Below are 72,089 nucleotides of genomic sequence, written 5' to 3' on the forward strand. Positions count from 1 at the left end.
TCCAGTTGGAGATAAAGTACATTTGTCATAGCTTGTCATGGGTTGTGATTGTCATGGTTTGCAGATTTATTACCTTTACTGATCTCCCATTGGTTATCATCTCTGATACTTGTCCAGCTCTGCAATGTCTTTGATGGCCAGCACTTTGGCCCCCATTGGTGGTCCATTCAGTTTTATAAACACTTTACAGTTCGAAGTCCATGTTGATTGAATCCTGTTTTGTTTCCGCAAGATGTGTACCTGTCTAGTGATGTCACATTGGTTCCCTTCAGCAGTTCTGTTTTTTGTTTTCTGCTCACAAAGTGAATTATTATGGCTGCTTTCATGCTTTTGTTTTCTGGGGGGAGAGGATGACACCCCTCAATATCGCTGCTGTCCACTTATATAGCCTTGCTGTCAAGGAAGGCAATCACATGCTGTTCGAGGGAGTCCAGATCAGGCTCAGTGGACTCTCCATCCTCCGCCACAGGCCTGGCATATGACTGGGGCCTGGTTTCCAAGCCGCTAACAATTAGGTCATTCATCCTGGAGCATTGTTCCAGGTCTGCCACACGGCTTTCCAATATGGTTATTTTTTTATCCTTTTCAACATTTTGCCTTTTCAGTTGCTTTATTTCTCCCATCAAGTCCATTATCAGTTTCTGTTGTTTTGAGATATTTGCAATCTCTTCCGACATAAAGTTTGGAGAACTCTTTATGTCTTCAACTTCCTCTTTTGTAACTGTGCTTACCTTCTTTGCTCCCATCCTGTTTGCCCAGTGCAATAAAGTAAATAAAATATAAAATATAAAATAAAGCTGCTGGTAACCAAGCATTGCTAGGTTACCAGCAGCAACACAGTCGAGCCAGAATACAGCCAGGCTACACTAAGTAGTCCAGGCCAGCTAGCGGGCTCACCGGCCTCTTTTGTTCAAGGACCGAGTTCAGGTTATAGGTATCAGTCCAACCGAGAGGAAGGAATATATCCCAATGCAGACAGTCAGAGGTCCTGCTTCACACAGGTGAAGTTTGACGAAATGTGTTTGCTGGTGTACGGCAAGGCTAAGCTAGCTAGGCCAAGCTGACTTGCCAGCTTACTGTCCTTGGTCTTTCAAGTCCATGGTCTTAAATTGTTTTCTCAGTCCAGGTGTCGGTCACATATAGGATATATCGATCAGATAATCCAAGATGCGAAATCCAAAATCAGTTGTTTTGCTGCGAAACAGTCAAAAGCCGGGAGACACGAAGTACAGACACACAGCAACACAGTGACTTGAAGTGGAACAAACAATCCAATAATATCTCACTGGAAAGAAATCAAAAAATGTCAGTAAAATAAATAATATTCCTCACATTAAAATACTGAGTGAAGTTTAGAAAAAATGAAGAGTACAGACATCAGTCACTATCAGGCATTCCTCCTGTCCTCCTCCCTCTGCTGCTGGTTGAGAGGAGGGGCTGGTTTGAGCCAGTAGCTATGTTTACAAGAATTTGTCATATTTTTATATACGTTACAAACTAAGCTTAACATAAACACCAACAAATAGAGAAGAGGAGAGGACAGAGAAGCTAGCGCAACTATAAATGACAGCACAACACAGTAGAGACTCAGCAGTGTCCCCGTATCTACACAGAAAGCATAGCACGTTTAGCAGAGCAGCATCAGCAAGAGCTCCATGTGTCTACACAGGAGGCATTCAGGTACAGTGTTGAGCATAGGTCACACACATTTTGGAAGTGCTCAGAGCCCAATACACAAATTTGACTGTAGTTAAACCTGTAAAACGGAGGAAAATAGAGATGACAGCACTGTGAAAAAACATACGAAAACCCTGAAATCTAATGATAAAATTGTGAAAATTCATTCAAGTGCATTCAAATGTAGGACTAAACTGGCATTAAAAACAGACATACACAAAAGCCTCCCAAGAACACCTCAATGCCCCCCTTTCAAAAATATTGCTTCCAGCGCCCCCCAATGTTCTCTGAACGCCCCCTGGGGAGTGGTATCACCCCCATTAAAAAACGTTACTTGGGGGTTCAAATCAAATCTTTAGGGAGACCAGTCAAGTCTTTACGGGGTCATGTCGAGTCTTCAAAGAGAAAAGTCCAAAGTCAAGTCAAGTCTCTAAGGAGAGGCTCAAGTAAGTCAAATTCCATTATTAAAATATGACAGGAAAACCATAGCATCATCGATGGAATTGTTTTGCATGAACAGTCAGTGCAGAACACATTGACAGCAATGAGCTAAAATGTTAGAGACATATCAACTTGAACCCCTTTAAGTATTTTATCACTGCCAATGTATTTGCAGTAATTTCACCACCACATAAAACTAAGAGTAAATCTTATGTCACTTTTAACTAACATCCAACCATCAACAGAATAACAGACCATGAAAACACAGATCCTAAGTTCTCCGGCTCCACATCCAACAACCAACAGCTGACGCAATGCATTTCCTAGAAAAGTTTCTGCAAGGTCAAATAGCTCAGCTCCAAAATAAATTGCCCACTTTTCCTGAGGCAGTGCTATAGGAATGGTTCAGATTTATTGTGCGTTGCATTTTGGAGGATGATCACATGCATGTGGTCAGTAGCAGTGAGCCAGTGACCAAGCCTACCTCTCAGGTTACACCCTATATATAACATCCCCCCCTCTGCCTCCTCCTCCTCCCTCCTTCCCTCTCTCCCTCCCTCACTCTAGCCAACATAACTTCCCTGGAAGCTCCCTCTCCTTCCACACTGGTCCTGGCGTTCTCCGCTGTCATCTGAGATCCTCCTCAGCCTCTCACTGTTTACCTACCATCCGCCTGTCAACCGTCTGCATGCTCAGGATTACCAGAGACCTTTTCTTTCAACGCCACCGTCTCTGCCTTCCTTCAACTGGCTTTCTTTGGGAATTAGGGGGGTCTGGAGTTCTGAACTGAGAGGGGCTGCAGAGGAGGAGCTGGGACCTAGGCTGCCCACATCCCTGACTCCTTCTCTTCTCTCCTTGCTTGTTGTTTGGAGAGTTTTTGGTTGAATCGGCCAGGCAGTAGTGAGGGTTTGGAGGACACCCCACACCATGGATCACTCTCTGTTTGGTTGTCTACGCAGCCCTCACGTCCCGGCCCAGGGCTTGCACCCTGCCATCACCCAATCGCCGCTGACCCTGCACGGCCGGAGTGACCATGTCTCCTACCTGGACTTACCCAGCTCCTCACCCCCTTGTGGCTACCGGGGAGGAGATGACAACAGGGTGTTTGGTGGACCAGCCCACCGGGGCCACCTGCCCCAGCAGCTGCACCCCCTCCACCCTCAGCACTCTCCCAGCTGGCCCATCCCCCCGCAGATGCCCCCGCCTAATGCTCGGCACAGCGTTTGTCTGCCGCCACTCGAGGCCACAGACCCGGAACTGTGCGCAGGGGGCCCAAAGCTGTGTGGCACCAACCCCGGGCTGGGCAGCGGTGAACCCACAGGGGCATCGTGTGTGTCTGGGGAGTATGGCCGGCAGAGTCTGTCATCAGATGACCCTGACAGGAGGAGCATTAAAGGAAAGAATGAAATTTCAGGTAAGATGTTTCCTAAGCTTTATGACAGTCAAACAACAGCAAACAAATGCCAATAAATAGCACTGATTAACAGATTAAAATCCTGATTGGTTCTGAAAGTGTAACTGTTATTTACAGTGTTCACAGCTTCATATTTTAATAGAACCTGCTCTTTGACAATTTTATTTCACCTCCTTTGCAGAAAAAACTGCTTCTCCATACGCATTTTTCTTGAAATGTATTTTGTTAACGTCAGTTTTCTGTTGTTTAGCCTGCAAAAAAAAATCTTCATCTTAACAAGTCATTTAGCTTTTAGTGAGTCCAAAATTCTTATTTTAAGACAAGAATTGGAAGATTTGCCATTGTGGTGAGACTGTTTCACTCGTTTCCATCAAAAATGAACTGTCTTTTTTAAGATGAAATGTTGCAGACTGAGTTTTTACAGTATATTATTGGTATTGACATTATTCTATTATATTATAAAGTCCCATAGTTTTCATTCCATATTTAGACAAGTATTTTTGGAATCTCTTTTAAACTATTAATTGTGATACTGATGATACAGGTGGCAGATTTTTTTATGTGTGTGTCTTACACCTAAAAATTCAAGTGAAATTAGATCTAGATCTAAAGACTTCCTGAATGCTTGTAAACATTAAAAAATAAAAAATAATAATGCTGGTATTTTGAATACATTTTTAACTCTCCTTTCATAATCTTTTTTAGTTCAGATAAGTACGTAAGAAATTGGAAAGAAATTTTAAAAACTTCATTCAACTATTTGATGATAAAGCTATTGTTTTATACCTATAATCATCTATTGTTAAATACAAAAGGCCAAATAAATTTTCAGCCATTGTAAGATCAACACACAGAACAAGTAGAACAAATAACTTGATAAAATAAACTGATAAAAGATGATAGAACTGTAAATACAGAGATAAGCGGCGTATCGCCAGACTCTATACTGTCCACCGTGTGAGCTGAGTTGATTCTGTTGCAGCTGGTCCAGAGAAGAGTTTGTCAGCCTCAGACTCAGGAGCCCATTAAGGGTCCATTAACATGCAGACAGGCTCACAAGAAATGTCTTTGTCTGAAATTGGTTGTATGTATATATCTAAAAACAATATAAGTAACTTGATGATTTAATGGGTTGAATCATCATTTCTATGGGATATATTTGGAATTAGGATCTTAAAATAAAGGATCTTTAAAATTGACCTGACAACTCTCTTTGAGGAAGTAAAACTGAGGTTTAGGTGGTAGGAAAGATTAAGAAACCCTGATTGTAAGATTTAAATTAACAAAGTTATTTATACTTTTATGTGTGTGAACATATATAAATATGAGCATAAGGATTATTTATATGGACTCAGTGTTAAATTAACTCTGATCCAATGCTAAGCATTAAGGAGATACATTGAAAATTGAAAAGTTGAAATCAACCAATTCTGGACCGTTAATGGGATTTTAAGAAGATTACTGTCAAAAATTTGACCAGACACTAAAAAATAATGCCTTAATGTTTTTCAGTAGTTGGACTTCATTTTTTTTTATTCAGTTAAATTTTCTGTACATTTTATTTCCCAAAAGAAAGGTCTAAATGCTATGCTAAATGTCAAAGCCTTGCCCACACTCCCAGCAATTCAGATCTGGAAATATTGAATAATTTATTTATTTTTTTAAAGAGACTGAATCTAAAATATGTCAGAATGTAGAGTATATCATAATATACAGCTTTTAAGCCATTGTGGAAAAAATGAATTTAAAGTACTCAGAAAAAAAATCTATAATCTATAATTCCATGAAAACTGAGCAAATTTCATTTGCTGATGAAGATCAGATGGTTTGATCAATAGCTTCAGAAAAGCTACTAAATGGACCTCATGGTGAAGTTGTTTTCACAACACAGTCTCACCAATCAGCTTATAACATCCATCCACCAAGTGTTTTTAATTGTAAAATGTAAATGCTCCACAGGTGGCTAGACTCCCTAAAGTCCCAGACAGAATACAGAGCTCATGACCTCAGTTTCCTCCATGGCAGATATTACCACCATGACTGAACAAATTAATCTGTACTGTTGGCGGGACTTATTGGTGAAAAAATGAAAGTGATGGTGAAAGCGCAGGTCACGTATCCACAGCATAAAACTTAACTTCCTGGCATAAATTTTAAAGCTCTACATCTGCACACATATGCTCCCCATGAATATAGCGAAAAGACACAAAAGATCCTATCTTCTCTAGCATATATTCAAGATTTAGCAGGCACCATATCTGCATCATTTAGCCGCACTGACGAGCAACTCAGAGCCGGTGCCAAGTGGAGAATTTTCCGATTCCCCTTGTGTCAATGTCCCAGCCAGGAGAGAGGGAGCCTTGAGTGACAGATTGAACACTTCGAAAGGATATGCTGAAACTGCCAGCAGCCTAACCCAAATCCAATTTCCTAACTCTAACTTCATTGGCACTTACAGAAGCCACAGCGCTTTTATTACAAAGTTTTTTCTGGACTTGATGTCCTTTAAAAAAGGATCTAGTGATGATGACATATACGTAGTTATAGACCAACAGCCCTGCTAAGAACAGTCTGTGTGAATGGTGAAGCTGAGAAAAATTACCTCACTATTTATCTACTACAGTGATTTCTAATGTCACAGTGACTGAAAGCACAAATCCACTGTAAATTAAAGATGAGAAGAAGACAGAAAGAAGCCAAACAAAGTCTGCTAATTAATTAAATGGACTGAATGAAACAATATGATTCTAGCCAGTGTCTTTTTGCGATTCTAATAAACATTGAGTGTCTGTAGTCTCATGTTATGGCAAAGACAGCGTCTCTTTCCTGGCACACTGTGGTTTGTCAGCACATCCCACATTTACACAACTAATGAAATGTCAGCTGGATTTATGCACTGCAGACTGGAGAATAAAGTAGAGATTATTATTCAGTGTTTTCTCACTATGAAGGATTACTTTCGAAACGCTCCGTTCATTTTCACCATTCACTGACCACAAATGCATAAAAGGGATACTTGAAATGCATTTGTAATGACAGACAATATGAGTGAGGAAAATATGATTTCATCCTTTAAGCATGAACAATCGGGGGAAAGCTTAGTGTTTATATGCAGGAAATATTGTAGAGGAGGACTAAAGTGCCTTGTTGAGGTTATATTAAAATGTGGCCTGTGGCTCTATCTAAAACATCCAGATGAACTATGAAAATATGGTAAATTAATTTATAATATATATATATATATATATATATATATATATAATATGATTTCTTGTATCTGAGCATGGCAACTACAGTATATAGTTAAGAGAAAAACTGTGGTTATGTCAAATACACTATGGCTAAGGTTTGGTTATGTTTAGGCAACTGAAACACTTATTTAAAGGAATAGTTTGACTTTTTGGGAAATTGCCAAGAGTTAGATGAGAAGATTGATACCACTCTTGTGTCTGTACAGTATATTAAGAGTGAAACCATTATATCCTTTTTTGAAAAATTCTTACAAAAACTAAAGTTGAAAAACAACACATTGTGGTTTTACAAGCAGTAATGTGCGAGACTATTTCTTGGCTGGGAGCAGTGACTTCCTGGAGTTTTATTGATTGGTATTGATCTCCTCATCTTACTCTCTACTAGAAATTTCCAAAATTGCCAAACCAGAGGGGGCACATGCCCCCTCAGATATTTGAGATTGGATGGCTTTAGAAGTTGTTCAATTCTATTTTCACAATAGGATAAAGCTGAAAACACACCACTGCCACAGTGTCACACTGCATCAGTATAGTAGTTACCTACGATACAGCGTGGGACAACAAAAAGCCATGGGTGAGTTGTCTATTTTTGATTAATAACTTGAAAAAGTAATAATGTGAGCAGTAAGGTTATGTTTTGAAAGCAGCAGTTCAACCAATAATTTATTAATGTTTTCCTCTTAGATACAGGCACAAGTGAAATACTGTGAAAAGCAAGCAACAAACTAGTAAATAACATCTGTAGTTGGGCCAACATTGTATTGAAGTACAGAACAGCTTTTTATGTAGAAAATTTTTTTTCAGGGTCAGTGAAGCTGGAAAAAGGACAGTGATGTGAAGTGTTGTGGGGCGGTGCCTATCCGTTGCTGGTCTGAGGGTTGTACATAGAAAATAATAGGGGCGGCTGGTCCGATGCGTGCCATTTGGGGGCGCTGTGTTTTGGCCTTAAGAATTTTTAATTAGCCTCAATAAAATAGCATATAAACTAATGTCACTTTTCTGTATGTTATTATTCATCAACAAGCTAGTAGAGCCACAGTCGCAGAAGTGTTGCAAATTAGGGTTGTGTTAACCGCAGTGTCAAGTATGAATAACCAATCTCAGCTCATGCCATAAAAAGAGCTTTAAATTTTCCTATTTAAAGTGACTTTTGCATTAGTGGATCTAACTATAATGTTAGCTTGTTGTCCTTTGCTATTATTAACAGCTAAATTATTTTGCCAAAACTAATTTGTAGCACTGAAAAGCATCAGGGAATGGACGTAAGAGGATTTTTTTTTTTTTTACAAAGAGTTACAAAAGCCTGCTCACAAAAACCAAATGCCCAACCAGTTACTTTCCTCTGGTGCTGGAACTGGTTGTAGACAGTTACTGATAAGGAGGCAGTTGGATTATAAACCAAGCCAAAGCTAAAGCAGACAATTACATGTAACAACTTGGTTTGCATAATATATGCATTGTGCATTGTGCAATAATATATACCACATGACGCCCCTGTGCCAAACAACTCCTTCAAGGTGAGGGAAAGTGGTTACAGTTAAAAAAACAAAAATCCATCATTAATTATTAGATTATGACAGACTGCAAGCTTTGGTCGCCCACATTAAAACCAGTCTTTTACACGCCCATCTGTCAACCCAACCTCCACACCTCTACTTTTTGCCTTGCTACAGTGCTGTAGATTCATCATTCTGGGGTGGATCTCAACATCTCTACAAAGAAGACAGATAGGGCACGTAACACAAGTGGTCAGACAATCAGACAGGTTGTAAACAAACATATTACATATTTTGAAAGGAAAAGAAGGCAAATGATTAAATCATTATTCAGACTGCTTCAAATGTGCACAAACACTTCACTGTTCAATTACCCATTTTGGGTGCACTCACATGAATAAAGTGGTTTAGATAATCTGGCTAAACTGTTGGCCTATCATAGGTATTGCAGTGTCCCCAGATCTAGGGCTGTAGTTGCAACTCAAAACAAATTTGATTTGTACAATAGGTGCTAAATATGAGTGTTAATTCCAAAAAATAGTGTGACTAATTGTCTATAACATATACACTCAGATTGAATTCTACCATATGCATCACCAATGTCCCGCAATAAATGGTGATTGGCACTCCTAATCGTCTTGCTTTAATTTTATTTTTGTTTCAGATGGGCCCCTGCAATTTATCAAACTCCCCCCCCCCCCAATGTTTTTCAACCCCCTTTTTTGTTCTTCCTCCCCCTCTCTTTTGGAGACTCAGCTGTGGCTGGAAAATGTTCTGTTTTTCATTTCAGAGTCCCAAGACGGGAGCTATAAGTCAGACATGAACAGCAAGCCCAGGAAGGAGCGCACAGCCTTCACCAAAGAACAGATCCGGGAACTGGAGTCCGAGTTTGCACACCACAACTATTTGACCAGACTGAGACGCTACGAAATAGCTGTCAACCTCGACCTCACGGAACGACAAGTACAGTACCTGCTGAATGATTGTGAATCACTGTGAGGGCAGAGAAACAGGAGGAGCAGGAAAAATTCTACAAGCTAATGTGCTGCAAGCCATGAATACAATTACAGGAGGATGATATGAGCCGTGACTTTTATTGACCTCTGTTTGCAAAGATTATTACCAGAATTGAAACAAAATTGACAGGTCTCACTAACAAACACTTGAGTCATATTTTGACACCAGAGAATAGTATGATAGCTTTTTTAAGCAGAGATCCAAAAGAAATGTCAGGGAAGGTAATAAATCACCATAGTAATACTGTAGTCATCCTTTGTCTTGAGAACAGCGCTCATGCTTTTAGTCTTCAAAGATATAATTTGCCATGAAAAGGGGAAGATCCTCAGAGGAGTACATATACTCATGGTATACTCTGATAAAAGTGAAATTTGTCCATTGATTTGTCCATGTAAATGTAGTTGAAAGTAGAATGATATACAGTGTTTGGCCTTAAATCCTTGATCCATTAATCTTTTAAGGGAGCAGTCCAACCTTCTGGGAAATTGGTCCCTTTCCCAGGCTCAGATAAAATAATAAATATCAGTTTCATATCTGTGTGTCCAGAACAGACATGGTTTGTGTTTGTGTTTAGCTTATCACAAACACAGAGAACAGAGGGAAACTAGATGATGTCCTGTTAACATTTTGTTTGGAGAAATAGGCTATAAATACAAAATTTGTTTCTTGAGCAACAACTGGTTTGCAAGGTGTGAACACTATCATGACTCCACAAGAAGCAGAACTCAGGAGGCTTGTGGCTGTATTGGTGAATAGCTTGCTACCTAACAAAATGCAAGATACAGCTCGGTTAGCAGTTTTTGTGTCCTGGACATATCTCTGTACTGGACGCACAGAGATGAAAGTGATACCAATCTTCTTCTCTGACCCTGGGTAAGACATCAAACAGGCGTATTTCCAAAGAAGTTAGAATTTAAAATGTTAGTTTGTAAAGATTTAATGGCTGCTTGATTGTGACTGTTGATGTTGTCTTGAGGTGCACAGGATTGAAATGACCCAAAATCAGCTCTGTCCGTTTATACTATGTTTCTATGCTACTAACTTTCCTAATATGCTTTGGAGAACATTGAATTGCAACATGAATTATTCATGGGGTTTTTGTATGCAAAGTGCAATACAAGTTCTTAGAAGGTGATCAGGTTTTTTGTTTTTTTGTTTTTTTTTTTACATTCCTAACAAAACAAAGACCAAAGAAAAAGAACAAAATAAAAGAACAGTAAAGCTACAATAATCATAAACAATAAATGAATAAATACAATTAAACAAAATAAATATATATTTCAGGAGTAAAATTAAATCAAGTTTCCGCATAAAACAAAACAAAACAAAAAAAATAAAGCTGCAAGCAATGATTATCAGGGCTTTGCACCTTGCACACATTGGGATGTGCCTGTGTTCAGGACCGGGCTCTTATCGGACATTGCACAAACAAGTTAAATATCACCTCCCATGTCCACTAGTGGCACTAGGGAACACCCACTAATTATACATCATGTTGCTGTATATCAACTGTAGACCACATCTTGTAAATTTCAGGTAAATCAGATGATGCTTTTCATAAAAGGCTGACTTCCTGTTGTCAGTAGGTGGGGCTATGACTATAACTCAATATTGACATGTAGATGTGTTCAGACCAGAACACTTTACAAACACCAGAACTTTGGGGCAGATTGGACAATGTATATTCAAGTTACAACAACTTTTTCATGGCAAATCATCGAAGTTCACCACTTTGCCACTGAGTTCAATGAAAATTCACCATTTTGATAACTTTTCATCGCAAAGGTCTTTAGATGACACTTACTAAATTTCAAGTCAGTTGGTATATATCTCAGGGATGAGGTTGTCAAAATACAATGCTTGGAAATGGCAAAAATCATGGAAAAATTGCAAAGTAAAATCAAAATGGCTGACTTCCTGTTGGACTTAGGGTATGGCTCCAACAGGCTTTTTTGTGCGTCTAGACATGATACATGTGCCTACCAAATTTTGTTCATCTACGTCAATTCTGAAGGAAGGGCTTCGAATTGGAAATTTTCTAGGGGGTGCTATTGAGCCATTTTGCCACACCCATGCCCAAGATCCATAAAATTTCTGACACACATGCAAAGTTTCATGACTTTTTGAGCATGTTTAACCGTTTGAAAAATGCGATTCTTTGGGGAGAAAGAGTAATAATTAAAGCTGCAAGCATTTGACATTGTATGTAGGAGATAACAATTATTCGCTGTGTCCACTATGCGGTGCTAGAAAACATTTTTAGGCCTTTTTCATACATGTGTTGGCTTGGCTTGTCTTGGTTTGACTTGGCGCATCAGCGCAGCACAACAGAGATTTCGATCTCAGAGGCTACCCTCTTTAAAGTGTGTCTTTTAATTGATGAGGTGCTTGTCTTGACTCAAATAGCAGTGGGTTGTATACATCATGGCTGTTACTAATGGTCAAAGTCTAAGTTGTAAAATGATGGATAGACAAATTTCATTTTGGAAACCAAATCAATGTGGCATGGTTTGAGTCAGTGTAGCCAAAATTGCCAATGGAAAAAGCCTATATTTTGATGTATAGCAAATGTATACCACACACTTTAAATTTCATGTAAATCAAAGGAACTTAGTCACATAAGGCTTGCTTCCTGTTGCCAGCAGACAGTGCTACACAAGTGCATCATTCATTCAGCAATACATGTAGTGAAGGTCGCCTGACATGCATATGCAGTGTGATGAATATCTGATGTTGCACAAAGGAGTTAAATACCACTTCCTGTGTCCACTATGTGTTGCTAGAGAGCACCCACTAATTATGCCAATTTGTCATATATCTTTTGTAGACCACACCTTGTAAATTCCATGTAGATCAGATGTAGTTTGTCACATAGTGCTGACTTCCTGTTGCCAGTAGGTGGTGCTATAACTATGACTCAATATTGACATGTAGATGTGTTCAGCTCTGGACTCCAATCAAGCTTGTGAAATTTGGGGCAGAATGGACAAAGTCCAGTGGAGTTACAACAATGTCCTGTTCTATGGCGAGACATGAAAATTGACCATCACACCATGCCAGGGGCGTTCAATGAAATCTCATGATTTTGATAACTTAAGATGAAGCCAACCAAGTTTGAAGTAGGTCGGTTCAAATCTCTAGGAGTTTGTTAAATTACATTAATTACATTAATTGTAATTAGTTTCAAATCTCAAAATAATTGATACATTTTTTATTTTTTTAAATAATTTACCGAACGCCCCTCTTGGTAACCTCCCCCCTTTTGTGCAAGAAGTGTTTTAAACTCGACATGATGGGAATTAAAGCAGTGGAGTTGCACATGCAGCGCGAAACACAAAGCTTCAAAATCAAGCTGGCAACAAACACCAGGTATTTCGCAGTTCTATTCTACTGTCATCTCCACCACACCTCCACCCCCACCCCCATCATCAACAACTGGGACCGCAGCACCACATCTTCGGACAATTTTTGGTTGTACGCCTACATTGAAAGCAGAGGTACTGTGGTTGCTGAACACCGTAACAAAACACCAGTCCTACAAGTCAAACGAAGGAGTTGGAGACTTATTTCGCGCCATGTTCCCCGACTCTGACATTGCCCGCACTTTTGCATGCAGTGCCGACAAGACGGCCTACATTGGCAAGTTTGGATTAGCCCCGTACATTTCGGAGCAGCTTGTTGCAGATGCTAACAAGGGTGCGTTTGTTTCAATGTTTGACGAGAGCCTCAACCAGACCACGAAAACGAAACAACTGGACCTGCACGTCTGCTACTGGTGCGAAGATCACATCCTGTCCAGATATTTGGGGTCGCAATTCATGGGACATGGAACAGCCCAGGATTTACTGCGCCATTTCAAAGTAAGTAGGTGGCAAATAGATTGAAAATTTCCTCTGCCTATCACGTATGCACGTATGTGCGACCAAAACTGTCAATATAAAGCAGTCCAGTTCAACACCACTGCACATGATGTAATTAAGTTAATATCTTTCTGACAGTGTCAAAAGTGAACATTGCTATATCCTCCTGAGACCCAGGGGGAAAACGGTGTTTTGATTTTAATTTTTTTAAATTATATTTTAAGGTTTGGCAGGGCAAAAAATATGTCGACAGACACACAAACATGCGCGCGCACACACACACACACACACACACACACACACACACACAAACACACACACACACACACACAAAACACGCCATTTTTACTCTTACTTTACTTCCTCATCTGGCTCATACTCATCACCTTCTCCTCTCTCATCATCTGACAACATCTCTGCCACAGCAACAGAGCTCAACAGTATAAGAAATTGGGGAAAAAAAAGTACCAAATCCTGACGTGTACTATGGTACACACTGATAAAGTAACTGTTTTTCCCTATGAAAGTAAATGAGTTTTGTTCTGCAAATTCATACAGATCACAACTGACCTGTTTACTCACTAAATTAATCAAAATCCTACAATAAAAAAAACATTTGAACTATGAAAATCATGCTTAACTCTCCTTTTCCCATAAAACATGCTGATTTTTATGCCCTCCATTTTGAAAAGAGTGGGAATGGGAAAATGGAAAGCACACAACCACTAAATGTGATGTCACTTTTTAGCCACAGCTGTCCCCTCTCAGGAATATCAGGACTCATTAAAGTGGCATGTACAGTTAGGGAGATGTTAGCAAAAATAAAATGTGTACTACAGTACACAAAAATGACTAGCTGGGTCTCAGGAGGATAATTATAAAGGTAAAAGTTATGGCTGTTGTATTGGATCACATTATATTGTACAAGTGGTGTTTATATTGTTGGTTCTTCAGCTTTAACTTGTGTCAAATGATGTTGTTATTGATACCTTTTCTGTGTCAGCCTTCCATCCGTTACAAAGATAATATGCTGTATTACAGTTTGTTAAATCTTTATCCAGTGTGATTTTTATATGCTTCATGTGCTTCATCATTGTTTATTCTCAGGAAGGTGCCAAGGACCTGGATAGGCGTAAGCTGTTGTCTGTCTCCATGGACGGCCCAAACGTTAATTGGAAGTTGGAGCTACTGCAGCAAGAACAGGCAGAGCAGTATGGGGGCGCTCAACTGATTGTAGTAGGAAACTGTGGCCTCCAAGCCTTACATAATGCTTGCAAAGGCAGCTTTGTCATGTGGCAACTGGACAAGGTTCTGAGGGCCATGCACACACACACAATTTCCACTGCCATTCTGTGGCCACTGGTGGCTTGAGAACCTACCAGCTGTGGAGAGGGCTTTAGAGGTATGGCCTTCAGTGACCATGTACGTGGATGCAGTCAGGACCAAGAGGCTACCAAATCCAGGAACCTCATCTTTTGACACCCTTGAAGCGGCACAGAAAGATCCTCTCATCATAGCAAAACGTCACTTCTACATGTCTGTCATGAGGAGCTTCAAACCCTTCCTGACCACTTACCAGACAGATCAGCCAATGATGCCATTCCTTGTGAATGATTTGGCAGACTTGATGAAGGTAATTATATTCTACTACTGAGCTTTGTTTGTATTTCTGATTTAATACATATATACATGATATGACATTTATATTATACCAAGAAGCAAAGCAGTGTTTACATATTGATACATTGTCCAGTCAATATGGTTGTAATTATTTGGGTTACATTTTTATCTTTTCTGTTCAGTGTATTTTGTGGCATTTCATCAAGAGGGAGGTCCTTCTGGACATCAGTCCACTCCAGTTAGCCAGAATAGACGTAGGTGACAAAAGAAATTGGGTCCATCCTAAGGAAGTGAACAGTGGCTTTGGTGCAGAATCAACCCTGAAGGTAGTGTATCAAGTTATTGTTTAAAATATTACCAGGACCCAGAAAATGGATTTCCTAGTTTTTACATAGGTTACTGTCATTATCCCTGTCAGGAACTCCAAAGACAGGAAAAGACAGGAGAATCATCTGTCTCTAAATGTAAAAGAAACTAAGAGTGATGTAAATAGCATCTAGAGAAGTGTTAGGTATCCAGAACGTGCATATTATTACTATGAATTTGCCTGGTTCTTATCTAGTACTTTGTGTGACTGTTAAATAAAGTGTTTGCATTTTTTATTGAATTTTGCCTGTGCCTTTGCATTGTTTCTTGCAGGTGACGTGATTACACAGCACTTTTGTGACTTGTCATCCATTGAGGCTAGAAATGACACCTTCCACTCCTACCAACCCACTGAGATAAGGGTGGATGTCTTCCTCCATCATGCTTTCCAGAGCAAATGCTACTCTGAGCTATGGGAGAAGAAGCTTCTTCTCCTATCGCACGGCCAGGCAACAGTGGAGAGAGGCTTCTCAGTAAACAAAGAAGTTGAAACTTGCAACATGCAAGAAGAAACAATGGTCACCCAGCGACTGATCTGTGACTATGTCACTGTTTGTGGGGGTGTCCTCAAGGTCCCCATCACTAAGGAGCTGCTGTCCTAAGCTGCATCAGCCAGGTCAAGGTACAGGATGTACCTGGATGAGGAAAAGAAAAAGAAAACATGAAATTGCATCACAGCACCACAAGGCAGCTGCTGCGTGCATCGAGGAACTTAAGAAGACGAAAAAATGTCTGTCTGAGGTGGCAAAAGTTCTGTTGGATGATGCTGATCAGCTGGCCACACAAGCTGAGGGAAAGGCTGGCACCCTGAAGGCTCATCACCAAATCAAACATGCTAAGGACGCATTACAAAGACAAAATGGCGGAATTGCAACAGGTGGAGGAGGAACTGAAGAAAGCCTGCCAATCCATGCCATAGCTGTGACAAGCGTATATGTTATACTGTGTTTTTTGCAAGCAAAGTGTAGTGTTTTTAAAAATGAAACTTGTTCACTGGACCAAACAGTAATGTTTTATGTTAAAATAAACATTTGGGTAAAATTGTTCTTAACCCTGTGTAATTGATGTTGTGTTTTTTTTCCCAATTGTGTTTATTGCGACGTTTGTCTTAAACTTCATTTCAGGTGGCATTAAAAAGTCTTAAAAAGTCTTGAATTTAACTTACCTTAAGTTGTAGGAACCCTGAATACAATAGGGCCTTTACACTGTTGGTGCTATAAGCCAGCGTGTCACGCCCAATCCCATTTGTGATATCAAATGGCAATACTTACTAGTACAAATATAGTTGCAAATTTTCATGAGTTTTTGCACATCCTAAAGGCCCCAATCGTGTGTTCGTATAATGAAAATTTACACTTGAAATCCAAAATGGCTGACTTCCTGTCTATCAAAAATTTCCCCCAAAAATTATTTCTCTGGCGACTGATGATCCCACCAAATTTCATGAAAATCAAAACAACTTTGTTCTAAAATGGCAGCTGACTTCCTGTTGTCAGCTGGTGGCACTATGACTATGAGTCAATATTGATACGTAGATGTGTTCGGGCCTGGAGTTTTATCAAGCATATGATATTTGGGACAGATTGGATCAAACCTAGTGGAGTTACAACAACTTCCTGTTTCATGGCGAGACATGCAAATTGACTGGCATGGCACGTCAAGGGCATTCCACGAAAACTAATGAGTTTTCATTGCAAAGCTCTGAAGATGACACCCACCAAATTTGAAGTAGGTCCACTCAAATGCCTAGGAGGAGTTTTTTAAAATACAACGCCTACAAATGGCAAAAAAGGAGCAAAAATAAAAGTAAATTCAAAATGGTTGACTTTCTGTTGGACTTACCGTATGGCTTCAAAAGGCTTTTTGTGTGTTTGTACATGATGCATGTGCCTGCCAAATTTTATTCACCTACATCAAATTTGAAGGTGGGGGTTTCAACTTTGAAATTTTCTAGGGGGCACCCTTGAGCCATTTTGCTATACCCAAGCCCAAGAGCCATGCCAGTTTTGTGAGCTTTCAAGCATCCCTAGCCCCTCAAAAACAGCTTCCTTTTTCATGGTGAATAATGCATCGCCATGGCAACAGCTTTTGATGAAAACTCAAAAGCTTCACCATTTAGCATCATCAGCATCTTACAACTTAGCTGACCAAATTTTAGCTGGATCTGGGCCTATTACTTCATGTTGCCAGTAGGTAGCGCTATTACTGTGATTCAATATTGGCCTATACATTTCTTTAGACCAGGACTCTTATCAAATATGTGAAAGTAGGGAAAGATCTGACAATGTTGAGTCGAGTTACAACAGTTTGTTTTGCAAAGGCAAAACACTGAAATTTGCTTTGTCGCCACAGCAAAGGTGATCAATGAAAACTCACAATCTTCTCAATGTAGCTTCATCCAGGTCTTAAATCATTTCTGACCAAATTTGAAGTGGATGTGTTCAACCTCCTGGGCAGAGATCGCAAAAGTACAGCACCTGTAACTTCCTGTTGCCAGTAGGTGGCACTGTAACAATGAGTCAATATTGACACACAGATGTTTTCAGGTTGAGACCTTTTATCAAGCATGACAAATTTGGGGAGGATTGGATGATGTACTTTAAAGTTACAACAACTTCCTTTTACATGGTAAAACAAGTTTGCAAAAGCGTTCAATGAAAACTCAAGATTTTGATAACTGTTCATCACAAAGGTCTTGAGATGACACAGACCAAATTTGAAGCTCTCAGGTTAAATCTGAGAGCTTCATTTTAAAAGCAACACCTGGAAATGGCAAAATCTGTGCAAAAATTGCAAATTAAATTGAAAATGTCTGACTTCCTGTTGGATTTAGGGTATGGTTCCAAGAGGTTTTTTTGTGCTTCAGGGCATGATACATGTGCATACCAAATTTTTCTCATCTACGTCAAATTTAAAGGGGGGGCTTTTAATTTGAAATTTTCTAGGGGGCACCCTCAAGCTATTTTGCCACACCCATGCCCAAGACCCATAAAGTAATACATTTTTCACCACTTCTGACAAATGTGCAAAGTTTCATACATTTTCGAGCACATTTAGCCCCTCAAAAATGTGTTTCTTTTGGAAAAAGAAGAAAAAGAAAATAATAATAATAATGATTCCTTCACAATACAATAGGGACTTCGCACCGCTAGGTGCTCGGGCCTTAATAAATAAAAAATGCAGATCAAAACACAAAAAACTAAGGCATTGCTTGGCTTAAGTTGTGATGATGTGTATCAGCTAGTATCAGTAAAAAGAAAAATGTTTCATTTCACTCATTTAAACCAAATGAAGGAGGTTTCCGATTTTTCCATTAATGAATGAATGTGATATTTATCCATAAAGACAATGATATTAACCATGAGGGGTGCACGATTCAGGAAATCTCACGATTCGATTCAATTCAATTCGGATTCTTGGGGTCACAATTCGATTCACAATCGATTTGCGATTCAAAACGATTTGCGATTCAAAATCGATTTGATTTGCAATTCAAAATCAGTTCTCAATTCAATACATTCATAGATTTGATTCTAGATTGATGTTTTGAGTTACTCTTTCCATTTGCCTGCAGTAGACACTTTTATAGGTCTCAAAGAAAAAAGATCATGCTCAATCAAATGTAAACATTTGCTACTCAATGTCAGCCTAAGTAAGATTTCTGTCTTGTACTCCATTGCTTGCGGCCTCTCCATGACACACACTTCACTTGCTTCTTGCCCCTGGATTTGGGTCCGAGGTGGCGTCATTGTGCCATCTATGGGATTTAGCAAGCCAATTCATGTCAGGAAAAAATGGAAAACAGCGTCATGGCAAGGCTGAAAAATGTGAATTGATTCTTGGAATTTCTGAATCTTTTCTGAATCGGCAGAGATAGAATCGCGATTCTTATGTGAATCGATTTTTTTGCGCACCCCTATTAACCATGTCTGATATTTCTTTATAGAGACTATCTAACTAGAAGTGGTCAGGGTACATAGGTGTTACATTCATTAGGTGTATAAGTAAACAGGTCCCGCCATGTGTTTCAGTCAAATTTTTTCAATATTTAACCAAAACATTTATCTCATAACCAGTGCTTTGAGTTGCCTAAACATAATCATAAATAAGCTGTTATATTGTTGGTAAAACAAAAGAAATATTTTGTCTGTGACCATTTTGTTGATACAGAACATTCATCATGAACATTTTGTGACATTGAGCGTTGCTTTTCTTTCAAAAAGTGTCTTCCGTTGGAGCACCCTGGTAACTGAATGGCTACTGCGCATGCCACATAACTGCATCGTCCCTGGTTTGATTCCAGCCATGGACCTTTGTTGCATTTCATACCTATCTCTCTCACTATCCAAAAACAGTGAAAAGCAGGACAGGACTGATTATTGTTAAATGACTGGTGCAGACAACTTATATAATAAAAATATGATTAATAATAACAACAACCAATAGTGAATGCAAACATTTCATGAATGAGGCCCAAAAGGTAAAGAGTCATCATCATCTTCCACTGAGCAATGAATTCCAAAACATTTAAAGGAATAGTTCAACATTTTGGGAAATACACTTGCATTCTTTCTATCACATGGGGCTAAAACACATGGGCTAGACTTGTAGCCATATTTATAGTTACACATTTAATACAATAAAACTTGCTCTAATAGTTCATTTTTCTATGAGAATCCTCTGACACAGCGACATCCATCACTTTGTGGATGGACACACATGATATATGGCTCCCATTAAACAACTGTAAAAGATTTCACCAGAGAAAAAGCCGTCAGTGTTTTGACATTAGCATACTCATTATTATAACATTAGCATGCTCAGAGGCTAATCAATTCCAAACCACTGAGTATCCTTGAAATATCAGCATCCTGATACTGATCCTGATACTCAGAGAGTAGAGAGGTATTAACAATTTCAAGGACATCATTTACCAAACAGTTGAGAACACTTTTAAACAACTTGGTGAGTATTGGGTCAAGAGCACATGTAGCAGAGCTTGACTGTTGTACTACTTCTTGCAGCTCATAACTTTGAATTGGAGCGAAATTGGAGAGGGTGATGGCGGTATGGCACTAAGTGGAAGAAGAGAAGTCACTCGCAGCAGCAGAAGAAGCCGTTATTTTGTTTCAAATGTTAATAATCTTGTATTTAAAATATGAGGCAAATTCGTTGCATTTTTGTGATGAGTGGAGTTCAGCAGGTATTGGTCTGAGGGGATTGACCAGTTTATCAAATGTGCTGAACAGAAACTTAGAGTTATTGTATACTATGGTATACTATGGATGGCAATGTCAAGCCATTGGTAAAAATCTCAATAACTACTGGATATATGGCAATGAAATTTTGATTGAATTTAATTTTGATGAATCTATTGACTTTTCCTTTAGCACCACCATGAGCTTGATATATAGTATGTGGTTATAAAAGTGTCATGAAATTTGGTGAAATTCATGTGCCCCTTAGGATGAACTGAATATATTGTATGTAATAATGTGGTGATTATCTGACTTTGTATCTAGCTAATCTAATTAATTTGCCCAATACTAAGAGCCAAACTAATGACAGCATGCTTGCCTGCTAAATTAAGATTGCGAACATTATACCTGCTAAACATTACCCTGTTAGCATTGTCATTGGGAGCATGTTGGCATGCTTATGTTAAGCACAAAGCTTAGCATGGGCAGCCTGTCTCTCAGCATCATGATCCCGGGCTGAGGAGTCAAAATGGAGCACAAACATATGTGTTTATTACAATCCAGAGAGAGAAAAATTATTAGAATTACAGATTTAAATATGTTGAAAACAGCAGGAGGGTTAACATGAGAGCAGGGGGGATGAGCTTAGACAGAAATGTTATTCAGCAAGTAAAACAGATACTGATAAAATGGTGCAGTGCTCCTGGAAGCAAGGCAAGTCGCAGCATGATCAATGTGCTGCTTCACTTGTGAGCAACCTGCTGCATAGATGGGCAAAATCTTCAGGGTGAGTGTAAGTCAGCAGAGCAGTGAGAGCCTCCTTCCAAGTGTCAAGCTCACAGCTTTGCACAGTGTCCTTCCAGTTCTGGGTCACCACAGATGATATCCCTACAGTAAAAGTCTGCTTTTACTGACACTAACCTTTCGCATTGTAGTAAAATGAATGGCAACCAGTGGCTGTCTGCCTCTTCCTCAATTTGTTAGTACTGGGCTAAATTTGTACAAAATAGAGTGAAGCTTTAACTTAAGATTTGTCACTTCCTGTATGTGGGGAAGATTTTCTGCCAGTGATATAGAAGGATGAAACAGCTATATATGTGCAATATGTATAAATCTTTGGTAGTCCAGCTTTGTTGTACTCCAGATATCTGTGTATAGGGTTGATGTCAGTCCAACCATTTCTAGCTGCACTTCTGTCCAACATCAACCCCGCAGTCTCAGCACCCCCACATGCACAGTGCTTTCAGAGGTCTGTTGGCTAAAACCAATCAGTGTTTTGGCTGAGACAGCAGCCAGGACAATTCACCCAGGACTTAGGCCTTCCTGTCTGGAGCCCAGTCCCTCAACACTCCCCCTCATATTGGCTGCTTCTCCATGCGTCCCCAACACTAGTCCAATAAATCTTTGCATGAGGGTTGATTCTAAATCCTGAGACATTTTAACATCTTAACTGTTATCTTAAAGCTTTGGCTTCCCACCTACAGTACTGTACAGATTTACAACTCATGTTAAATTAGGTTGTTTCTTTAATGAGTATTTTAGTGTCATAAAATACATCCTCTTGCCCTCTCATGGCCAAACCTAATAGCTAAATAGTAAATGGTGAATGGGCTGTACTTGTATAGCACCTTTGCTAGTCTTCCGACCACTCAAAGCGCTTTTTACACTATGAGTTACATTCACCCATTCACACACATTCATATGCTGATGGAAGGGGCTCCTATACAGGTCCCAACCTGCCCATCAGAGGGAATCTAATCATTCACACATTGATGGCACAGCCATCAGGAGCAATCTGGGGTTTAGCATCTTGCCCAAGGATACTTAGACATGTGGACTGGAGGAGCCAGGAATCGAACCACTGATCTTCTGATTAGTGGATGACCTGCTCTACCTCCTTAGCCACAGCTGCTGCACTAATTAATATTTTTATATGAACAGTGGATCAAATGACTGTGTATTGTGAACAGTGTTTGTTGTAAAAAAGTGAATTGTCTCCAAGGCTCACTTTTAGTTCATTGTTTTGGTTTTATGGGCAGATAGACTGTTTTGGTTCATTCTGAGTGCAAAAAAAACAACAAACCTACTACACACTACCAGCACCAAAGCTGGGGCAGGCTAAAAGCAGGTTAAGAAGGAAATATCCTTTGGCCACACAACATTTGACAAACAGTATATAACTTTTAAAGTGGTTAAGGCAAACTTTTTAACGAACAGTTGTCTTTTTACACATCCAGCAACATTAGCATCCTCATTGGAGTCATGTCTGTGTCCACTTACTGATTGTAAGTCCAATATTCACTCTGCTTTTAGCTCTGGTTTGGTCTCTACCAACTCCTGAGAAAAATATCTGTCTCTCAAGCTACTAAATGTGCCACTATGTTCACCAGCTAATATCTAACTGTGCTGTTTGGTACTGGGCAGGTAGTGTACAGAGGGTTTATCAGAGCTTATTCATTGACAAATGATAAGAGCACTGAGACTGAACCTAAACAATAAAGTTGTGTGATGTAAAATCAAAACAGTAAGCTGAAAGAGGCTAAAAAGAATCTTAGAGAGACATCTTAGCCAAATAATTAAGACACATAGCATATAACTGTACTGTCCACTCTTCATTTCCAGCCTTCCTGACCCTTCACTAATATCAGCTATCTTTTTAAATGACACACAGCTTTAAATGCATTGGATGGACAGAAACACAACTCCAAATGAATTCTAATGTTATTTGTATATGTTTAATGTATTAGGCAATTGATTGCTAACACAGTCACCATATCAACTTTATTATATGGTTAGACATTTTGTTTGAAAACTGTTTTGTTGTCCAGTCATGCGAGAATTAATTTCAATCCATTCATTTCTCCTCTGGGGGGCACAGCTCACCCAGCCCCATCAAAAGTGAAAAAGGTCCACATCCAATAACAATTTGAAGTCTTTGGTGCACCCTAACTACATACAAATAAATGAGCACAGTCTCATGAATCCACTGTGCATGGTTGAAACCTATGACTTTCGGAAAACTGACTTAATGTTAATTTTTAAAAATTATTATAAATAATATGTATATGTTGTATAATGTCAGTTACAGGGCACCGTAAGCTGAGACCTTTTGAAGTTGTTGCAGTTATTTAGTGACAGACAAAACACAGAGTTATAGATTTTAAATTATAGTATATATAGGTTTATAAGCACCAAGTCATTTATGACAAAGTAGAGGGCAACCGATACTGGATTTTTGGAGCTGATGCCGATATTATTTATATTATTCTATATGTTCTGTTCTATTCTAAGCTTAAGCTTCACTAATGAATTTGTCTTTATACTAGGTATATATATAAAAAAAAAAAACTTAATGTAATTAGTGAAGTCACTGGCAAAATGTCTGATGTCCTCTAGTGTCTACCAGTGGTGGAAGAAGTAGTCAGATTAGGTTAATTTATTACTTAAGTAAAAGTAGCAATACGACACTGAAAAAAAATGTTCAATAACAAGTCCTGCATTCAAAATCTTACTTAAGTACAAGTACATAAGTAAGTACTGTCAGCAAAATGTGCTAAAGTATCAAAAATAAGAGTACTCATTATGCAAAATGGCCTAATTTAGAGTGTTATATATCATATATAAATTAATTTAAATTAAATTAATTTAATTTAATAAATTATTAGAATATTGCTTCATTGACATGTACATGTGAGCAGTATTTTAATGTTGTCATGGTAGAGCTAATTTTGACACATGAAACTGTTTAATAATCTACATATGAAATGCATTATTATTAAACAAACTGATCATATATTTTACATATAAAATATTGATCTGAAAAGTAAAGCTGTGAAATAAATGCAGTGGAGTAAAAAGCACAATATTTCCCTCTGAAATGTAGTGGAGTGAAAGTATAAAGTGGCATCAAATGGACATACTCAAGTAAAGCACAAGTACCTCTGAACTGTACTAAAGTACAGTACTACATACCATCACTGCTCTACTAAACCACATATTGCTCTGATGCTTACCTTTCAATCTGCTTCATTACTGACTGTACTGACAAACTATAGCTGGCAGATGTGATAAGCATGAGTGACATGGTGGTTGTCAGGGACAGGGTTCACGTTACATTAGACCCCATAATTTATAGGGAAAATGATGGGGTCATTGTTCATTAACTTTCCGGTATGTATTTCACAAACTAGTTAGCAACTTACGTGAAGACACCACTTGACTTTGACACCGTCTGCTCAGCTGTAATGCAAATTCTGCTACATGTGCTGCAGACAGTGTTGAGAGTATTATAAACAATGGAGTCGGAGTGCGCTCTGCTGGACAAACTATGTGATGACACTATTTCTAAATCACCCCAAGCATCTTTTGCTGTGTTATATGTTGTGTTATCGGTATTGGCGCACATATACGCCAATACCGATGTATCTGTGATAGGCCAATGTCGGCCGATCTATGAGAAAGTGAGTTTCACATATACTCAGTAAATTTAACCCTCAGTGGCTACGCAGCACTATCTAAAATAAAACCTACAGGATAAGAGCACTGTGAAGTTGCCACAGTGATGGACAAGAGGAGGTTTGGGAGAGTGTGTACGTGTGTGTGTTTATAGTGTGGGGTTAAAATGCAGATTGGTGGTGTAAACAGCGGGGAATGGATGGTGGAGGGTCTACAGGGAGGGAGAGTGTCAGAGAAGGTGGAGGAGTGGCGGGAGGACTAGGGGGTGACGCTTGTGTCATCGGTCCAAATTGGATGTCCCTATTTTAGGCAGCAGCTTATTCATCACAGTGAGAAATGCAAATACTAAATAAGCTGTGGATTCAGGGAAAGGAGGCAGGGGGACGAGCCAGCAGGCCGCTGTGACCCTGCATCAGCACATATCTGTGACACTAACCACAACACCACACTAATCAGCTAATCATTGGCTCACACTATCACACTATTATACTCACACCCAGAGGACAATAAAAATTCACCAAGATGTCAGCCAAACACACTTATGCATGGGTGTACACTTGAAGACATAATTATTTCTATGAGGAATCACACTGTGTTTGAGTTGGTGTGCAGCTTTGGAGGAACAGCTTTGAACTGTTAAATGGGTTTCCCTGGTTGAAAGCAAGACATTCTGCCCACTAGATTTTGACACTGAATATCATGTGTACAAGTGAAAATTTTGGACCAATGTGGTGCCAGAGGAAAGGTCACAAGGTCACCAGAATCCTAGTGGACTATACCAAATTCAGTGAAAAATCTGACTTGTAGTTTTCCAGATATCTTGTCTGGAACCAAAATGAGGGTCAAGGTGAACACAGATCTTCTATTTCTATGGTAAATCAGTAATCAAGTAAAGCCTAAACTTTGGAGTTATACACCTGAGTTGGTTCTGTTAGTTGTCCGTCCAGCAGTATAACAGTATAAAACTGTGGTGAGTAGTATTTGAGCAGTCTGAACACATTTCCAATAAAGTGGTGTGTCAGCCGGAAAAAGACTGTCCACAAAGGTTGTGTATCCTCGCTCATTCCTCCTCAAGGATCTCACCTCCTTCCTTGAAGCAGAAATAAGCTGATTGGAGCGGATTTCATGATGGCGGACCAGAACTATTTGTGGTTCAAGCAAAGATCGATCAAATAACAGAATTGTGACATACCCACAGAGGGAATTTGGAAGTGAAAAGAATATCTCAGGAAGATACCCACTTTATTTGTATAATTCAGACTGCTGAAGCCTCATTTTAGCTTTGTCCCACATCTTACGGACTAGAGGAATCATTAGAGAGATCAAAAACTCTCAACGTACATATACCATGAGAGCTTTGTATGAGGACAGACTGCCCAAAACTTCTTATACTTTCCTTTAAATGTTTTTAGTACAAAAAGGATATTTTGTACAGCCAGCTGTCTGTTGCATATGTTGTGGAGTTGAGGACATACATAATACATAATACATAATGGATATCCTTATCCACTGGTTTCTTCTGAATGAGCTGCTCTGTAGACTATAAAAAAAGCAATCATCATGTGTGACAGTTGATTTGTGTTTCCCCTCAGGTGAAGGTGTGGTTCCAAAACCGCAGGATGAAGTGGAAGCGCGTTAAGGGAGGCCAACAGGGAGCAGCAGCACGGGAGAAAGAACTGGTGAATGTGAAAAAGGGGACATTACTGCCATCAGAGTTTTCAGGGATAGTGGGACTGCAGCACTCGGCCAGCTCGCCAAGGCTGGTGACTGAGGAGGACAGCCGCGAGAGTGACCAGAGCTCAGACCATCCTCAGCTATGACCTTCCATGGTCCTCCTCCTGAGGGAAGGGTTACTGGACAGAGCAGAAACAAGGGAGATATTGGTGAGATGTAAAAACCTATGTATGTATACTGTTTGCTGTGGGATGAAACAAGACTCAGAAAACATTCCAGAGACGCTTTGCATTGATGGAAGGGTGTGGATTTTGCACTGTCAAGGATTTGCTTCAGTCAAATTCTACTGTACGCCGTTGAGCAATCAGTACAAAAATGTAACATTGTGTTTACAATGAACTGGAAACACTCATGCCTTTGAATTGCAATAATTTATCAAAGCCAAAAGAGTCCCAAGAAGACTGTAACCATCTTAAACATTTTTCAAGTTATTTTTCTATAAATGATAATCATCGGATTAACTTTTTTTTGCATCTTGCTTCCTCTGACACTTTTAAAGTTTACATGTTCTTTACTCGAAAAAATGGATTTCTAATGCAAATAAATTAGAAAAATTGAAATCATGTCTCGGTGGAGATTCCTTAGCATGTATACACTTCAATGAGAAGACGCTCTCTTGATCGATGAGTGTGTTTTTGTGTCGTCGACATTATGTGAGTGTGAATTCTAATTCATGCACTGGTGTTTTGGCCATGAAAGCTGCAGCCTCTAACTTGCAAGAGCAGCTGGTGATTCACTGGTTTGATTCAGCTCAGGCTTTCAGCTGCTTTGCAGCTTTTCAGTTCCCTCAGACGCATCTCAGAGCTGACTTGTGATCAGGGGTGTTGCTAGGCCTATTTTAGGGGGACTTCAGCCCACCATAATTTTTCTTTAGCCCCCCCAAAATAAATGTACATCATTAGTTTAAATCATCAGTAGTGTTTTCTCATTTATTTTTCATTAAAATTGATCGAATTGTGCCATTGCGTCTCCAAATTCACAATGTACCTAAAGCACCAGGTGCTAGGACCTGGGAGAGGCTGCCACTGCTCTAATCCAGCATTTCCATCGGGTGTGCTGCCCGCTCTGCAATTCCTGTACCATCTTTGGTAGAGACTGTAACAGTAGCCATAAACCACTGATGTTGGCTAAAACTTTACCAAGATAAATATCATATACAGAATGAAATAGTAAGTAGTTACAGAGTGAAGATACCAAGCTCCAATATGAAGAGAATGAACAGTGTTCATTTTGGGTCTTTTCATACATGAAAACATGGAAATTAAAATTACAGTAATTCTGTTTTTATTTTTATTTTATACCTTACTCTCATGATACACATATGAGATTGTAATTAGCGGCTGCGGCACCATTATCAAGCGTGTGGAGGTGCAGGGTGTGGGTGTGTTTATTTGTAACCGCCATGAAACAATCAGAAAATAACATTTTTCGTTATTTAATTTAATAACGTTTTTTCTCTCTCATTTGCCGGCTTTCATGCTACCACTGCTCACTCTCCTCATCCACTCCACCTCTGTGTGTAGGTCAGACAGAGTAAAGAATATTTTCCCAAATAACTGGGGGTTGTCAATATTAGGTCCATAGTCATCAACCAGTGTTATTGGTTCGGAATGTAATAGCCCTTGCACTATCACAAATCTCCCATAAGGATCATTAATGACATTTCTATGAAGTAGTATGGCCACTCTTCGAACTTGAGATGTAAACAATGAAAAAATATGTGGCTATAGCCTCCTTGTTTCAATTTAACATGTTTCATATCTGTCAGATGTGTCTCTTGCAATAAGGCTATATCAATATTATGTTGTTTTAAGTAACTTAGAATTCCTTTTCACATATTGACCCTTCTTACATTCCAAACCAGACATCTATATCCCATTGCTCTATTTATCCTTATATATATGGCCTGCAACAAATAAGATAACAGTCATAAACATAAACAAAATAGTTCCCTCATTTCTCTGTAGAATTTTCAGGTACACATACCTTTGAAATTGTAATAAAAGAAAATAAACCTCTGTTGGACTCTGGACCCTAATCTCTTTTTCCCTAACTAAAGAGGTACTCCCTAGAACTAACTGATATCCGTAGTGTTGTGGTGCCCAGTCCAGTGTAGCTTGTTTTTCATAGTGCAAATGTCCTCACTTCAGCTGTGTCCGCTCCTGGTTAGCCCAGCTGTTGTTCAATGTGTGTGTAATATAAATAGCGATGAGGTTACTCATAGATCTTTTGCCCCTCCTGTATCAGAATCAAATGATAATGAGAGTAGATGAGGGGTTTAGGTGATATTTTAATGCTCCATTGGTTCATTATTCTTTGGCAGTGTTCACTAGACAGTCCGAGTTCAACATGTTGTTAGAACATGTCCGGATATTCCCTGTGATGGCATCGCTCTGTTGCTTCTACCAAGTCAAACGCCTTTGTTGCCCTGCTGCGGGTATCCTCTTTCAGAGTTGCAGGATAAAACAACCCATATCTCACATTGGCTTGCAGGAGCTGGCTCTTTAGTGCGTTGAAAGCCATCTGCTTCCTGTGAAGCATGGGAGATAGGTCAGGAAATATCATTATTTTGAGGTTGCCGTACATGAGCTTTTCTTCCATGCAGCATCCAGTATGTGGACGGTATCCTTGTAGAGGAGAAACTTAATGACAAAAGCTCTTGGCATCCGATTCTCCTGTGACTTCCTCCGAAGCATGTAGTGCACTCTTTCAATCTCAGGTGTGTCAGAGAGATCCAGTATTGATGGTAACCATCTTTCTAAGAAGGCAACAACGTCTTTACCTTCAACTCCCTCTGGGAATCCTGCAATCCTCCAATTTTTTCTTCTCTGATGATTCTCCTGGTCGTTAAGTTGTACCCTGAGAGGAGCCACATCCCGGGTTTGCATTTCAGCCAGCTCGTCGTAGCCTTGGTGTAGGTTGGTAACTGACTGCTGTAGCTCTGAGCATTGTCGCTCCAGTTGGGCCACTCTCTGCTTCTCAATAGATTAATCTGAGGTCTAGCTAGACAGAGGTCTAGCTCTCTTCACTACTGCTACTCTCTCTCTCTCTCTCTCTCTCTGTCTCTCTCTCTCTATCTGTTTCTCATTTTAAAATGAATCAGGAAGGCATCAGCAGCAAAACAAGCGTTTGAAACAGCTGTACTGTATTTTGAAACAGCTACAGTAAATAGCGAAGCTGGCCATTTCATTACTTTATATTCATGTAATAAATATACAGATGTCAATATGATGGTAATCTGTATGAGAAATAAAGAAAAAGAGAAAAAAAATCGATTATAATAATCATCCGCTTATAATGATTAATTTGACCCAGATGGACCTGATCACTATAAGTGGTTTCCACTGTACTAACCAGCTAACAAGCCAGCCAGCCAAAGTGTGAACGAGCAAAAGAGATATAAATAATGTTACTGACAGCTCTTACATACTTTGCTTCTATATGCCTCTTAAGTATTTCGAAACAATCATATCAGTAGGCATAGATTATTGTTTATTATCAGTTAATGTCAATGAAAAGGTCACATTGTGTTGATCATAACACAATTTTATATCCCAGAATTCCTGAACATGTAAATGGATATACGAAATTTCTTCAAAAAAGGCGGCAGCTCCACTGAAGGCCAGTCAGATGAGAGGATTTTGCCAGTTCAGACAAATACAAATTTAAACTGGATGATCACTCATTAAGCCTTGAGTTCTTGTAAATCTGAATTTAATAAAATAACGTGTTACTAAAAACAGGTGAGCAGAGGGAGAGGAGGGAGAGGAGGAAGATGGAGGAGACTGACAGGGCTGAAGGAGCAGGTCTGATGGAGGTTAGTGATCTAGAAGAAAGCGAGTGGGAGTTGTTTAAGCTTTCAGTTAAAATTAATACTAAATTTTATGACATAGGCCTATTACTCATACTAGGCATAAACTAGCCTAAATGACTTTATGACATTTTTAGTTTTAGGAGTTCACACATCAAACATCAGTCTGTCTATGACTAACATACTTAGGACTTGCAACTTATGTAAGAGAGAGGAGATAGCATTCCTTGACTTGATCTGTGCCGATTGTAAGCGGACGGAAAGCATTTAAGTCATATTAGATCCATGCGTAATACATACTATGAAGAGACCGATCTATTCTGTTGATTTTACACCTATTGCTACTAAATTCATGACAAACAGACATTTTGGGCCCATTTGAAAAAAAGATCTTCAACTGTTGCGTGTGTAACCCACTTGGCATGTGTGTCGCCAAGTTTGCCAGGTATGTCTAAGTGTCTAGAGGCAACTGGCGTACAATGACGTAGTGACCCTATGACATTATTTAATCCTTCCCTAAATAACTCACACCAACAACCGAATAGCTTTATGTTTAACTGTAGTGTATTACTGTTTCTTTTTCCTGTCTTATTTCCTTTCAGTAATTAGAACATTAATCTTGCATATGGTCTTTCATTTACAGCACCACACCTTCTATTGGGTATGAAAGAAAACTGCACCCACAACCAAGGACCAATTACAACTCGAAATTATACAACATTCCTATTGCTGATTAATTTAGAGTCAGTTTTGACAGAAAGCCTAATATGGCTAACTCAATTATTAAATATGGCAACCAAATTTAGCTAGGTCAATTACGTTCAAACCCAGTGTACTTTAACCTCAATTTTTAGGTGTTGGGCCCCAACAAGAACAAGAAAAAATGAAAAAACCTTGGAACAAAAACAGTCCTTACACCTTTCATAGAAATAACCAAGGTAATATGAAATCGATCTTTATGTATGTTCAACTCTTATTTATGAGTGCAGTGGGATTATGGCAACTCAAGCAGCACTGTTCTGTCTGAAGTATAGTTTCAACCAAAAACAGCCTGCGAAAACGAGCAGAGCAATCACTCAATTGTCCATATCAAGCTGTTCACTTGTTTTCTTCTCAGGACACAATATGCAGTACAATATCCTTACATAATACATATATCTCAATAACAATATATTTTAACAACATTTCACTTACACAAAGTTTTTCCCCTCCAAGCAAAACAAAATGCATCACTACAAGCCATGCCAGAATGTTCACTTTGCTTGGTGGTAAGGATGAAGGAGGAAAACAAACCAGAGTCTTATTCAACCAGACTAAAAAGCACTGGTCTGAAAACACAACAGAAAAACACAAAGTCACCTGTAGAAGTTTAAATATGTCAGTTTCCCCCTTCCGGTTATGGCGGCAGACTGAACGGCAGCACACTCTAGAGCTCGCATAAAACTTCACTGTTACTACTTAACTGTAACTGTTACTATTTTGTTTTGCACTTGAGTTTTTGACCTCTTATACTCTGGCGAACACCCGAAACACCAACATACATAAAATCACCAAATGCCACCTAAAAAGACTGAGAAGAAGAAAAATGACAGAGGGAGACTGTATCAGCTAGCATAAGAATGTGGAATGTAAGAAGGGTCAATATGTGAAAAGGAATTCTAAGTTACTTAAAACAACATAATATTGATATAGCCTTATTGCAAGAGACACATCTGACAGATATGAAACATGTTTGAAACAAGGAGGCTATAGCCACATATTTTTTCATTGTTTACATCTCAAGTTCGAAGAGTGGCCATACTACTTCATAGAAATGTCATTAATGATCCTTATGGGAGATTTGTGATAGTGCAAGGGCTATTACATTCCGAACCAATAACACTGGTTGATGACTATGGACCTAATATTGACAACCCCCAGTTCTTTGGGAAAATATTCTTTACTCTGTCTGACCTACACACAGAGGTATATATTGGAGGGGACTTCAATCTAGCTTTGGATCCAATCCTTTATCGGTCTTTGCAGAAGACCTGTCCTCTAACACGGAGTGCTGTATAGAAATACAGCGCTGCATCTCTTCCTTTAGAAAAAAGAAGACATGCAGGGAAGGGAGCTGGTAGACATTTGGCATACATTAAATAAAACACTAGAAAATACTAATTTTACTCTCCTGTCCGCGATAGTTATTCCCGTATAGATTTACTGTTGATACTCTCTTCCAAGATACATCAAGTTACCTCTTGTGAATATTTGGCAAGGACCTTATCAGACCATTCTGCTTTATTAATCACAATACCTGCATCCACGCAAATGTAACAGATGGAGATTTGCATCTCACTTACTTAATGATTCAGAATTTTTGGATATGATTAGCAGGGAAATTGACTCACTTTTTAACATAAATCAAAATACAGCAACATCGTATGGGACACCATGAAAGCTTGTCTCAAAGGTCAAATAATAGCCTACACCTCAGATAAATATAAATGTCGCGTGACAGTATAATTCTCCAACAACTCAAATCAAGACAGCTTCGATATAACATGCTTAATACACACAAGACAGAAAATGCAATAAAAGAATGAAACATAAATATTACGAACAAGGAGACAAGGCAGGGAAACTTTTAGCCTGGCAGATTAAGAAGGAGGAGACAAATATGGCAATATACCCAATCAAAAAGGGTGATACATTTACCAGTAAGCCTAGTGAGATTAACAAGGCTTTTGTGAGTTACTATCAATCCTTATACACATCACAAGGATGTAACCCTGTCAGTGTAAAGCATTTTTGGACAAGCTCCCTGCATTATCAGATAATAATAATAAGGAGACACTAGAGGGCAGTATTACAAAAGAGGAGTTGATGAGAGCCTTAACCTTATTTGCTTCAGGAAAATCACCAGGCCAAGATGGATTCCCCATAGAATTCTTCAAGGCATTTAGCCCCAAGCTGATAGAACTTATGCTCACAATGTTTAATTATGCCATAGAAACAGGTAGACTCCCAGAGTCAATGGAGCAGGCACTGATCATTACAGCTCACACTATTTCATTTCTGCCCAGCAGACATAAAATTTTCTCTTAAGTCTTGAAAAGCTTCTTCCTGACTCAATCAACATGGACCAAACAGGATTTATTCAGAATAGATCATCAATTGTCAATGTAAGAAGATTTTTCAACATAATTCATAGAAAAAAACCTGTGTCTCATGGTATCACTCAACGCAGAAAAAACATTGGACTGCATCGATTGGCAATACTTATTTTAAACAATGGAAAGAATTAATTTAGGTCCCCAATTCACCAATTTGGTTAAATTGCTCTATAGCTACACTACAGCAAGTCTAAGCAAGCCATTATTGGTATACAAACTGGTGACTGCATCCATACTCTGTCTCTTTACGCAGACGATATATTGACATACTTCTCAAGTCCAGACAAATCTATCCCAGCTTTGATGGATACACTGACCGAAATTTCACACCACAAGATAAATATTAACAAAAGTGTAGTCATGACGCCAGAGCTCATGTTCAACCTCCTGGTACTATGTTTCATTAGAACCCTAATCACATTTCCTACTTGGGACTCAAAATGCCAAATGAGCTGCAAAATACATTCTCTCTTAATACACACCATTACTAAAAAAGACAAAAGAGGACTGTAAGAGATGGAATGACTTGCCTTTGTCTTTACTTGGGCAAATCAACTGCATAAAAATGAATGTATTGCCAAAATACCTGCATCTTTTCCAGATGCTACCAATGCCGGCCCCTAAACTATTTTTCAAACAACTTAACTCTTGTCTCACACAGAGAAACAAACCACTTGGGATAAAACTGACAGTACTACAAAGCCCTCTTGAAAAGGGTGGACTGAACATCTCTAAGTTTGAGTACTTCTACTGGGCAGCACAAGTTAAAGCAGTATGGACATGGCACACAGAACAAGCCCACCCACCTTTATGGACACAAATTGAACAGCATCACTTAAATAAGTTGATATTGGAATCAATACCATATATAAGCTGTTTAAATTCTTTAAACTAGCTATAACAACAAACCCAATCACTATCCATACATATAAGAATTGGCAACAGGTTCAGAAGAAAATAGTTTGCAATCAGTCTTTTAAGACACATCTCTTTTTCACATGAACCCCTCTTTACCGAAAGCCCTTAAAGATGGGACCACCTGCAGTGGCCGCAAAACTTGCAAAAAACATGAAAGACATTTAGCTCACAATCCTCTAGGCCTTATAGGAAACGATCTTCATTAAAGGACATTAAAATATGTAAATATTGAATAAACAATGGTTATAGGGGTATTCAGAGCATCCTTATCTCATAATATGAAGCGAGCCACACAAGATACTGTTGAGAAAGGTTCTGTTCCATAGCTGGATTTTTACTTATTAGCATAGTTACAAATGTCATCAGGATGTCTAATGAGCGACTTCCGGTGGCCCGGCAACCAGCATGGCAGCATAGAAAAGAGCTCCTCCAAAATAGAATTGAAAGAGCACATAGAACGCTGGCCTCACCGCCACCTGCCAGAGCACCACCGCGCTCTACGGTCGTCAGATTTCTACAGCTCACCATGAAGGAGAAAATCCTCATGGCCGCTTGGAAGAAAAGCATCTACGTCCAGGAGAAGCGTGTGTTTTTCGACCATGATTATGCCGAGCCCGTGCAGCAGAAGAGGAAGGAATACGTGCCAATTAAGCGAGCACTCAAGGAAAACGGGATCCGTTTCCAAACTCCTCTCACCCAGATGCGTGTGCTTTTTGATTCAGGCATGGTCACATTTAACAGCGCCAAGGAAGCAGCGGCAGATTTGAGAAAGGGGGGCCTCCCTGCTGTTATAACCCCCCCCTTTTTCATAGTACTGCCGAGGGGCCCCACCTAGTGGCCATTTCCCTCTCCACACAGAGTTTTACTGCGGTGTTCATTATAAGTTCTGTGGATGTTCTATCTTGTTTTGTGTGTTATTTGAGGTCTGGGACTTGGTTTTCATGGGTACAGGAATACATGCTTAGAGTGTTTGCTGAACATGCAATACTATAATATACAGTTGCTGAATGTTAATGGTATAAACAATCCCATTAAAAGGAGTAAATTGATCGCTGAGAACTGGAGAAAATCAATGTTGCCTTTTGGCAAGAAACACAACTGTCTAATGTGGAACACGATAAATTGAAGAACATGGGTTTTAGAAATTCTTTTATCTCATCATATAGAGAAGGAAAAAAGAGAGGGGTTGCAACATTAATTTCAAATTCGGTTTGCTTTGAAGTGGTCTTGGAACATAAAGATAAGGAGGGTAGATTTATTCTGGTAAAGGGCAAATTGGAACATAAAAAAGTCACTCTGTTCTATTCTGATTTCCACAGAAGCATATGGTACCCTCATATGTGCAGGGGATTTTAATATGCTTCTGAACCTAAAATTAGACACAACTAACAAAACAAGAAGAAAGAATCCCTTAGAAAAAGGATGTATAATGTCCTATTTCTGTAACAGAATCTGAAAGTTCAGTTTGACTTTAGCTGTCTATAGAAGAATGGACCGAGAAATGCAGTCCACCTGTGTGCTCCTATTTGCATCAGTGCCGCTCATATTTTGTTAAATTTGTATATCAATTTTTAAAAAGCTATACATCTGAAAAAACAAACAAACAAAAAAAAAACAATGCAATAACTAAAAAAAAGAGCCAGTCCAAATGTGGGATATATGCTTGGGATAATAAAAGACAAATTCAACTTATAGTTTCTTTTATCAGACATGATGAATTTTTATTGTGATGTAATCACATCATATGCATCAATTGTACATGCTTGGAATCCAGCATCATTTTCAGAAATTGTTGGTAAATTAATTAAGCAGTGCAGGTTCCTGAAGTCTTGTAGTCACAGTGAAGTTATCAGGCTTGGCACCATCATGTCTGTACAAAAGTCAAACCAAAACCTGTGCTGGCAACCCATGCTACAGGGCTGGGCTGATGGATAAACAGTTCATCATTACATACAGTAGGTAGTTTCATAGAAATATATACAATATGAAATTCAGTACAATGACTTGGCTACAAAAAGCAGATTCCCTTCATCTGCCATCATACATACATTTAATTTAAGAACATTCTCTTACTCTTAGAAGATTGTCAGATCCTCCATTTGATAATATTCCTGTTATATGTATATGTCATTTATGATCCAGGTGTGTGTTTGCAGTGAGATGAGGATAAAAAGCTGGAGTTTGTGGAATGCATCTGGCCAGCGTCACTCCTGATCTTAGATGAACCTCCTACCTTGACCCCTCAGGGAGCTGCTTTCCTTTAGCAGGAAGGGTCATGTTGTCATTGCTGCATGCATGCCAAGATAAACACAGCCAACTGAAGACTTTTCCACATTCGACCGGAGTGCCTGCTTTGCTTTCCTGACTAAATGATTTAGTACGATTTACAGCACGGCGCTGGTGCTGATAGGTGGTGTATGCTGAAGTAGGAGTCCTCAAACTTTTGAGAATGTTTCAACAAATCTGGTGAGTCCGAGCTGCGAGAGTAAGAAATTCTATCTTTCATGAGAGCAGAAAATGAAAACAGATATTGAAATCTGTGTCTCTGACCATGGATGTGCCTGCTCTGGAATTCTCACAGATTTTACAGACACCTTGGGTTGTCTCCAGGACCTGGCTCATCTGGGAAATATTAGAAAAGGCCATCTGTGAAAAATCTACAACTGCTACATGTTTGTTCAAATAATTAGCTTAACTGAAAGATCAGCAGTGTTGAAATATTGTGAGTCAGGTTGTGGATCTCACTGACTTTTTGATTTAGGATAGAAAAATGAAGCAAAATACAGTATGCTATCCCTTTGCTATAGAAACTGAGAGAGCACAGTCAAAAGCTTTTCAGATGTGTATTTGTTCAGTCCTAGTTAAATGTGTGTAATAATGTGATGGTAACCTTTGTAAGTCTAATACCACAGTGTGACAGTGGAAAGTAGAATATGCAGGCAGGGAATTTTCTCATGCTCAGGAAGTTGTTCAGATTGGGCAGATTATGGCTGAATGAGACTGGATGATGAAACACAGGAAACCACAAGCCCTCCAATAAACTGGCAGGGGAGCCTGACTGACAGCTGTTTTACCCATTTAGAGCTACACTTAGTGGACTAAGATCCACTTTGACTATTTGTGGTGTGAGGGAATTGCCTGCCTGGACCAAGACAGGAAGGTGCACAAACAAAGTGACTTCACACCTGGAATGCTCAGATGTTGAGACATATTTCACACTGAACTAGTTCTCATTTTATAAAATATATTTATAAATGTGTTTCATTGTTGAAAAAGCCTTGTAGCAACATTTTTAATGAGTTGGATGGTTGTATTTTTAATAAATCTGAAGTACTGTATTTTTTGTACCATACAGCTTTGAGGCACTTGTACTTTCCATTTGATACCACTTCCATTCGATACTCCACTACATTTCAGAGGGAAATATTGTACTTTCTACTCCAATACATTTATTTGACAGCTTTAGTTACTTTTTCAGATGAAGACTTGACACAATGGAAAACATAACAAGCTTTTAAAATACAACACATTGTTATAGATGAAACTAGTGGTTTCCAACCTTTTTGGCTTTTGACATCTTACAAAGAGCAGTGTGTAGTCAGGGTCACATTTCACATGTCTATGAGTTTTTAACAGCTCCACCAAATTGTGATTTTTTTTCCTCAAAACTTCTCACATGACTTCTTTTCAGTAAATGTTCACATTATCCAATATTTCAACAGAAATCAAAGATTAGAGAAAAAGTCCAAAAACTGAAAACATATTTGTGTATCAGAACTTTGTTTTTTCTTTTGTCCTCTCCCATTAAGCATCTCACGACCCCTCAGATTTATCTGGTGACCCTTTGGAGGGGCCAGACCCCTAGGTTGGGAACCTAAACTAGCTAACTGTATATAAAATAGTTTAAACTAGCTCCACCTCCAGCAGCTACAACAGTAACATGCTGCTTACACACTGATGCTTCAGTATCAATAATCTTATGATGTTGTATATAAAAATATATCAGACAGAGGGACCAAACCACTAGGGGAGGCCATGGACAGTTGTAACATGAAACAGTCGTAACACCTTGAATTCCTCCAATCAGAAACAAGCTACAGTGATTACACTCACTCTACACATGCTCAGTTTGATTGTCTTCTTCCTTACAAAAAAGGAGGCACTTTGAAACTCCCAGAGAAAGTTACCAGAAAAAATGTTTTTTTGAGGTAAAATTTTAACTTGTTACATTTTAACAGATGTATTTGGATACTGTCCTGAGATCAAATGTCTAGGAATGCAAACAAGTATTATTCGAATCACTGTTTTGTAAGCTAAAAATAGAAATGGCCAGCATGTGTCAAACTAGCAGTCAACCTAGTTCATATGAGTTGCAAGCATGGCTAGTGATACTGGGATGGTTGTAACGCCTTGTTACCTAAACCAAGTTTAATTCATATAAGACCTACATTAACTGGATGGATGGATGGATGGATGGATGGATGATTGGATGGATGGATGATGGACAGATAGAAAATGAAATGTAAAATGTCATAAAATTACATACTAAGTTAATGATAATTAGTTGCATGCTAATAGTTAGTGGAAACACGTGTTTGCTTACAGCATGCTAAATATCAGAAAGAGGAAGATACACAGGGGAGTCCCACTTCTTTTGCTGGAGAGGGCTTCAGATGGCATAAAACAGGATAAATGAGTCAGGACAGTGGCCAAATCATATGACATTTGCCATGTGACCCTGTACTGAATGTTGTCCTCAAACTAATCCATTTTGATTTCATGTTTAAACCTTTTTGAGGATGTGTGTTCTACCCATTAAATAATTTTCTTGCATTATAATTTGATGGCTTCCCCTCTTTTTTGTCATGTAGTATGAAAAAAAGGTATTCATTATTTTTGAAAAAAGAAATAAATAGTCACAATAACATGGATGTTAAATAATCTTTTTCATTCTGAGTATTTGATTGATTAATTATGTATATTTTAGACATGATACAACTGTCCCTGTACACTGGGACAGTTGTAACAATGGAGTGACTGTATTTAAATCAATTTTGCAACCTGTACATATTTCATAAAACCACTTAAATACATTTTTTCTCTAGTTGACACATTGAAGTATAATATAGCAAATTTACTATTCCAGTGTTAATGGTTTTTGATTTATCGGGAAAATTGCAAAAAGTCCCTGGTCTCCCCTACTGCAATACTGTAACTACATCAAGCTGATTATACTTACATACTTTTACTTCAGTAGGATTTTTCATGCAGGACTTTCACTTGTAATGGCGTTTTTAAAATTGCTGTATTGGTACTTTTACTTAAGTAAAGGATCTGAATACTTCTTCCACAGGTCATATCAGTTAACTGAAATATCTTTCACAGTTCAAACAATTCTGGCTTACTTCTATTTGGGACCTCTAACTAGTTGCCTTGTGCAGCATACATTTGTAATTTAACTACACCACTCTCTAAATTTGTAGATATGTCCAGTTCTAAACCCTAATTGAAAAAAAACCTCAGTAAATAAACTGAAAACAAAAACTCAGTATTTAACTTTTTAAATCATTCTTGGCCTGGCAGTTAGTTTCTTGCTCTGGAGCAAAAGCGGATCAGTTACCTGGCATTGCCATCATTAGAACCCAACACCAGCTTGGCTAAATTAAAACACATCACTTTACAGTTCCTGAGAACTGTATTGTATTTCTCTTTTTCTCAGACTGAGTTTGACTTGTGTGGTTAGGAGTTGTCAGGAGATTGCACATATTTTCCTGACTACACTGTATACTGCGGTCAAAGAAGACCTTTACAGAGCAGAGCAGTCCTCCCATCTCTGGGCTTAGTGCCCACACACCTGCACTGTCTGTGTTCCTATTGTATTACTAACTGTATTCCCTGTCTGATGAGCTGTTTGTGAAGGCCTTTTTAATAAGTTGATCATTTTGCATGTTGCTCCACACAGAGCATACAGGACAGTAAGGCAATAAGGTAATAAGGCTACAATACCCTGTGGCTTCAGGACTCTGGTCTCAGCTCAAGACAACAGCTGAGAACAACTGATGACACTTTTTAACACAACTGCAACTACAGAAACAGAACAGCTCTGAAAATGCACTGCCACCATGCATTTGTATAAAATGTACCACAAAACCTCTAAGGCACTAAAAAAGTTCATAAACACACTACTTATCAGAATTTGTTCAAAAAAAAAATGTCTCCAGACTTGGAATAAAATACCCTATGTAATTAGAGTTGCCTCATCAGAATTTCCATAATAATATTGCTTGTTGTCACCTTAAATATGCTCTCTCCTACCAACCAAAATTGAATCTACCACATAAATAAGATTTAATTACTTTGTATAAAGTCATGTAAGTCAACCTAAGCTTAACAGCTACACCACTAGAAAGTATATAACCAGATTTGTATTGTAATGCTTACATTATCATTATATTACATGTACTGTATGTTATAAGCATGTATTTCAAACTTGCATCATCAGAATTTGCATTTACTGTGTAAAACGTATATTTTACATCAAATGCATCATTGTTATAATACCTTAGCAAATACATCATTATACATTTAAACAAACCTTAAAACTCACCATTAAATAATTTAGTCTTGCAAAAGTAATTCATTGATAAATTAAATTAATGAAACAACTCATGTGAATGTAAAACATGTTCAGTTAATGTTTTCTTGATGTTTGCTGTTTAGACTCTGACCTCATTACTCCTCACAAGTACAACAGCAAGCTCAACACAGCATGACAGCAGGCATGCAGCAAAAGAGTGAGCAGAGCGCAGAGCGACAGTTTTAGTACACCAGTGTTGTATGTTTGTTGCAGTAATAAGATAATGGCATGTGAGTGTAGTGGCAGATTTGAACTGCCTGAACTAGTTCAAAGGCTTCACTTCATTTGCAGAAAAAAACTGTAAACTCAAATTTGCTGAAAAAATAACTTTATCATCTTTATCTGCATAAGGTCAAACACATCAACACATGCAGTATAATTGCACTCAAAAATGTTACATCACTATTATTTGCAACACTCTCCCACAGAACATGAATTTAAAATTCACTACTTCTCTATAACTGACATTTTTCCTCCTTTATTTCGATAAAAATCACATCCAATGAACCCCTTTGCTTTCTGTATTTGTACCATTTTATATACTGAACTTCAATTCAAATTTAGGTTATATAATTAAACTGTAACTGCAGTCTTCAGATGATAATGATAAATCAGGTTCAGCAACTTCCATTTCCTCCTCCCATATTTTGTGCTCTAAAAAAGGAATGTTCTAAAATGAGAATGAATGCAGCCCCTCAGTAAATATGGACAAAGGCAATATGACTTTTTAGTGTTCAGAAAATGAGTGCAAATCCTTAGTAAATAAATCGCAATTTTTGTTGCAATTTGTTAATGCCAGAAGTGTTCACAAGTGTAACTGGCAAGATTATCTGTTTGACTGTGACCCTAGAGTCTCTGCTGGTTTCCCAGCAAACTCACTGGACAGGAAGTGACTGTGCTTGGCAAAGAAAAAAAAACACGACACATAATCCCAATGTAAAGCAGGTTGTTTTTACATTTTGGCAGCGTTTGTATGGATTAAACAAATTAGATATAATGTGTTACTTAAAGGTGAGGATTTTGTTGCCTTTGAAGGAAGCAGGCTATAAGTTTCCCCCAGTTTCCTGTCTTTGTTGAAAATTTGTCAAACTATTCTTTACTGGTTCATGATCTGTTACAAACACTGTCCAAGGAAACACAAAGAGCGCCACTTGATATGACTAACTTGATTAGACTACTGAAGCTTCATATAAGCTTCAGAACAATTTTTTTTTTGCATTTTTGTGCATTATGACATTGGTTGTCTTCTTTTATTACCACTGTGGTGCCGATTTTCTTAAGTCTTATAGATCACCAAATCTCTCTGGCGAGTACCTGCAAGGTGCATGTGGCTGCATGAAGTTTAGGAACTGTCTCGCCCACTCTATTCCGCCTACATTTTGAATATGTTTTTGTGCCCTTCAAACCCCAGTCTTAACTTCAAAATCATAGGCTGACAGACATGCACAAACTGTAGCTGTGCTTTGGCAGTGAGCCTCAGTCTTTATGTTGAACACTCTCAAGAGGAAAATGCATACAAACATTTTAGTGGATTTACTAAAGGAAACAGATTTACAGCCCTAAAGCAGATGGTTTAGAAGCTCCAGATGTTGTGTTAAGTGTTTTCACTGGCCAGGTTACTTTACCTGCATGGCGGTACAGGCAGGGGCTGAAGAACTGAGATGTTAAACAATATTACAGTTGGAGATGATTCTGAAAAATTCATTAGTAATTGTGTCGTTGTCTGTGTGCTCACATATATGCATTTATCATTTAAATGAAAAAATACAGCAGTCTCTAGACAGGAAGCTGGCCTTGTTGAAAGTAAATTGAGTGTCATGTCAATGAACTGTGACATAGAAATAGACAACTATGTCACCCACATTTTCCTTTACATCTGTCTCTGCTGTTTTTTTCCTGGGGATTTCCAGGGTCTTCCCTCTTCCAGAAATCTAATTTCTCCACCATACTTCATTCAGCTCAGTGTGCTCTTCCCAGTCACTGTGCAATTTTCCAGGGTTTTGTTTTCCAGTCATCAGGATGTTTTACCACTACAGAGCCAGTCTCCTCTGCTGCCAAAGTGCCACATGCTGTCATTGCCCTACTGGCTTTTTCCAACCACTGGCTCCTGACACCACACCAGTCCTTCATTAAGGATCCTGCTCCAGAGCTTGAGTCAACGTCCCACACAACCTCAAATAACCAGACTGCACTGAAGAGGTCTTTTCCTCCCTTTTCCTTTTTTCTTCTTATGGTTAAGGTGCATAGCATCTAATTAATACAGCCAATCTCTACAGAAAATTCAGGAAATCTACTGAAAATTCTACAGTGCCTTTAGAAAAAAGAAACAAGAACATCAGACGCAGACAGAGGGAGGGGACTGACAGAAAGGCTAAATAAAAGGCTTTTGGTGAAGTGGAGACTTGCGGTGAGGTGCTGGCTGGTCTTTGGGGGCTAAATAAAGCTGAAGAAGGAAAAGGATGGAAGTGAAACAGAGCAGGTTGCTGACAGATAAACCCCCATTCTGGCCATCACCATCCTGGGGAGTCGACCAGGCTCAAGTCCTGTCAGAGATCCAAATCTCCAAATGTCTCTCTATAGTAAGGGATTTATTGATTTAAACCTCAAAGAAAAGAGAAACACTCCAATATAGTCTGTGATATGAAATGCCATGTGTATCAAACATTTCTTGGTGAAGAAAAGTGAAAATTCTGGCTGTTCTCTGTTGTTGATAAAAACTCCCTGCTCCTGGGTCAGTGGTGGACATCAAGATTGTGTGAGATTATGTGTTAAGTAAGGAGTTTTTCCATAGTTAGCTTAGCTTTGCATAAATACTGGAAATGGGATAACAGGCTGGCTCTGTCCAAAGATACCTCCTGCACATTTTAATGTGGATGTGTCTTCTGGGTGTTTTGAATTGGACTAGTTGTTGTCTCATGGATGTTTGGTCTTGTGGGTGTATTGCTTGTGACTTTTCTCTGTCTTGTGGGTGTTTTTTGACTTAGACTTGTCTTGATTCTCTAAGAATTTTAAATGAGAGGCTCTGTTCTTTTATTTGTCTTGTTCAAGTCCAGTTGAAATTTTTTCCTCTCTTGAGGACCACAGTATGAAGAATACTAAATGGAATACAATTGGGCTAATGTTAGCTGCTTTAGCTAAATTGTATTAACAGGGCAGGTATCATAGTCAAGTAAATTTGAACTTAGTGAAATATTGCGACAATAGTCCAAATCAGTGCGAGTCCTGGAGCTGGGGACAGCAGCAGGTGAGCTAACTCTCAATCACAGCTGTCAATCAACACCCACACAGCAGACATCAAAGCTACTATAATTCTTCAAATATCATTTGAAGAAACACATAGCAATTATTTCCAAAATGACCACCAGCACACTTATTAGAGAGTCTGAATTTAAAGATTGAGACCATAATGACTCATTGAAAAAATTGATTAATTTAGTATTTCTAGATAAAAGATGCGGCTTTTTGAATGGGCCGCCTGGCACTTTAAGGTACTTCTGTATTGGCTTCAGCCTCAAGTTGTAGTAGCTGTCGCTTGGTTTGAACATACTTGGACTTCAATCAGACTTAACTTAAGCGGTCTTAACAAGAGCCATAGTTAATTATTCAACAAGATCTTAAAGTCAATATTCCCTCCAATCCTTCATCATAATCTTGTCTGAGGCTGCTCTCTTCATACATAATAAATCTAGAAAATTCTAAACCATTGTTCTTTTCAGTATTTGAACCATGACCTATGCTGTCATCCTTCCTGGTGAGGACAGTCTCTGTATTCATACAGCTAGTCTTAAAAGTCTGTATTTATCTTCCAAGAACTGCCTTCAAATATCTACCACAAGTTCCAAACAAATTGTGACCATGTCAAACCTGTCCAAAACAAACCTGTTCCCCCACAATGGTCCTCCGCCATCAAGAGCCCCAACTGATGAATAAATAAACTGAAGCCATTCCTCTCAAGCTTTAATATTGAAAAAATACATATGCTAGAAGCACATGTGCTATACAAAATAAAGTCTGATGTGCCAACGGCTGTCTCTTGCACATGTTTAATATGGTCTTTCATCACTTTGTCTCTTTTTCCCCATACACATTTCAGAAGAGGTCTGGCATGTGTTTAACTGTCCAGAATATGAGGAGGAGAGAGCTAAATGGAGGGAGACAAAAACTGAGAAGGAGAGCGTGAACATAGGCCAAGGTGGGTGGGAGGCTGTTAGAAAAAGTAAATACAGAGTAAAACAGAATTAATGAAATCTTCTTTGTGTTAGTTGAAGTATTGCACTCAGTTTGAAATCTGTATTCCAGAGGTCAACAGAGGAGAAAGTTCAAAGAGTGTCAGGACTGGGCCTGGTGCTGTCTGCATGCTCATGGTTGCAGGGTATCACTCTGCTCAGTCAGGATGCTGTGATCACAGCTGGGCTTTGGGGACAAAGTCATTACAAAAAAATTGCCAAAGTCATTACTGCATTACTGTATTCTGTCAGGGCTTTACACAAGACCCACTCAGACTGGAGGTGAATTCAAGGTGGATCAAATAGCATAGTAATCAATCAATTGACAATTAGACTAATTGATCCAGATGTCCCATTTCATTCTAAATTGACACTTTTAGAGGATTAGAAGTAAAGTAAGTACAGTGATGAGAAGTAACTATGAATATTTACTCAAGTACTGTACTGAAGTCCAACATTAGGTTCATGAATTACTTGATTATTTCCATTTAAGCTACTTCTGCTCCACTACATTTTAGGGTCAAATATTGTACTCTGTACTCCATCACATTTATGGTATGGTTCGCTCATCAACAGTCAGGTGCCCTTATGAACACTGAAAGATGTTTTTCTCCCTGTAATCATTCCTCCTAATCATACTGGTTATTAAAAGATCCCCTTCAAATGTGATTTCAATGCAAGTGAATGGGGCCAGAATCCACGGTGTGTCCACACAGTCATTTAGTGCAAAAATGCATTTAAATATTTACCTATATTTATCTATCTCTTAACTAAACTCTTAAATGAGGGGTGTGAAATGTAAAGTTCAGTTTTATAACTACGTCTTCATCCCGTTTACACACACGCGCAGCTGTCGCTGGCATCTTCACCATAGCAACGGTTGCTGAGGATCATGGGTAGGCTAATGTAGTCGCTGTCTTGATGTCCGCAGATCTGTTCGATACTCAATCCAAAAAGGAATAACAATAAAACGAATCGGAAAAACCAATAATGGGCCGGTTGTGATTGGTTTTTCGTTATTTGATTCTGACACCAAAAACGTTTTTTGTTTTGGAACAAATAACAGATTTACTGTTTTTTTTAGTTTTTGAATTACAAATGAATTATGAATTATCTGATGATACCCGGACCCCGTAGCCCCACTGCAGCATCATTTGAAATATTTCACAGTTGATTGGCTCTCTGTCTGATAAATAGCCAATCAGATAGCTCTCTGTCTGACAGATAGCCATTCAAACTGTGAAATATTTCAAATGATGCTGCAGTGGGGCTACAGCGCGGGCTTGGAATTTACAGTCGGCAAAAGAGGGGAGACTTTCTTAGCTAACACCAGCTAACTTGGAAAAATTAAAGTGGATTTCATACTTGAGCACACGTCATAAACCCTTTATTTGGAGGAGAAACTGGAATTAAAGCGCCTCGGAGTCCACCAGCCACGGAATACTGTCATCACTCAAACTGCTGGTAAAATTAACCGCGGATTCAACGCGGTGAAGTTTGCCCAGAGGAAAAATCGCCATGCTGTCCTTTTCTGAGCCGTCAGCTGGTGAGTGAAAGCATATTTTATCATCCTGCCTTGGTGGTTCTGGTCCGTGCATTGGCCATATTGTTGTGCTTGATCGATTGATATAGATGGTGACGAGTGTCAGTGTGTCCATGCTTATCTATTGAGGTTGTTGTCATAAAGTTGTCACAGAATGGGCTAGTATCCTTAAAAAGTTGTCTGTGCACTTCGTTGTGGTGTTGAGCTCTTTGATGTTCGCTTATGGCCCTGTAGGCTCATTTGTTCTGAGCTTTGTTGTGTCGGCTTATGACGATAGAATATCACATTCTTAATTAAACAATATTACAGAGAGGATGTGCTTCGGTGATGCACTCGAGCGCCCAACTTGGGCTAATGCTTTCTAGAAATCATGGCGTTTCCCAAACTGAATAAATACCTCACATATAAACACAAAGCTGCCTTGCAAGCTCAATCTTGTTGTAACTAAGACATCGTTGATTTGATCCGTTAATTTTTCCACAGATAGACTTAGCTACTACGTCCGCAAACTTCTCATATATTTTTAAGCTAGCTGCGCCACCGTGTCACCGGCACCGCTGATGGAGAATGCCGGAGTGGGAGCTGAGATGTGATCTCAACTGAAGGGTGGTTAAGTTTTGCTGTGTATGGGTGAGTAACGATACAGAGTGGAGAAGGGTTCGGGTTTTTAGGTGTGTGAGAGGGTGTAACCCCTGGGACACACCGGATGCGTGAACCTCAGCAGTGCGTGTGCGTCGCTGAACTGCTGCGTCTCTCACGCTTGTAGCATCCACACTGGAAGCATGTCTGCTGCAGCGCTTCTGCCACTGGCAGCCCTATCTTTCTATCATGTTCCCTGTCTATTTCTGCTGAGAACCGCAGTCACGCGGCGAAAATAGGCGAGACCTCGAATCTCTAGATGAAGCGATGCAGCAGCCACGCGCATCTCAAGCTTCATTTATACTCCCGGGCAGACGCGCACACGTACAGCTGCGGACACCACGGACAGGTAGTTGATGTGTTTATAATACCTTCTGGGGTTCGCTCGGAGAACGCGCGCCAACACATGCGCAGTAGATCGCCGTCTACAGGAACATAACGTTGTGACCACGCGGATAGGTGCGGAGAGGTCCGCACGTACACAACAATTTGCAGATCCCACGCGCACACCCTCTGATGACGAGATTTATGTCATGCGGACCCTCACGGACTCGCGGACGCCGCAATTATAATTTGAGTTTCACGCGGGCTGTGTGGATGCTCTAACCTGTTAACATGGGCGCCGAAATGAAAAGCAAGAGGTTCCGCGACGCACACGCACTGCGCACGCATCCAGTATGTCCCAGGCGTAATTCGTCTCACAGTCTCGAGTTCAATCCATTCGGTAAAGGGTCCGTATTGTTTTCCCCACAACTCCTAATCAGTTCAGTTCAATCCAGTTTCACAAACATAAAAGAAAGACAACTCAAAACTCCGCCCCGGGTTTTCACCGCTGATCCCCACAAAACAAAACAAACCACAGACACTAACAAAGCAACACAGTACATACAATAAAGCCAGCAGAAATGTCAGATAGGTCGGACCACCATGATTAAATATATTATTTTAAACGTTACGGTTACGTATGGAAGCCCATTTCCGCGACTGTGATGAAAAAAAAGATCCTGTAAGTCATTATAATGATAAACTATCTCAAAATAATGACGTAATATCTCATAATAATGACTTAGTATCTCATAATAATGACTTAGCCTACTATCTCATAATAATGACTTAGTATCTCATAATAATGACTAAGTGGCATAACGCCTGTAGATAATTCATGAACTGAAAAACATTAATAGGGGAAGATGAAATGAGAATGAATCGTGGAATGAAATGGTCTTTAATTGATTTACAATCCTAAATTTTGATTATTTTAACAATAACATTTTTTTTTCTCATTACCCTTACTCATGGAAAACTGATTTTAAGTCTTGTTGCTATTCCTGCCTATTCCTTGCCATAGAATCAGTGATTTTGGATGATTTTCACTCAGAGGTGATGAAAATCCACTCATATTTCATTAATGACAGTGGAAAGGCTAGTAGGATGAATATGGTCATAAAATTATTGATTTGGGATGATTCTGGCTCAAATCTAATGAAAAATTATGAGTTTGTGTGGAACAGCAGTGAAATTGATTTTCTTGCAACTGTTGTGTGTGCGATGATTCTGCTAGTAGAATTACTGATTTCCTATGATTCTGGTTCAAATCTGATGAAAAATGACTAGTTTGTGTGTGCCTTCACTCTGCTAGCAGAACCGAGCATTAGGTGTGAGTCTGGATCGAATATGATGAAAAGTGACTAGTTTCTGTCAAATAACACTGAAATTGATAGAAACACATGAAAATGCATATTCTCCGTGTGTCTTCACTCTGCTAGAAGAACCAAGCATTAGGTGTGAGTCTGGATTGAATATGATGAAAAGTGACTAGTTTGGGCCCAATTACACTGAAATTGACAGAAACACATGAAAATGCATATACTGTGTGTGCCTTCACTCTGCTAGCAGAACCAAGCATTAGGTGTGAGACTGCATCGATTGTGATGAAAAGTGACTAGTTTGTGTCCGATAACACTGAAATTGATAGAAACACATGAAAATGCATATTCTGTTTGTGTCTTCACTCTGCTAGCAGAACTAAGCATTAGGTGTAAGTCTCGATCGAATATGATGAAAAGTGAGTAGTTAGGACCCAATAACACTGAAATTGACAGAAACACATGAAAATGCATGTACGGTGTGTGCCGTGACTCTGCCAGTACAGCAGAGCGTTTTGGGTGAGTCTGCATCGATTCTGATGAAAAGTGACTAGTTTGGGCCCAATGACACTGAAATTGATAGAAACACATGAAAATGCATATTCTCTGTGTGTCATCAGTCTGCTAGCAGAACCAAGCATTAGGTGTGAGTCTTGATCGAATATGATGAAAAGTGACTAGTTTGGGCCCAATAACACTGAAATTGACAGAAACACATGAAAATGCATTTACGGTGTGTGCCGTGACTCTGCCTTTACAGCAGAGCGTTTTGGGTGAGTCTGCATCGATTCTGATGAAAAGTGACTAGTTTGGGCCCAATAACACTGAAATTGACAGAAACACATGAAAATGCATATACTGTGTGTGCCTTCACTCTGCTAGCCGTACCAAGCATTAGGTGTGAATCTGGATCGAATATGATGAAAAGTGACTAGTTTGGGCCCAATAACACTGAAATTGACAGAAACACATGAAAATGCATATACGGTGTGTGCCGTGACTCTGCAAGTACAGCAGAGCGTTTTGGGTGAGTCTGCATCGATTCTGATGAAAAGTGACTAGTTTGGGCCCAATAACACTGAAATTGACAGAAACACATGAAAATGCATAATCTGTGTGTGCCTTCACTCTGCTAGCAGAACCGAGCATTAGGTGTGAGTCTGAATCAAATATGATGAAAAGTGACTAGTTTGGGCCCGATAACACTGAAATTGACAGAAACACATGAAAAGGCATGTACGGTGTGTGCCGTGACTCTGCCAGTGCAGCAGAGCATTTTGGGTGAGTCTGCATCGATTCTGATGAAAAGTGACTAGTTTGGGCCCAATAACACTGAAATTGACAGAAACACATGAAAATGCATATACGGTGTGTGCCGTGACTCTGCAAGTACAGCAGAGCGTTTTGGGTGAGTCTGCATCGATTCTGATGAAAAGTGACTAGTTTGGGCCCAATAACACTGAAATTGACAGAAACACATGAAAATGCATTTACGGTGTGTGCCGGGACTCTGCCTTTACAGCAGAGCGTTTTGGGTGAGTCTGCATCGATTCTGATGAAAAGTGACTAGTTTGGGCCCAATAACACTGAAATTGATAGAAACACATGAAAATGCATATTCTCTGTGTGTCTTAACTCTGCTAGCAGAACCAAGCATTAGGTGTGAGTCTGGATCGAATATGATGAAAAGTGACTAGTTTGGGCCCAATAACACTGAAATTGACAGAAACACATGAAAATGCATATACGGTGTGTGCCGTGACTCTGCAAGTACAGCAGAGCGTTTTGGGTGAGTCTGCATCGATTCTGATGAAAAGTGACTAGTTTGGGCCCAATAACACTGAAATTGACAGAAACACATGAAAATGCATAATCTGTGTGTGCCTTCACTCTGCTAGCAGTACCAAGCATTAGGTGTGAGTCTTGATCGAATATGATGAAAAGTGACTAGTTTGTCTCCGATAACACTGAAATTGATAGAAACACATGAAAATGCATATTCTCTGTGTGCCTTCACTCTGCTAGAAGAACCAAGCATTAGGTTTGAGTCTGGATCGAATATGATGAAAAGTGACTAGTTTGGGCCAAATAACACTGAAATTGACAGAAACACATGGAAATGCATATACTGTGTGTGCCTTCACTCTGCTAGCAGAACCAAGCATTAGGTGTGAGTCTGGATCGAATATGATGAAAAGTGACTAGTTTGGGCCCAATAACACTGAAATTGACAGAAACACATGAAAATGCATGTACGGTGTGTGCCGTGACTCTGCCAGTGCAGCAGAGCGTTTTGGGTGAGTCTGCATCGATTCTGATGAAAAGTGACTGGTTTGTGTCCGATAACACTGAAATTCATAGAAACAAATGAAAATGCATGTACGGTGTGTGCCGTGACTCTGCCAGTACAGCAGAGCGTTTTGGATGAGTCTGCATCGATTCTGATGAAAAGTGACTAGTTTGGGCCCAATAACACCGAAATTGACAGAAACACATGAAAATGCATATTCTCTGTGTGTCTTCACTCTGCTAGCAGAACCAATCATTAGGTGTGAATCTTGATCGAATATGATGAAAAGTGACAAGTTTGGGCCCAATAACACTGAAATTGACAGAAACACATGAAAATGCATGTACGGTGTGTGCCGTGACTCTGCCACTACAGCAGAGCGTTTTGGACGAGTCTGCATCGATTCTGATGAAAAGTGACTAGTTTGGGCCCAATAACACTGAAATTGACAGAAACACATGAAAATGCATTTACGGTGTGTGCCGTGACTCTGCCTTTACAGCAGAGCGTTTTGGGTGAGTCTGCATCGATTCTGATGAAAAGTGACTAGTTTGGGCCCAATAACACTGAAATTGACAGAAACACATGAAAATGCATAATCTGTGTGTGCCTTCACTCTGCTAGCAGTACCAAGCATTAGGTGTGAGTCTTGATCGAATATGATGAAAAGTGACTAGTTTGTCTCCGATAACACTGAAATTGATAGAAACACATGAAAATGCATATTCTCTGTGTGCCTTCACTCTGCTAGAAGAACCAAGCATTAGGTTTGAGTCTGGATCGAAAATGATGAAAAGTGACTAGTTTGGGCCAAATAACACTGAAATTGACAGAAACACATGGAAATGCATATACTGTGTGTGCCTTCACTCTGCTAGCAGAACCAAGCATTAGGTGTGAGTCTGGATCGAATATGATGAAAAGTGACTAGTTTGGGCCCAATAACACTGAAATTGACAGAAACACATGAAAATGCATGTACGGTGTGTGCCGTGACTCTGCCAGTGCAGCAGAGCGTTTTGGGTGAGTCTGCATCGATTCTGATGAAAAGTGACTGGTTTGTGTCCGATAACACTGAAATTCATAGAAACAAATGAAAATGCATGTACGGTGTGTGCCGTGACTCTGCCAGTACAGCAGAGCGTTTTGGATGAGTCTGCATCGATTCTGATGAAAAGTGACTAGTTTGGGCCCAATAACACCGAAATTGACAGAAACACATGAAAATGCATATTCTCTGTGTGTCTTCACTCTGCTAGCAGAACCAATCATTAGGTGTGAATCTTGATCGAATATGATGAAAAGTGACAAGTTTGGGCCCAATAACACTGAAATTGACAGAAACACATGAAAATGCATGTACGGTGTGTGCCGTGACTCTGCCACTACAGCAGAGCGTTTTGGACGAGTCTGCATCGATTCTGATGAAAAGTGACTAGTTTGGGCCCAATAACACTGAAATTGACAGAAACACATGAAAATGCATTTACGGTGTGTGCCGTGACTCTGCCTTTACAGCAGAGCGTTTTGGGTGAGTCTGCATCGATTCTGATGAAAAGTGACTAGTTTGGGCCCAATAACACTGAAATTGACAGAAACACATGAAAATGCATATACTGTGTGTGCCTTCACTCTGCTAGCCGTACCAAGCATTAGGTGTGAATCTGGATCGAATATGATGAAAAGTGACTAGTTTGTGTCCGATAACACTGAAATTGATAGAAACACATGAAAATGCATATTCTCTGTGTGTCTTAACTCTGCTAGCAGAACCAAGCATTAGGTGTGAGTCTGGATCGAATATGATGAAAAGTGACTAGTTTGGGCCCAATAACACTGAAATTGACAGAAACACATGAAAATGCATATATGGTGAGTGCCGTGACTCTGCAAGTACAGCAGAGCGTTTTGGGTGAGTCTGCATCGATTCCGATGAAAAGTGACTAGTTTGGGCCCAATAACACTGAAATTGACAGAAACACATGAAAATGCATAATCTGTGTGTGCCTTCACTCTGCTAGCAGAACCGAGCATTAGGTGTGAGTCTGAATCAAATATGATGAAAAGTGACTAGTTTGGGCCCGATAACACTGAAATTGACAGAAACACATGAAAAGGCATGTACGGTGTGTGCCGTGACTCTGCCAGTGCAGCAGAGCGTTTTGGGTGAGTCTGCATCGATTCTGATGAAAAGTGACTGGTTTCTGTCCGATAACACTGAAATTGATAGAAACACATGAAAATGCATGTACTTTGTGTGCCGTGACTCTGCTAGCAGAACCAAGCATTAGGTGTGAGTCTTGATCGAATATGATGAAAAGTGACTAGTTTCTGTCCGATAACACTGAAATTGATAGAAACACATGAAAATGCATGTACGGTGTGTGCCTTGACTCTGCCAGTACAGCAGAGCGTTTTGGACGAGTCTGCATCGATTCTGATGAAAAGTGACTAGTTTGGGCCCAATAACACTGAAATTGATAGAAACACATGAAAATGCATATTCTCTGTGTTTCTTCAGTCTGCTAGCAGAACCAAGCATTAGGTGTGAGTCTTGATCGAATATGATGAAAAGTGACTAGTTTGTGTCCGATAACACTGAAATTGATAGAAACACATGAAAATGCATATTCTCTGTGTGTCTTCACTCTGCTAGCAGAATCAAGCATTAGGTCTGAGTCTTGATCGAATATGATGAAAAGTGACTAGTTTGGGCCCACTAACACTGAAATCTACAGAAACACATGAAAATGCATGTACAGTGTGTGCCGTGACTCTACCACTACAGCAGAGCGTTTTGGGTGAGTATGCATCGATTCTGATGAAAAGTGACTAGTTTGGGCCCAATAACACTGAAATTGATAGAAACACATGAAAATGCATATTCTGTGTGTCTTCACTCTGCTAGCAGAACCAAGCATTAGGTGTGAGTCTTGATCGAATATGATGAAAAGTGACTAGTTTGGGCCCAATAACACTGAAATTGACAGAAACACATGAAAATGCATTTACGGTGTGTGCCGTGACTCTGCCAGTACAGCAGAACGTTTTGGGTGAGTCTGCATCGATTCTGATGAAAAGTGACTAGTTTGGGCCCAATAACACTGAAATTGACAGAAACACATGAAAATGCATATACTGTGTGTGCCTTCACTCTACTAGCCGTACCAAGCATTAGATGTGAATCTGGATCGAATATGATGAAAAGTGACTAGTTTGTGTCCGATAACACTGAAATTGATAGAAACACATGAAAATGCATATTCTCTGTGTGTCTTAACTCTGCTAGCAGAACCAAGCATTAGGTGTGAGTCTGGATCGAATATGATGAAAAGTGACTAGTTTGGGCCCAATAACACTGAAATTGACAGAAACACATGAAAATGCATATACGGTGTGTGCCGTGACTCTGCAAGTACAGCAGAGCGTTTTGGGTGAGTCTGCATCGATTCTGATGAAAAGTGACTAGTTTGAGCCCAATAACACTGAAATTGACAGAAACACATGAAAATGCATAATCTGTGTGTGCCTTCACTCTGCTTGAAGAACCAAGCATTAGGTTTGAGTCTGGATCGAATATGATGAAAAGTGACTAGTTTGGGCCAAATAACACTGAAATTGACAGAAACACATGGAAATGCATATACTGTGTGTGCCTTCACTCTGCTAGCAGAACTGAGCTTTAGGTGTGAGTCTGGATCAAATATGATGAAAAGTGACTAGTTTGGGCCCGATAACACTGAAATTGACAGAAACACATGAAAAGGCATGTACGGTGTGTGCCGTGACTCTGCCAGTGCAGCAGAGCGTTTTGGGTGAGTCTGCATCGATTCTGATGAAAAGTGACTGGTTTGTGTCCGATAACACTGAACTTCATAGAAACAAATGAAAATGCATGTACGGTGTGTGCCGTGACTCTGCCAGTACAGCAGAGCGTTTTGGATGAGTCTGCATCGATTCTGATGAAAAGTGACTAGTTTGGGCCCAATAACACCGAAATTGACAGAAACACATGAAAATGCATATTCTCTGTGTATCTTCACTCTGCTAGCAGAACCAATCATTAGGTGTGAATCTTGATCGAATATGATGAAAAGTGACAAGTTTGGGCCCAATAACACTGAAATTGACAGAAACACATGAAAATGCATATACGGTGTGTGCCGTGACTCTGCCACTACAGCAGAGCGTTTTGGACGAGTCTGCATTGATTCTGATGAAAAGTGACTAGTTTGGGCCCAATGACACTGAAATTGATAGAAACACATGAAAATGCATATACTGTGTGTACCTTCACTCTGCTAGCAGAACCAAGCATTAGGTGTGAGTCTGGATCGAATATGATGAAAAGTGACTAGTTTCTGTCCGATAACACTGAAATTGATAGAAACACATGAAAATGCATATTCTCTGTGTGCCTTCACTGTGCTAGCAGAACCAAGCATTAGGTGTGAGTCTGGATCGAATATGATGAAAAGTGACTAGTTTGTATCAGATAACACTGAAATTGATAGAAAGACATGAAAATGCATATACTGTGTGTCTTCACTCTTCTAGCAGAACCAAGCATTAGGTGTGAGTCTTGATCGAATATGATGAAAAGTGACTAGTTTGTGTCCGATAACACTGAAATTGATAGAAACACATGAAAATGCATATTCTCTGTGTGTCTTCAGTCTGCTAGCAGAACCAAGCATTAGGTGTGAGTCTTGATCGAATATGATGAAAAGTGACTAGTTTGGGCCCAATAACACTGAAATTGACAGAAACACATGAAAATGCATGTACGGTGTGTGCCGTGACTCTGCCAGTACAGCAGAGCGTTTTGGGTGAGTCTGCATCGATTCTGATGAAAAGTGACTAGTTTGGGCCCAATAACACTGAAATTGACAGAAACACATGAAAATGCATATACTGTGTGTGCCTTCACTCTGCTAGCAGAACCAAGCATTAGGTGTGAGTCTGGATCGAATATGATGAAAAGTGACTAGTTTGTGTCCGATTACACTGAAATTGATAGAAACACATGAAAATGCATATTCTCTGTGTGTCTTCAGTCTGCTAGCAGAACCAAGCATTAGGGTGTGAGTCTGGATCGAATATGATGAAAAGTGACTAGTTTGGGCCCAATAACACTGAAATCTACAGAAACACATGAAAATGCATGTACGGTGTGTGCCTTGACTCTGCCAGTACAGCAGAGAGTTTTGGATGAGTCTGCATCGATTCTGATGAAAAGTGACTATTTTGGGCCCAATAACACTGAAATTGACAGAAACACATGAAAATGCATATTCTCTGTGAGTCTTCACTCTGCTAGCAGAACCAAGCATTAGGTGTGAGTCTTGATCGAATATGATGAAAAGTGACTAGTTAGGGCTCAATAACACTGAAATTGACAGAAACACATGAAAATGCATATTCTGTGTGTGCCTTCACTCTGCTAGCAGAACCGAGCATTAGGTGTGAGTCAGGATCGAATATGATGAAAAGTGACTGGTTTCTGTCCGATAACACTGAAATTGATAGAAACACATGAAAATGCATATTCTCTGTGTGCCTTCACTCTGCTAGAAGAACCAAGCATTAGGTGTGAGTCTGGATCGAATATGATGAAAAGTGACTAGTTTGTGTCCGATAACACTGAAATTGATAGAAACACATGAAAATGCATATTCTCTGTGTGTCTTCACTCTGCTAGCAGAACCAAGCATTAGGTGTGAGTCTTGATCGAATATGATGAAAAGTGACTGGTTTCTGTCCGATAACACTGAAATTGATAGAAACACATGAAAATGCATATTCTCTGTGTGTCTTCAGTCTGCTAGCAGAACCAAGCATTAGGTGTGAGTCTGGATCGAATATGATGAAAAGTGACTAGTTTGGGCCCAATAACACTGAAATTGACAGAAACACATGAAAATGCATGTACGGTGTGTGCCGTGACTCTGCCAGTACAGCGGATTTTGGGTGAGTCTGCTTCGATTCTGATGAAAAGTGACTAGTTTTGGCCCAATAACACTGAAATTGACAGAAACACATGAAAATGCATATACTGTGTGTGCCTTCACTCTGCTAGCAGAACCAAGCATTAGGTGTGAGTCTTGATCGAATATGATGAAAAGTGACTGGTTTCTGTCCGATAACACTTAAATTGATAGAAAAACATGAAAATGCATATTCTCTGTGTGCCTTCACTCTGCTAGCAGTACCAAGCATTAGGTGTGAGTCTGGATCGAATATGATGAAAAGTGACTAGTTTGGGCCCAATAACACTGAAATCTACAGAAACACATGAAAATGCATGAAAGGTGTGTGCCGTGACTCTGCCACTACAGCAGAGCGTTTTGGACGAGTCTGCATCAATTCTGATGAAAAGTGACTAGTTTGGGCCCAATGATACTGAAATTGATAGAAACACATGAAAATGCATATTCTCTGTGTGTCTTCAGTCTGCTAGCAGAACCAAGCATTAGGTGTGAGTCTGGATCGAATATGATGAAAAGTGACTAGTTTGGGCCCAATAACACTGAAATTGACAGAAACACATGAAAATGCATGTACGGTGTGTGCCGTGACTCTGCCAGTACAGCGGATTTTGGGTGAGTCTGCTTCGATTCTGATGAAAAGTGACTAGTTTTGGCCCAATAACACTGAAATTGACAGAAACACATGAAAATGCATGTATGGTGTGTGCCGTGACTCTGCAAATACAGCAGAGCGTTTTGGTTGAGTCTGCATCGATTCTGATGAAAAGTGACTAGTTTGGGCCCAATAACACTGAAATTGACAGAAATACATGAAAATGCATATTCTGTGTGTGTCTTCACTCTGCTAGCAGAACCGAGCATTAGGTGTGAGTCTGGATCGAATATGATGAAAAGTGACTAGTTTCTGTCAAATAACACTGAAATTGATAGAAACACATGAAAATGCATATTCTTTGTGTGTTTTCACTCTGCTAGAAGAACCAAGCATTAGGTGTGAGTCTGGATCGAATATGATGAAAACTGACTAGTTTGGGCCCAATAGCACTGAAATTGACAGAAACACATGAAAATGCATGTACGGTGTGTGCCGTGACTCTGCCAGTATAGCAGAGCGTTTTGGGTGAGTCTGCATCGATTCTGATGAAAAGTGACTAGTTTGGGCCCAATGACACTGAAATTGATAGAAACACATGAAAATGCATATTCTCTGTGTGTCATCAGTCTGCTAGCAGAACCAAGCATTAGGTGTGAGTCTTGATCGAATATGATGAAAAGTGATTAGTTTGGGCCCAATAACACTGAAATTGACAGAAACACATGAAAATGCATTTACGGTGTGTGCCATGACTCTGCCAGTACAGCAGAGCGTTTTGGGTGAGTCTGCATCGATTCTGATGAAAAGTGACTAGTTTGGGCCCAATAACACTGAAATTGACAGAAACACATGAAAATGCATATACTGTGTGTCTTCACTCTGCTAGCAGTACCAAGCATTAGGTGTGAATCTGGATCGAATATGATGAAAAGTGACTAGTTTGTGTCCGATAACACTGAAACTGATAGAAACACATGAAAATGCATATTCTCTGTGTGTCTTAACTCTGCTAGCAGAACCAAGCATTAGGTGTGAGTCTGGATCGAATATGATGAAAAGTGACTAGTTTGGGCCCAATAACACTGAAATTGACAGAAACACATGAAAATGCATATGCTGTGAGTGCCGTGACTCTGCAAGTACAGCAGAGCGTTTTGGGTGAGTCTGCATCGATTCTGATGAAAAGTGACTAGTTTGGGCCCAATAACACTGAAATTGACAGAAACACATGAAAATGCATAATCTGTGTGTGCCTTCACTCTGCTAGCAGAACCGAGCATTAGGTGTAAGTCTGAATCAAATATGATGAAAAGAGACTAGTTTGGGCCCGATAACACTGAAATTGACAGAAACACATGAAAAGGCATGTACGGTGTGTGCCGTGACTCTGCCAGTGCAGCAGAGCGTTTTGGGAGAGTCTGCATCGATTCTGATGAAAAGTGACTGGTTTCTGTCCGATAACACTGAAATTGATAGAAACACATGAAAATGCATGTACTCTGTGTGCCGTGACTCTGCTAGGAGAACCAAGCATTAGGTGTGAGTCTTGATCGAATATGATGAAAAGTGACTAGTTTCTGTCCGATAACACTGAAATTGATAGAAACACATGAAAATGCATGTACGGTGTGTGCCTTGACTCTGCCAGTACAGCAGAGCGTTTTGGACGAGTCTGCATCGATTCTGATGAAAAGTGACTAGTTTGGGCCCAATAACACTGAAATTGATAGAAACACATGAAAATGCATATTCTCTGTGTGTCTTCACTCTGCTAGCAGAACCAAGCATTAGGTGTGAGTCTGGATCGAATATGATGAAAAGTGACTAGTTTGGGCCCGATAACACTGAAATTGATAGAAACACATGAAAATGCATATTCTCTGTGTGTCTTCACTCTGCTAGCAGAACCAAGCATTAGGTGTGAGTCTTGATCGAATATGATGAAAAGTGACTGGTTTCTGTCCGATAACACTTAAATTGATAGAAACACATGAAAATGCATATTCTCTGTGTGTCTTCAGTCTGCTAGCAGAACCAAGCATTAGGTGTGAGTCTGGATCGAATATGATGAAAAGTGACTAGTTTGGGCCCAATAACACTGAAATTGACAGAAACACATGAAAATGCATGTACGGTGTGTGCCGTGACTCTGCCAGTACAGCGGATTTTGGGTGAGTCTGCTTCGATTCTGATGAAAAGTGACTAGTTTTGGCCCAATAACACTGAAATTGACAGAAACACATGAAAATGCATGTATGGTGTGTGCCGTGACTCTGCAAGTACAGCAGAGCGTTTTGGTTGAGTCTGCATCGATTCTGATGAAAAGTGACTAGTTTGGGCCCAATAACACTGAAATTGACAGAAATACATGAAAATGCATATTCTGTGTGTGTCTTCACTCTGCTAGCAGAACCGAGCATTAGGTGTGAGTCTGGATCGAATATGATGAAAAGTGACTAGTTTCTGTCAAATAACACTGAAATTGATAGAAACACATGAAAATGCATATTCTTTGTGTGTTTTCACTCTGCTAGAAGAACCAAGCATTAGGTGTGAGTCTGGATCGAATATGATGAAAACTGACTAGTTTGGGCCCAATAGCACTGAAATTGACAGAAACACATGAAAATGCATGTACGGTGTGTGCCGTGACTCTGCCAGTATAGCAGAGCGTTTTGGGTGAGTCTGCATCGATTCTGATGAAAAGTGACTAGTTTGGGCCCAATGACACTGAAATTGATAGAAACACATGAAAATGCATATTCTCTGTGTGTCATCAGTCTGCTAGCAGAACCAAGCATTAGGTGTGAGTCTTGATCGAATATGATGAAAAGTGATTAGTTTGGGCCCAATAACACTGAAATTGACAGAAACACATGAAAATGCATTTACGGTGTGTGCCATGACTCTGCCAGTACAGCAGAGCGTTTTGGGTGAGTCTGCATCGATTCTGATGAAAAGTGACTAGTTTGGGCCCAATAACACTGAAATTGACAGAAACACATGAAAATGCATATACTGTGTGTGCCTTCACTCTGCTAGCAGTACCAAGCATTAGGTGTGAATCTGGATCGAATATGATGAAAAGTGACTAGTTTGTATCCGATAACACTGAAACTGATAGAAACACATGAAAATGCATATTCTCTGTGTGTCTTAACTCTGCTAGCAGAACCAAGCATTAGGTGTGAGTCTGGATCGAATATGATGAAAAGTGACTAGTTTGGGCCCAATAACACTGAAATTGACAGAAACACATGAAAATGCATATGCTGTGAGTGCCGTGACTCTGCAAGTACAGCAGAGCGTTTTGGGTGAGTCTGCATCGATTCTGATGAAAAGTGACTAGTTTGGGCCCAATAACACTGAAATTGACAGAAACACATGAAAATGCATAATCTGTGTGTGCCTTCACTCTGCTAGCAGAACCGAGCATTAGGTGTAAGTCTGAATCAAATATGATGAAAAGAGACTAGTTTGGGCCCGATAACACTGAAATTGACAGAAACACATGAAAAGGCATGTACGGTGTGTGCCGTGACTCTGCCAGTGCAGCAGAGCGTTTTGGGTGAGTCTGCATCGATTCTGATGAAAAGTGACTGGTTTCTGTCCGATAACACTGAAATTGATAGAAACACATGAAAATGCATGTACTCTGTGTGCCGTGACTCTGCTAGCAGAACTAAGCATTAGGTGTGAGTCTTGATCGAATATGATGAAAAGTGACTAGTTTCTGTCCGATAACACTGAAATTGATAGAAACACATGAAAATGCATGTACGGTGTGTGCCTTGACTCTGCCAGTACAGCAGAGCGTTTTGGACGAGTCTGCATCGATTCTGATGAAAAGTGACTAGTTTGGGCCCAATAACACTGAAATTGATAGAAACACATGAAAATGCATATTCTGTGTGTCTTCACTCTGCTAGCAGAACCAAGCATTAGGTGTGAGTCTGGATCGAATATGATGAAAAGTGACTAGTTTGGGCCCGATAACACTGAAATTGATAGAAACACATGAAAATGCATATTCTCTGTGTGTCTTCACTCTGCTAGCAGAACCAAGCATTAGGTGTGAGTCTTGATCGAATATGATGAAAAGTGACTGGTTTCTGTCCGATAACACTTAAATTGATAGAAACACATGAAAATGCATATTCTCTGTGTGCCTTCACTCTGCTAGCAGTACCAAGCATTAGGTGTGAGTCTGGATCGAATATGATGAAAAGTGACTAGTTTGGGCCCAATAACACTGAAATCTACAGAAACACATGAAAATGCATGAAAGGTGTGTGCCGTGACTCTGCCACTACAGCAGAGCGTTTTGGATGAGTCTGCATCAATTCTGATGAAAAGTGACTAGTTTGGGCCCAATGATACTGAAATTGATAGAAACACATGAAAATGCATATTCTCTGTGTGTCTTCAGTCTGCTAGCAGAACCAAGCATTAGGTGTGAGTCTGGATCGAATATGATGAAAAGTGACTAGTTTGGGCCCAATAACACTGAAATTGACAGAAACACATGAAAATGCATGTACGGTGTGTGCCGTGACTCTGCCAGTACAGCGGATTTTGGGTGAGTCTGCTTCGATTCTGATGAAAAGTGACTAGTTTTGGCCCAATAACACTGAAATTGACAGAAACACATGAAAATGCATATACTGTGTGTGCCTTCACTCTGCTAGCAGAACCAAGCATTAGGTGTGAGTCTTGATCGAATATTATGAAAAGTGACTGGTTTCTGTCCGATAACACTTAAATTGATAGAAACACATGAAAATGCATATTCTCTGTGTGCCTTCACTCTGCTAGCAGTACCAAGCATTAGGTGTGAGTCTGCATCGAATATGATGAAAAGTGACTAGTTTGGGCCCAATAACACTGAAATCTACAGAAACACATGAAAATGCATGAAAGGTGTGTGCCGTGACTCTGCCACTACAGCAGAGCGTTTTGGATGAGTCTGCATCAATTCTGATGAAAAGTGACTAGTTTGGGCCCAATGATACTGAAATTGATAGAAACACATGAAAATGCATATTCTCTGTGTGTCTTCAGTCTGCTAGCAGAACCAAGCATTAGGTGTGAGTCTGGATCGAATATGATGAAAAGTGACTAGTTTGGGCCCAATAACACTGAAATTGACAGAAACACATGAAAATGCATGTACGGTGTGTGCCGTGACTCTGCCAGTACAGCGGATTTTGGGTGAGTCTGCTTCGATTCTGATGAAAAGTGACTAGTTTTGGCCCAATAACACTGAAATTGACAGAAACACATGAAAATGCATATACTGTGTGTGCCTTCACTCTGCTAGCAGAACCAAGCATTAGGTGTGAGTCTGGATCGAATATGATGAAAAGTGACTAGTTTGGGTCCACTAACACTGAAATTGATAGAAACACATGAAAATGCATGTACGGTGTGTGCCGTCACTCTGCTAGCAGAACCAAGCATTAGGTGTGTGTCTGGATCGACTATGATGAAAAGTGACTAGTTTGTGTCCGATAACACTGAAATTGATAGAAACACATGAAAATGCATATTCTCTGTGTGTCTTCACTCTGCTACCAGAACCAATCATTAGGTGTGAATCTTGATCGAATATGATGAAAAGTGACTAGTTTGGGCCCACTAACACTGAAACTGATAGAAACACATGAAAATGCATGTACGGTGTGTGCCGTGACTCTGCCATTACAGCAGAGCGATTTGGGTGACTCTTGAACGATTCTGATGAAAAGTGACTAGTTTGGGCCCAATATCACTGAAATTGACAGAAACACATGAAAATGCATATACTGTGTGTGCCTTCACTCTGCTAGCAGAACCAAGCTTTAGGTGTGAGTCTGCATCGATTCTGATGAAAAGTGACTAATTTGGGCCCGATAACACTGAAATTGACAGAAACACATGAAAATGCATATTCTCTGTGTGTCTTCACTCTGCTACCAGTACCAAGCATTAGGTGTGAGGCTGGATCGAATATGATGAAAAGTGACTAGTTTGTGTCCGACAACACTAAAATTGATAGAAACACATGAAAATGCATACTCTCTGTGTGTCTTCACTCTGCTAGCAGAACCAATCATTAGGTGTGAATCTTGATCGAATATGATGAAAAGTGACTAGTTTGGGCCCACTAATACTGAAACTGACAGAAACACATGAAAATGCATGTACGGTGTGTGCCGTCACTCTGCTAGCAGAACCAAGCATTAGGTGTGAGTCTGGATCGAATATGATGAAAAGTGACTAGTTTGTGTCCGATAACACTGAAATTGATAGAAACACATGAAAATGAATATTCTCTGTGTGTCTTCACTCTGCTAGCAGAACCAAGCATTAGGTGTGAGTCTGGATCGAATATGATCAAAAGTGACTAGTTTGTGTCCGATAACACTGAAATTGATAGAAACACATGAAAATGCATATTCTCTGTGTGTCTTCACTCTGCTAGCAGAACCAAGCATTAGGTGTGAGTCTGGATCGAATATGATCAAAAGTGACTAGTTTGTGTCCGATAACACTGAAATTGATAGAAACACATGAAAATGCATATACTGTGTGTGCCTTCACTCTGCTAGCAGAACCAAGGTTTAGGTGTGAGTCTGCATCGATTCTGATGAAAAGTGACTAGTTTTGGCCCAATAACACTGAAATTGACAGAATTGTCAGTGTTAGTGGGCCCAAACTAGTCACTTTTCATCATATTCGATCCAGACTCACACCTAATGCTTGTTTCTGCTAGCAGAGTGAGGGCACACACAGTATATGCATTTTCATGCGTTTCTATCAATTTCAGTGTCACATGAAAATGCATATACTGTGTGTGCCTTCACTCTGCTAGCAGAACCAAGCTTTAGGTGTGAGTCTGGATCGAATATGATGAAAAGTGACTAGTTTGTGTCCGATAACACTGAAATTGATAGAAACACATGAAAATGCATATTCTCTGGGTGTCTTCACTCTGCTAGCAGAACCAATCATTAGGTGTGAATCTTGATCGAATATGATGAAAAGTGACTAGTTTGGGCCCACTAACACTGAAACTGACAGAAACACATGAAAATGCATATTCTCTGTGTGTCTTCACTCTGCTAGCAGTACCAAGCATTAGGTGTGAGTCTTGATCGAATATGATGAAAAGTGACTAGTTTGTGCCCGATAACACTGAAATTGATAGAAACACATGAAAATGCATATTCTCTGGGTGTCTTCGCTCTGCTAGCAGAACCAAGCATTAGGTGTGAGTCTTGATCGAATATGATGAAAAGTGACTAGTTTGTGCCCGATAACACTGAAAGTGATAGAAACACATGAAAATGCATATTCTCTGGGTGTCTTCGCTCTGCTAGCAGAACCAAGCATTAGGTGTGAGTCTGGATCGAATATGATGAAAAGTGACTAGTTTGTGTCCGATAACACTGAAACTGATAGAAACACATGAAAATGCATGTACGGTGTGTGCCGTCACTCTGCTATCAGAACCAAGCATTAGGTGTGAGTCTGGATCGAATATGATCAAAAGTGACTAGTTTGTGTCCGATAACACTGAAATTGATAGAAACACATGAAAATGCATATTCTCTGTGTGTCTTCACTCTGCTAGCAGAACCAAGCATTAGGTGTGAGTCTGGATCGAATATGATGAAAAGTGACTAGTTTGTGCCCGATAACACTGAAATTGATAGAAACACATGAAAATGCATATTCTCTGGTTGTCTTCGCTCTGCTAGCAGAACCAAGCATTAGGTGTGAGTCTTGATCGAATATGATGAAAAGTGACTGATTTGGGCCCACTAACACTGAAACTGACAGAAACACATGAAAATGCATATTCTGTGTGTGCCTTCACTCTGCTAGCAGAACCAAGCATTAGGTGTGAGTCTGGATCGAATATGATGAAAAGTGACTAGTTTGTGTCCGATAACACTGAAACTGATAGAAACACATGAAAATGCATGTACGGTGTGTGCCGTCACTCTGCTATCAGAACCAAGCATTAGGTGTGAGTCTGGATCGAATATGATCAAAAGTGACTAATTTGTGTCCGATAACACTGAAATTGATAGAAACACATGAAAATGCATATTCTCTGTGTGTCTTCACTCTGCTAGCAGAACCAAGCATTAGGTGTGAGTCTGGATCGAATATGATGAAAAGTGACTAGTTTGGGCCCACTAACACTGAAATTGATAGAAACACATGAAAATGCATATTCTCTGTGTGTCTTCACTCTGCTAGCAGAACCAATCATTAGGTGTGAATCTTGATCGAATATGATGAAAAGTGACTAGTTTGGGCCCACTAACACTGAAACTGACAGAAACACATGAAAATGTATGTACTGTGTATGCCTTCACTCTGCCAGTACAGCAGAGTGTTTTGGGTGAGTCTGGAACGATTCCCATGAAAAGTGACTAATTTGGGCCCAATATCACTGAAATTGACAGAAACACATGAAAATGCATATACTGTGTGTGCCTTCACTCTGCTAGCAGAACCAAGGTTTAGGTGTGAGTCTGCATCGATTCTGATGAAAAGTGACTAGTTTGGGCCCAATAACACTGAAATTGACAGAAACACATGAAAATGCATATACTGTGTGTGCCCTCACTCTGCTAGCAGAACCAAGCATTAGGTGTGAGTCTGGATCGAATATGATGAAAAGTGACTAATTTGGGCCCGATAACACTGAAATTGACAGAAACACATGAAAATGCATATTCTCTGTGTGTCTTCACTCTGCTAGCAGAACCAAGCATTAGGTGTGAGTCTGGATCGAATATGATGAAAAGTGACTAGTTTGGGCCCGATACCACTGAAATTGACAGAAACACATGAAAATGCATATTCTCTGTGTGTCTTCACTCTGCTAGCAGAATCAAGCATTAGGTGTGAGTCTGGATCGAATATGATGAAAAGTGACTAGTTTGGGCCCACTAACACTGAAACTGACAGAAACACATGAAAATGCATATTCTCTGTGTGTCTTCACTCTGCTAGCAGTACCAAGCATTAGGTGTGAGTCTTGATCGAATATGATGAAAAGTGACTAGTTTGTGCCCGATAACACTGAAATTGATAGAAACACATGAAAATGCATATTCTCTGGGTGTCTTCGCTCTGCTAGCAGAACCAAGCATTAGGTGTGAGTCTTGATCGAATATGATGAAAAGTGACTGATTTGGGCCCACTAACACTGAAACTGACAGAAACACATGAAAATGCATATTCTGTGTGTGCCTTCACTCTGCTAGCAGAACCAAGCATTAGGTGTGAGTCTGGATCGAATATGATGAAAAGTGACTAGTTTGTGTCCGATAACACTGAAACTGATAGAAACACATGAAAATGCATGTACGGTGTGTGCCGTCACTCTGCTATCAGAACCAAGCATTAGGTGTGAGTCTGGATCGAATATTATCAAAAGTGACTAGTTTGTGTCCGATAACACTGAAATTGATAGAAACACATGAAAATGCATATTCTCTGTGTGTCTTCACTCTGCTAGCAGAACCAAGCATTAGGTGTGAGTCTGGATCGAATATGATGAAAAGTGACTAGTTTGGGCCCACTAACACTGAAATTGATAGAAACACATGAAAATGCATATTCTCTGTGTATCTTCACTCTGCTAGCAGAACCAATCATTAGGTGTGAATCTTGATCGAATATGATGAAAAGTGACTAGTTTGGGCCCACTAACACTGAAACTGACAGAAACACATGAAAATGTATGTACTGTGTATGCCTTCACTCTGCCAGTACAGCAGAGTGTTTTGGGTGAGTCTGGAACGATTCCCATGAAAAGTGACTAATTTGGGCCCAATATCACTGAAATTGACAGAAACACATGAAAATGCATATACTGTGTGTGCCTTCACTCTGCTAGCAGAACCAAGGTTTAGGTGTGAGTCTGCATCGATTCTGATGAAAAGTGACTAGTTTGGGCCCAATAACACTGAAATTGACAGAAACACATGAAAATGCATATACTGTGTGTGCCCTCACTCTGCTAGCAGAACCAAGCATTAGGTGTGAGTCTGGATCGAATATGATGAAAAGTGACTAGTTTGGGCCCACTAACATTGAAATTGATAGAAACACATGAAAATGCATATTCTCTGTGTGTCTTCACTCTGCTAGCAGAACCAAGCATTAGGTGTGAGTCTGGGTCGAATATGATGAGAAGTGACGAGTTTCTGTCCGATAACACTGAAATTGATAGAAACACATGAAAATGCATATTCTCTATGTGTCTTCACTCTGCTAGCAGAACCAAGCATTAGGTCTGAGTCTGGATCGAATATGATGAAAAGTGACTAGTCTGGGCCCAATAACACCGAAATTGACAGAAACACATGAAAATGCATATTCTGTGTGTGCCTTCACTCTGCTAGCAGAACCGAGCATTAGGTGTGAGTCTTGATCGAATATGATGAAAAGTGACTAGTTTGGGCCCACTAACACTGAAACTGACAGAAACACATTAAAATGTGTGTACGTTGTGTGCCGTGACTCTGCCAGTACAGCAGAGCGTTTTGGGTGAGTCTGGAACGATTCCGATGAAAAGAGACTAATTTGGGCCCAATATCACTGAAATTGACAGAAACACATGAAAATACATATACTGTGTGTGCCTTCACTCTGCTAGCAGAACCAAGGTTTAGGTGTGAGTCTGCATCGATTCTGATGAAAAGTGACTAGTTTGGGCCCAATAACACTGAAATTGACAGAAACACATGAAAATGCATATTCTGTGTGTGCCTTCACTCTGCTAGCAGAACCGAGCATTAGGTGTGAGTCTGGATCGAATATGATGAAAAGTGACTAGTTTGTGTCCGATAACACTAAAATTGATAGAAACACATGAAAATGCATATTCTCTGTGTGTCTTCACTCTGCTAGCAGAACCAAGCATTAGGTGGGAGTCTTGATTGAATATGATGAAAAGTGACTAGTTTGGGCCCAATAACACCGAAATTGACAGAAACACATGAAAATGCATATTCTCTGTGTATCTTCACTCTGCTAGCAGAACCAATCATTAGGTGTGAATCTTGATCGAATATGATGAAAAGTGACTAGTTTGGGCCCACTAACACTGAAACTGACAGAAACACATGAAAATGCATGTACGGTGTGTGCCGTCACTCTGCTAGCAGAACCAAGCATTAGGTGTGAGTCTGGATCGAATATGATGAAAAGTGACTAGTTTGGGCCCACTAACACTGAAATTGATAGAAACACATGAAAATGCATATTCTCTGTGTGTCGTCACTCTGCTAGCAGACCCAAGCATTAGGTGTGAGTCTTGATCGAATATGATGAAAAGTGACTAGTTTGGGCCCGATACCACTGAAATTGACAGAAACACATGAAAATGCATGTACGGTGTGTGCCGTCACTCTGCTAGCAGGACCGAGCATTAGGTGCGAGTCTGGATCGAATATGATGAAAAGTGACTAGTTTGTGTCCGATAACAATGAAATTGATAGAAACACATGAAAATGCATATTCTCTGTGTGTCTTCACTCTGTGAGCAGAACCAAGCATTAGGTGTGAGTCTTGATCGAATATGATGAAAAGTGACTAGTTTGGGCCCAATAACACTGAAACTGACAGAAACACACGGAAATGCATGTACGGTGTGTGCCTTCACTCTGCTAGCAGAACCAAGCATTAGGTGTGAGTCTGGATCGACTATGATGAAAAGTGACTAGTTTGTGTCCGATAACACTGAAATTGATAGAAACACATGAAAATGCATATTCTCTGTGTGTCTTCACTCTGCTAGCAGAACCAAGCATTAGGTGTGAGTCTTGATCGAATATGATGAAAAGTGACTAATATGTGTCCGATAACACTGAAATTGATAGAAACACATGAAAATGCATATTCTCTGTGTGTCTTCACTCTGCTAGCAGAACCAATCATTAGGTGTGAATCTTGATCGAATATGATGAAAAGTGACTAGTTTGGGCCCACTAACACTGAAACTGATAGAAACACATGAAAATGTATGTACGGTGTGTGCCGTGACTCTGCCATTACAGCAGAGCGATTTGGGTGACTCTGGAACGATTCTGATGAAAAGTGACTAGTTTGGGCCCAATATCACTGAAATTGACAGAAACACATGAAAATGCATATACTGTGTGTGCCTTCACTCTGCTAGCAGCACCAAGCTTTAGGTGTGAGTCTGCATCGATTCTGATGAAAAGTGACTAATTTGGGCCCGATAACACTGAAATTGACAGAAACACATGAAAATGCATATTCTCTGTGTGTCTTCACTCTGCTACCAGTACCAAGCATTAGGTGTGAGTCTGGATCGAATATGATGAAAAGTGACTAGTTTGTGTCCGATAACACTGAAATTGATAGAAACACATGAAAATGCATATTCTCTGTGTGTCTTCACTCTGCTATCAGAACTAATCATTAGGTGTGAATCTTGATCGAATATGATGAAAAGTGACTAATTTGGGCCCGATACCACTGAAATTGACAGAAACACATGAAAATGCATATTCTCTGTGTGTCTTCACTCTGCTAGCAGAACCAAGCATTAGGTGTGAGTCTGGATCGATTCTGATGAAAAGTGACTAGTTTGGGCCCACTAACACTGAAACTGACAGAAACACATGAAAATGCATATACTGTGTGTGCCTTCACTCTGCTAGCAGCACCAAGCTTTAGGTGTGAGTCTGCATCGATTCTGATGAAAAGTGACTAATTTGGGCCCGATAACACTGAAATTGACAGAAACACATGAAAATGCATATTCTCTGTGTGTCTTCACTCTGCTAGCAGAACCAAGCATTAGGTGTGAGTCTGGATCGACTATGATGAAAAGTGACTAGTTTGGGCCCGATACCACTGAAATTGACAGAAACACATGAAAATGCATATTCTCTGTGTGTCTTCACTCTGCTAGCAGAACCAAGCATTAGGTGTGAGTCTGGATCAAATATGATGAAAAGTGACTAGTTTGGGCCCACTAACACTGAAATTGATAGAAACACATGAAAATGCATATTCTCTGTGTGTCGTCACTCTGCTAGCAGACCCAAGCATTAGGTGTGAGTCTTGATCGAATATGATGAAAAGTGACTAGTTTGGGCCCACTAACACTGAAAGTGACAGAAACACATGAAAATGCATGTACGGTGTGTGTCTTCACTCTGCTAGCAGAACTAAGCATTAGGTGTGAGTCTGGATCGAATATGATGAAAAGTGACTAGTTTGGGCCCACTAACACTGAAACTGATAGAAACACATGAAAATGCATGTACGGTGTGTGCCGTGACTCTGGCATTACAGCAGAGCGATTTGGGTGACTCTGGAACGATTCTGATGAAAAGTGACTAGTTTGGGCCCAATATCACTGAAATTGACAGAAACACATGAAAATGCATATACTGTGTTTGCCTTCACGCTGATAGCAGAACCAAGCTTTAGGTGTGAGTCTGCATCGATTCTGATGAAAAGTGACTAATTTGGGCCCGATAACACTGAAATTGACAGAAACACATGAAAATGCATATTCTCTGTGTGTCTTCACTCTGCTACCAGTACCAAGCATTAGGTGTGAGTTTGGATCGAATATGATGAAAAGTGACTAGTTTTATGTCCGACAACACTGAAATTGATAGAAACACATGAAAATGCATATTCTCTGTGTGTCTTCACTCTGCTAGCAGAACCAATCATTAGGTGTGAATCTTGATCGAATATGATGAAAAGTGACTAGTTTGGGCCCACTAACACTGAAACTGACAGAAACACATGAAAATGCATGTACGGTGTGTGCCGTCACTCTGCTAGCAGAACCGAGCATTAGGTGTGAGTCTGGATCGAATATGATGAAAAGTGACTAGTTTGTGTCCGATAACACTGAAATTGATAGAAACACATGAAAACGCATATTCTCTGTGTGTCTTCACTCTGCTAGCAGAACCAAGCATTAGGTGTGAGTCTTGATCGAATATGATGAAAAGTGACTAATATGTGTCCGATAACACTGAAATTGATAGAAACACATGAAAATGCATATTCTCTGTGTGTCTTCACTCTGCTAGCAGAACCAATCATTAGG

General features: G+C 39.7%; 1 protein-coding gene across 1 annotated transcript; it reads left to right on the top strand.

Moving 5' to 3' along the window:
- The first annotated feature begins 2,571 nt into the window (after window positions 1–2,571).
- On the top strand, window positions 2,572–26,937 carry LOC137198110 (homeobox protein MOX-2-like). The gene is made up of 3 exons (XM_067611769.1): window positions 2,572–3,532; window positions 9,070–9,242; window positions 26,388–26,937. The coding sequence occupies exons 1-3, from the start codon at window positions 3,046–3,048 to the stop codon at window positions 26,613–26,615; spliced, it is 888 nt and encodes a 295-aa protein (XP_067467870.1). The 5' UTR covers window positions 2,572–3,045; the 3' UTR covers window positions 26,616–26,937.
- Window positions 26,938–72,089: the final 45,152 nt, after the last annotated feature.

This window comes from Thunnus thynnus, chromosome 15 (genome assembly GCF_963924715.1).
Source record: "Thunnus thynnus chromosome 15, fThuThy2.1, whole genome shotgun sequence".
In the NCBI taxonomy this organism is placed as follows: Eukaryota; Metazoa; Chordata; class Actinopteri; order Scombriformes; family Scombridae; genus Thunnus; species Thunnus thynnus.

Excerpts from the sequence above, each read along its gene's own strand:
- LOC137198110 (XM_067611769.1), top strand. The coding sequence starts at position 3,046 with ATGGATCACTCTCTGTTTGGTTGTCTACGCAGCCCTCACGTCCCGGCC. Across the intron at positions 3,533-9,069 it reads AGGAAAGAATGAAATTTCAG|AGTCCCAAGACGGGAGCTAT; the intron begins GTAAGATGTTTC and ends TTTTCATTTCAG. Across the intron at positions 9,243-26,387 it reads TCGACCTCACGGAACGACAA|GTGAAGGTGTGGTTCCAAAA; the intron begins GTACAGTACCTG and ends GTTTCCCCTCAG.